This window comes from Anguilla anguilla, chromosome 4, assembly GCF_013347855.1.
Source record: "Anguilla anguilla isolate fAngAng1 chromosome 4, fAngAng1.pri, whole genome shotgun sequence".
Taxonomy (NCBI): Eukaryota; Metazoa; Chordata; class Actinopteri; order Anguilliformes; family Anguillidae; genus Anguilla; species Anguilla anguilla.
Genome location: NC_049204.1, coordinates 46,778,662 through 46,850,558, shown reverse-complemented (window position 1 = coordinate 46,850,558; position 71,897 = coordinate 46,778,662). Strand labels below are relative to the sequence as shown.

The window sequence follows — 71,897 nt, the reverse complement described above, 5'->3', positions numbered from 1 at the left end:
GTCCCAGACAATGGAGTAGTACAGTACGCGATAAAACATTGAGAATATAAGGGAGCAGAGTATTTAGGGGAAGGCAAGAGAATTAAAATGACTCTTTGACCAAACTTCAAGAATATACTGAATATAATACAATGACAATAATGTCTGCTCTCAATATCCAACACAATGCATTACAAATCAATGCGTGCATTACAGAATTATTAGTGATAACCAAAACAAAACTCCCTGTCCCATTTAACTCATTAGCTGTTGTTCCAGTCCTGTCCAGAGTAGACTGGTGCCAGACAAGTCTTTGCCTTACATCTTGATCTAAACGCACGGATAATTCGCACTGTACATCCTTTATAAATGTATAACGTGCAAAACGTGTGCAGGGGGATACTGTAAGGCGTATTCACGTGAGCAAAGGTGCGTCACCTGCTCATCTTCTTAGCTATAAATGAGGGCTCACGAGCAGCCTAAACAAAAACGCAGTGGTACCTCATCACTATTCACCATAGGCTACAATAGTAACCCCAAGTAATTTTACAAAAGAGTACAACAAATGGCAATAACGTCAGTCTTAAATGCATTTTCCCGAATCGGGAAGACTTTCTGTCTTTTACTTGATTTTATTAACGCCAAACTTCCGTTTAGCACTGCCAACCATTCATACATCCAGATTACTGCTATCAACAATAGGCTTTCGTTCAAAATGTCCATAACTGTCTTACCTGTGTATTTATGAACAACTGTCTGGTGACACAGGAAAAAAAACTTTTTTCTGCGTGGAAATAATGCGTTTCTCATATAGGCTACCGCGTGTTTGACTTAAACAATGCCAGATATTTTGAGATACGGAAGGAAATATTAACACCTCCAAGCGCCTTCACGGTTTTATATATTTGGATCAAGATTCTAACTCTTACATCAGTTATAGCAGTTAGAGACAGACACTAGTCGTTTACGTGCCTGTCTGCGGCGCTGCTACAGTCTGCAAGAAAACCAGCAACGATCTAGACTGACATCTAAAGAGCCAATAGCATTGCAAACCCGAAGTAGCTATCCAATGACAAGGACGAAATGATAACCTTCAACACCCGGATGTTTGGGAACCAGACACTAAATCGATATCATTATAGTAATATAGTTTGAAATTTGAGCAGTCTGGAGGGAAAATTCCTGTAACAGAGTTGGAGCAGAGTCGGGCCTTTAGTGTGTCATCACACACTGTGTAGTGGCATGTTTATTAATTGGCATGCGACTGCCTTATTCTATAATATGACCACAAGATAACGGTAAAGAAAGATTGAACGACAGTACTATTAGGTCAAATACTGGTGAGGATCAGAAAAGCTACCGTTAATTATGAAAACAGTTATTAAATTAATTATTCTTAAAAATAATTTACATATTCACACACACAGATAAAATTCATCAACAGTGAAAAGCAATATTTATTTTCAATTTTTAAAAAGTTGTGACATGGGATAATGGTAATTAGCAACACATTCCCAATGAAAGTGATAACTTTCAGATGAAAAGATGCTATTTCTTTGTACATTTACACATTGTGTGTGTAATGTATTCCACATTTCAGTTAAAGTTTGCATTTGATATATTTTCAGATAATGGGTGTTTATAATATATGTACAAAGAATGTAATATGAAAATAAATAGGGGAGCACTTCTGTACCTCACCAACAGGGGGAATATTTCAAACTTACTCCCTTGCAAAGTGGAAGGCAACATTTCTGTGTACCTGCCCTTCCCTTCTAAATTCAGTGCATGCCCAACAGCACTAAATAGATAAATAAATAAGTAAATAAATAAATAAATAAATAAATAAATAAATAAATAAATAAATAAATAAATAAAGTGAGACGTTGGGAAAATCATGTAGTCATTAAGCTCACCTTAATGGAATGTGACAGCTCTCTTTTGCAGTGGTTCTTGGACATAAAACCTGAGCGTTCAAAGGAAAAAACTGCCTTACAGCGGCTAGCTGAAAATTACACTAAAGAAACATCTGCTAAGTTGTAAATATTTCATGATCAATTCTTCTCTCCATTCCTTTAGCTCAATGAATATTAATATAAATTATGTTAATGGTTATTCCCAGAATACGGTAGTAAGACACGTGACTACTAAAGCCTTGACTAAAAAAATGTGCAGCCTACTGTATACAGTACAGGCTCTACAATGTAACTATGTGCTTTGAGTTATTTGATAGAGGAACTGCTCATTAAACGTACACACATGTAGCCTACTTGTACATTTAGGTGATTTAATTATTCTGCAGACATTTTAATTGTTTACATATGAGGAATAAGAAAAAATTATGTAGGGACATCTTGAATTCTGATGAAATCTGATTTGGTAAAATGCTCATAAAAACTAGTTTAAAAAGCTATATTGCTGGAGGCACATTCGATACATGAAGACAGAACAGACAAAGCTAACTATCCACTACACACAGTACATTTTCAGGGTTTTAATACCTTCAGCAGCATTAAATATTGTAAAAATTAATATTTGTATTGTCTGCTGTTCTTCTTCATTGCCTTGGCACCATTATTGCTCTAGCACTCTGTTGGTTGCCCTAAAGCCATGGTAAGTTCAGAAAAATGCATTTCTTGGGGGGAATTCATCATTTATAGTTTTGTACTTATGTATAGTATACATTCTGGTTGATTGTCACTTTTACATATTTTAATGACTACTACTTTTCAGGCAGACTGATTTTTGAGATTCAGAAAAAAAGAAAACAAAATAGTTTTCCCCTCCATACTGTCAGACAAAAGTCAAAGCTCCAATTATCCAAACACTGTGAGTTACAGAAAGCTCATCTGAAAATGACACAGACACTGACATATTCTAGGTTTTGGTTCCAAGGATGGATATGGAAACTTGGAAGAACATTGTAGGACATTTCTTTTAATATAGAAAAAATGAGATTTAAAATATGTTTTCCTTGTGTGATGGAAAATGTGTTTCACTTGTGTAAAACTCACCCACTGCATTCCAAGAAAACCTGGAATATTTCTCCTCTGATTTCCTGGAATGAATCTAGCGATCTATAACAGAAGTGCAGCGTTTACAGAACTAGAAAGAACTAACCGAGCAATGGCCATATCCCTTCTTTCACTGATGAATGCAAAAATATTGAAAGAAAAAGTAATGACTGCTACAGCTGAGAAGGAGATCATGTAGAACTTAATTTACATGTTGTGTGCAGGCTATAGACATGAAATCAACTTCTCAAACCAAAAACAAATATGCACAAACCTGCTCAGTTCTTGGCTGGTCTCGTCTACCTGTGCAGGGTCGGTTTCCTCCCTTTTTATTTGATATGATATAGTTTGTTCATATTATATAAATGTTAAACATTAACACACATAATGTTTGTCCCTTCCTTCAGAACAAAAATTATGTGCAAATGGCCCTTAATGTGTGTGGCATGGAAAAAGACATCCGATTTTCCACGCCTGTGTGACAACATTCCCCAATGGCGCATCTAAACACTAAGTATCCACAGGGATCTATAAAGAAGAAGAGACAAGATGGAGGTTGAAAGTGGTCGAAAACTGTGTATTTATTTATTTATTTATTTATTTGTTCATTAATGGCCTTGGAATTTTTAAAGGGCAAAGTGTTTGCCAAATGAACACCCATAAACCCTGACATTATCACACAAAATTGTGAATTTGTGTGTGATAGTGTCACAGAATCTTATTTTAGCTGACATCTCTTATCTCCCTGCATTTGCATGTGCCATCCTTTCTCCAACAGACGTAACAGACCTATGCCACACCTGTCAAGCAAACTTCCTTTATTATGCAGCAATGTTATTTTAATCTGTAGAGAAACATTACAAATAATGGTTATATAACTACAAGCAACTGTAAATCTAAACACTTATGTTGCTTAGTGTACTTAGGGCAGCAGTGCTTTAGCAATGGCCAGAAATATACCATAGCATAAATAAGACTGGCAGGAGATTTCAATATCTCTGACTTTTTCACTGCCAAGAACCTGACACACCACTCAGTTCCACAATAATATTCTGGTCATTCATTTTCATAAACATTTTCTCACAAAAATATAATTTCATGTCCTGATTCACTGATGATTTAAAAAATCCTGATCAAGAAACACTTCAGTATGTTTGATATTCAGTATTAATGGAAAAATGTTTTGTGTTCAATATTAATTTTAAAAAGTATTCAATATTTTGATGCTGCCATATAAAGCCATTCCAGTTTAATCAATATCCCAGGTATACTTATTTGATCATGTAATAGAACTAAAAATGCATGTTAGGTGCTCTTAACTCTTTTGGTCAAAACAAAATGAATTGTTTGACCAAGTTTGGTAACTTTTATATCAGACATACTTACTGCAGATATGTCAAGCTCACATGAAAGTGTTCACAGTTTCATCTGTAAAGTTTTCAAGTAATAGAAAAAGAAAAAAAAAAAAATCCAGCTCAACATCTGATCCTCACCATCACTAAAGTCCATCAGAATTCACCAGCTGTGCCTTTCCAGGAAAGTCCCTGTATACTTTCTTAAATTAGAAATCTTAGATCTGATCCCCTTTATCGCCAAGGCTTTCAGGTATTGACTTTGGAAGGCTATCAAAAATGGCCCCTTCCCTGCCACAGACCACATAATTATCCCATATATCCCGGCTGTGCTTGGTGGTGCAGCCCTTTTTGGTACACCGCATGCAGTCTTTGTTGTTGTCTGTCTGAGCTGAAGGAATATGGGCTACACTTCAGTAGGGCTTCAGAAAGCCCTGGAAACCCTTGGTCCCACTGCTTCGAAGCTGATGGCTGCCAACAGTTGCCATTAGAGACCTGCAGCCTCAAATAATCATAAACTTTACCTGGGCCAACACCAGCTTTGTGTGATAAAAATTCAGGACTGAGGACCAAAAACCAATATTAGGAACAAGGCTTGGCAGAATTTCTCCTCTGATCCCAAGGTGTGCCTCCAGTAGTGTGTAATATTTTCAAGGTTTCCAAAGGTTTTATTGTCAATTGACATTAAATGAAAATAAAAGCCAGTTCTAGTGGTTGAAATTCAGGGATAAAACCACCTCTTCTGATCTATAAATCAGTAAGCAGAAATCAGTGAAAGGTCAATACTTCTGAAGCAGAAAGACAGGTAAACAAGTTGACATGTTAATCAAAATCTGAGCATCTAAATTGCTAACACCCTATTTATGACCTCTCATTTTCTAGTAATTAGAAAATTGTGATGCAAGTAAAAATTGTGTGACTTTCCTCTGAGAAACTGTGGCAACAGTAGTGATTAATTATTGGTTTAGACTGCATATCCTCATTTATATATTTATGGTGCAGAAGTGACAGCATTACAGAATTACACTAAATATGTTTCACTCTTGAAACTTTAAAATGTAGTATTTTTTTGCTACATCTGCTTTTAGCTAGCCTGTGTTTCTTTTAAATAAAATATGCAGTGTTTTGAAAAGTCAAAAAAGTGAAAGGTTAACATTACTTCCTGGTAGTTCTGGGATGGAAACAACCATCACGTCAGTCATATATTTTTTTCTATTGAATGCGTAGCCGGTTCAGTCAGACACCGGAATTGGCTATCTGCCACAATGAAACCTTTCAGAGTGAGTGACAAACCCATTATGCCAAAAAGACAAGGTCCCTTGGTGGGGCTCATTCACTTTTAACTTAGTCCATTGTGTGATGTCATTGTAACAGGCTCATTATTCTCAAGTGAGTCCTGTGACATTTCCCCTCTCTGAATTCCATCAGCCACATCCTTGACTGATAGACATCAGCTCCATTGATTAGAGGTACAGCACCAGTGTACTGAGCGCAGTCATAAAGCAGATTGCTAATCCCATCCTACTGTAGGTGAATGATTGTGTGTCCCTCAGCAGTGCTGCAAGTAAGCCTCTTTATGAAGCCAACCCAGTTTGGTTCCAAACCAAATGTTCTCTTGCGGTTAAACCAGCCAGTTGTAATTCTTCTTTCTTTCCTGACTCTACATATCTGGAGAAACACTCGATTTCAGCCTGTTTACAACCTCTTCATGCTTTTGTCAGTCATAAATTAAGGATATACTATTGAAGATCATTTTTATTTTGTTTTTTTTTTTGCATTTATTTAACGGTGCTCCTCAGCTCGGATGCAGGGTTGGACTCTACTGTTTTACAATTGCTGATAAATTGAATCAAAAACCTCTTGGCTTTGCCAATCAGGCAGATCTCAACATGTGCAAATTAAAGAGGTGACCTATGACCTTTCAGTGGTTCCATGTAGTGCTTCACACAGCTCTCCCCTCAGGCCCATTCAAATGTATTGTAATTGAGGTTGCTTGGAGATATTGGTCACTGCCATGGGTAAATCTACAAAGCTATGTAGACAGTACACCTCTATGTGTCAAATGAAGCCTTTTTGCTTATATAACCAGCGGCATGATAAAAAATTTCTGATGCTTCCCTGTAAACTAATAAATATTGAGACATGATTCTCAGTCATTAATGATACACATGGAAAATAATTCTGCATGGATGGTTCTTAAATTTCATCTCTTTAATTGATAGTGAAATACAACAGAATTTTGGAAATATGCTCTTCTACCAGATATTTTTTTTTTTTCTCCTGCCAGAATTTTTTCCAAATCATCGCAAATTGTGCAGGCCAGGATGTGCTGTTAACTTGTTAGGCATTATGATTCATACCTGCTCCCTCCAGCACACCTAAAGGAGCCAGTGGTGTCAAAAACGATTTTACTTTTTTATTTTTTTTGGGGGGGGGGGGGGGGATTCGAAACAGAATTAGGAATTCATACCAAACTTCATTATGGATGAAATTTAGCATAGAGTATCTCCAGATTTTCAGTGTGGGTTCAGACCCCAAAACATCACCCCTTAGCTAGGTCTCTGAAAAGAGTTCCTGGTCCTTGCTCCACCAGTGACTCTGCAGATAGATATTCTGTCCTCTCTAAAACTGCACAGGTAAAAACCTGGCACAGCAGAGCCCCACATAAATTTTCACTGCTGATCACCTATCAGATCCTCTGAACAAATGCAATGTAAATTAATATTTCCAATTAGAATTCAGCATCTGCATTGGCAATAATAATCTTTAAAGGAATTTAAATGCAGATACATATATATTTGATGGATGCACTTAATTTAATTCTCATTTGAGTATTCTATGGCTCCGTGGTTTGAATATTTGACAAAATAAAAATAAAACCAGTGCTTTTTTCCCCTAAACACTGCATGAAAAGGTTCTTTCTCTGTAAATAATGACTTACTGCAGAGGGATTTACATTCACTCACATTTTAGGCCAGAAAAATTAATAATATCAATAACTTATTTGTTCTTTCACGCAAGGGTCTTAGGCTGTCCTTTATGAATATTCATGTGGTGAATACAGCTAAAGATTTTTCTTCATTTTTTAACTCATGGCAAAACACAATGGTCAAATCTGCAAGTTATTGAATATCTTCTCATTTATGCTACTGTTTTACAGTAGTATTGTCCTGATATATATATACTGTATATATATTTTTCTCACATTAGTCTGAGTTTTATTTTTGCTATATCTGATATCATCTCAACATCATTACTTTCCTTTCATTTTGATATCATTTAACATTCGTTATTCTATGATGCTTTGTACATAAGCTTTTATAGTCAATGTACATTTCAATGTGGTTTTTGCCAAATACTCATTCCTATATTTTACTAATTCCTCCTTCCCCTCTCATACTCCTTTTAAACTCATTGAAATAAAATAATATTTTAGCATTATAGCTTGTCTCTGGGTTCTTTGCTGCTTGGCAGGATTTCTTTAGAAATGAGACATTTGCATCTCAATCAGCATAATCCCGGATAAGTACAGGCAATGGTTGAAATTCATTTGACAACTGACAACTGCAAATGTACAGCTAAGTGCTTCAGTCTTTTCTCTGCAAAACCTGTTCCACTCTGGTAAAGGAATGATAAAAATAATCTCTGGGTGTACATGTCATTTTCCCCAACTTAGAAACCCCCCCTCTCCTCCCCACTAGTTATATTTTACAGTATGTAGTTCAGGTCAAAATCAGGTTTTTCATTCAGAATGACACATATTAGGCCTGACAGGATTTTAGCACATGAAGAATTAATTGTGGGTATACCTCTAATACCAGCAGTTCAGTGGTCTCACATTGCCTATGGGGAGCCTGTATACAGTACATCCTTTGTTGAAGAAAATGTTAGATTCACATGGTTGTCACTAGAAGGCCACCCTAGAAAGGATGAAACATCATGGGCATAGGAATCCTATTGGCCATAATGTTCTGTTGAGTGGTTGACATGGTAGGATTAACAGGACACATGTTGTTAACAGGGCGGGACTTCTGTCCTTTCTACGGTGGCCAACTAGTGACAACTGATTCACCCCACACATTTTTTCTGTTCGAGGGCACTCAATTAATTGATATGCTTGCTGACTGGAAGAAGCAGCCCAAAAAAATTGTCATTTACCTATCAGTCATATACCTATCAATGAATGAGTGGCTCCCCAAAGATAACAGTAGTACCTTATTTTACCACTAGATGGTGAAATGGGCAACTGTGCTGCCTGTTCCCTGAACAATGTCTATTTTCTAGCTTTTAATGTCATTTTGATATAAAAATGAATGTAGCGTACACTGTCCTGGCTTTAACTGAAACACACTTAATATGTAAAATTACAGTACGGCTTCTTCATATACAATAGGAACGGGTATCTGACAAACTATTTTTAGATCATAATTCTTCTAGCAGAGCCCAGTGGAATCCCAGTGTACCTCATGAAGTCTGACCTGTTGGCCTATAAATGAATCTTGGTTCCACTGAATTGAGAATTGTGTCTTCTGTCTTCCTGATGATACAGACCACTAGACTTGCCCACCACAGTCAATTAGAGAACACCTCTGTCATATTCTCAGTGAGGATTTTCAAAGAACCAAAGAACTCGGGTTAAAGAATATGTACGTCGGTGAATATAGTCCCATGAAAATTAAAACATTTGAAACACATTCTTTGAGATCATTTTCCACTAAAACTAAATGAGAGGAAAAAAAAGAAGAAAAAAAAACACTGCAGGAATGGTATGAAGTGTGGCCCACCCGTTAAGCTTAAATGGCTGACAGTGCTCTCAGCTTGCCAGAAAGATCTTAGATCTGATCCCTGGGGAACCCAACATTAGCACAGGGTTGATTATAAGGAAGCAAAGCGGAAGACATTTGTACTGCTGTGGCGTATCGAACTGTGGTCCAGTTACTCAAAACTGATTCATTAAAGATGGCATTGCAAGTACTCAGAGCTTTTGTTTCCTCAAAGCTGATCAATTTATTAACAATTATCACTTATTCATCATCCCCATTATTCACGTTTGAAACCAAAACATATCGTCCTATTCTGAAATAAACAAACAAATAAAAATAATTTTGATAAATAGATTGTAAAATCATAAACTATAGACAATATACAAAAGGCACAGAGGGACAGTACAATTATTGCAATAAGTAAGACATTTCAAATTACACTTTCAGCTGAGTTTAGAAAACACATTTGGCAGGTAATGTGCAAATAAATAAAGCTTCTTCAAGGCATTTTGGCTGGTGGTAGAACAGAAAAAACCTAATTTTCACACCCTAATGGCTTATAAACAACCAATTATTTTGTACAGCATCTTATGTAAGTCTTACTGCAGTGCACATTAAAAGGCATGTTTTCTTCTAGACCTGCATTTATAATGATTGCAATTACAAAGAAATCTCTGTATGCATTCACGATTTATCAGATACTGTAAAGTGTGTAAAATCAGATATTGGCCTTTATGCATAATTTACAAAGTATGCTATATCCCTTCCCAAATGTTCTTTAATTAACTTCTGCTGTGTCTATTTTGGTTGCTTACTTGTTTAACATCACAGCTGACAATATATGGCAGAGATGACAGATTATCCTGTTAAAAGCTGATGAATGTATCAGGCGCACAGCCCAGGCAAATACATGATAAGGAATCAATACCATAAACTTGGATCTACTAGTTTCATTTGTTTGAATAAATGATGACGAGTATATTTTTATTGAAAACCTCCCAAGAAATCTAGGGCTTATCTTAACCCCATGTGCCCTGCTGTAGTTACAGTGTTGTAAAGGCGTATGGTACTCAATATTGGTTTTTTAAGGAGTGCCTCTCCATTGGAGCCTCGTAGACACATGACAGTGATTCGTCATTGCCTAAGTAACTGGCCATTGGTTTACAAACCGAGAACATCCATGGAATTTGGGCAGATGTATCCCACATTAGTACCAACCTTGCCACGCTTCAGTCATTAGTCTAACAGTGAAACTAACGGGCCAACATTACCGAATGCAAGTCACAGGCACTGTAACTGTATACCATACACACACGACAATATAATTTGCTGATATGCAGAAATAGACTGTAATTAACCGTGTAAATTAAGAAACAGCAAATGGTAATGTGGTACAGTTAGCCATCGTAAAATCATTGGGGCATTAAGTGAGTGTAAAACTTTAGTTTCCATTTGCCGCACTCATTGCTTAGCGGACGCGCTACACTCAGTTTAGGCAATCTAACTTTACCTAAGCCTACCTAGTTTAGACTTTTTAAACAACCAGGAAATTAACAAGAAAAGTTCCCCACATCAAACCTTATTACTGATTCATTAAAGATGGCATTGCAAGTACTCAGTGACGGAGTGTAGCACAGTGGGTAAGGAACTGGGCTTGTAACCGAAAGGTCGCAGGTTCGATTCCTGGGTAGGACACTGCTGTTGTACCATTGAGCAAGGTACTTAAGGTACTGCTTCAGTATATATCCAGCTGTATAAATGGATACAACGTAAAAATGCTATGTAAAAGTTGTGTAAGTCGCTCTGGATAAGAGCGTCTGCTAAATGCCTGTAATGTAATGTAATACTGTCACTTGACACATATTTGCCTGACTTTCTGTTATGTGGGATCTAGCTGTGAATTATGGCCTAACCTATATTATGAAACACATTCGATAGGCCTACGCCTAGCCAAAAACAACCTCACCATATAAACGCGTGCATTCATTGATTTGGTTTCTTAGTAAAATGCTAATGAACATACGTAGCCTACACATAGGCTACTAACGATTTAACACAGTTGGACTTCGCATTTTCAGTAGCCTAATCTGTTAGCCTAATAAAAATGCCAAATCCTTATAGCAATTTCTGAAATTTTGATGGAGTATGTCCATAAAATAACGTTACTGCCGCAGTTTATTGCCAGAGAAAAAGATGTGAAACAAAGCTTTAACATCACTCAATCTCAATCTCAGCAAGTAGGCCAACATATTGCCCTGCGAAAGCGATCTGTGGCCCCATACAAAAGTCCCCACTGCGCAAGTGCGCATTCTCACGAATCTTCCCATGTCCCAGAGTGCATCACTGCCCACAATGACTGTCCGCCATGTTGCGATAACCTTAATGTTCCTGGTGGAAACGAAATAGTTAGCTACATAGTATCTTGTCTGATCAGTTTTGAGAAACATAACTCAATGCAGTCAACGTTTATTTGAAGGTTCTTGTGCATTCAAGACATTTCCTCTGTTATGGCTTCCAGTGTCCAAGGTATGATGTCTGTTCCTTGTGATAACTTTACCTCGCTCGCTAGCAAGCTATCTACGGAGGCGGATGTTGTTTTCTGCACATTTGAGGCCTAACCATTATGAAATCGGTGCTTTTGCATTAATGTTATTCACTGCGACTTTTCGAATGTTTCTTACTGTTGTGTCTCACTCCAAATTTGTGATGGGTTGCATATGATAATCGAAACAATTTACTGAATTTTAGAAAATATTTTCGTTTTTAAGAAGTCAACATTAGCTTGTACTGCCAGCTTTGCCATTGATGTCTACTAACACTACAGTACTAGCTAGCTTAGTATCTGTATATTTGCTAAGGCTAACCATTTTTGTTCGTACACGGTCGTTTCAGTCCTGAAGACGGATTAGTGACATTGAAGCAGCCCCTTAAACGCTCGTATCGGTAGATATCTAGACAAACTACAGTACGTTACGTTCACTAGCTACGCTTGTTCTCTCGTTGGGGTACCGCTTCGGTGGAATGATTTTGCTAGACTATCTGCATTAGCATGCAGTCGGTGCCTAAAGAACCAATCATTCATTATTACCTACGGTCACAACAGTCTTGTTGTAATGTACAAGTTATAACGTTGTGCGTGTGTGAGTTAAAATATAATCGACCGCACTTGGAATCCACCACATGTATTGTTCTTACTGGATGTTTTATGTTTATTTAGCTTGCAAACTCCTAGCAGACTTCGCTAGCGAGCTAGCAAGCTGTGTACTCCTGTGATGTATGTGAATAGCTAGCTAGCTACGTAACGAGGTGGCAAGTAAAATCTCCTGTCCCAGGAAATTTTTTTTGGCCTGCACCGCTTACACAGTTGTTCCTGACAAAAATAACGTAAAGTGCTTGAAGATAACGCAGTAATTATCTAGCTATAAATTGATAAGTCGCTAATCTAACAATCGAATTGACTTCCGTGAATAATTTCGTATGGTCGTTATTGTAGCTGCGCATACTGTTAACATTCGAAGTGTTTTGCCTAGTGGTTAGATATCAGCCGTTAGGTTCGGTAGGAGAAAATGAAAGGCCAATAACTAAACATCTCCTCATTCATTATCATAGTATATTTCTGGAGCCTTTGTAATTCTGACATTGTGCTAACTGTACTCGATTCTGGTGGGCCTGTGGGTTTTTGTTCAGTCCAATCATTCTAGTTTAATCTTTTGTACAGCTGTGTACACCCACATTGCTTCTCTCTCATATCTTCCCTTATTCAACCGCGTGTTCGTAAATGAGCCGACCAGAGGAGGATGGGTTTCCCCCTTGAGCCTGGTTCCTTCCAAGGTTTCTTCCCATCTGCCACAGGGAGTTTTTCCTTGCCACTGTTGCCTTAGGCTTGCTCCTGTGGGGGTTTAGGCCAGGGTTGTCTGTAAAGCGTATTGTGACAACCGTGTTTTGCCCATGTTCTGCAAACATTTGTAGAACTGCGAATATAAGGTTCTATCTGCATTTAGTATGTCTGAGATAGCAATTATCAGAATAGTGAAGTACCATTTTATCTATGTTCTAGAATGTCTTTTATGACTTCAGTATTTTAGTTTGTTCTGTAGGATAGACACGACTGTGCATATTCCATGTTGCTAGCAATTTTTGCACAAAAAATTAAGACAAAACGTAATTTTAGACATCATATTTCCTATCATACTCTCAGTCTTTGTTTTTCAGCTGTTGATGCTCGCTGTATAGCTCAAACAGAAGCTATCTGAAAGGTTAAATGTTGCATGTTGAATTAGAGATGACTGCCTGTTCAAGAAGGTACTACACCACAGAAGATGCCACAACCGAATGGCTCAAAAATCTAGATTTTATCATTAATTGCTGGGGAGAATGCGCTTCTGGGGCCTAGGAGTGATTTGGTTTATTTTACTCAAACCAAACCGAGTTAAGCTTGTATTAAGAGTGCTTTCGGGTTGACACAACTTTAACACCTCCATGCTTCACTGAAATGTAGGTGCATGAAGTACAACGGTTAGTTATATATATATGTGTGTGTGTGTGTGTGTGTGTGTGTGTGTGTGTGTAATATGGTAGATATGCTGTGGATTTTTAACAGTGACTGGGCAATGAGAAAAGAGAGTGGTGGCAGTTTGCCCACTGAGCTAAAGTCCCTAGCAATGCTATGGTAAAGACTAAGGCTACGTTCACACTGCAGGCAAAAGTGGCCCAAATCTGATTTCTTTGCTCATATGTGACTCAGATCTTTTTTTTCATAACAGTGTGAACAGCGCAAATCACATGGAAGCTGATCTTTTCAATTCTGATTTGGGCCACTTCCATATGTGGTCCTAAATCAGATACAGGTTTGATTTTTTGCAATGTCTGAACAGTCTGAACAGTCATATCGGAATTCATGTGACTCTTGCATCACTCTAGATAGGGAGGGCAAATCTGTCGCCAACAGTGTATGTGCGTGAGTTCGACAGTACATTTCTCACAGAAAAGTTTGTTTGTCGCCTTTTTTTAGTTCATTACAATGGTGATAGAAGTGACAATAATTAGGGTAAACGTCCCTATTAAGCCCACATACCATATAAGCCCACTTGCAACTTCTGAGTCAAATAAAAAAAAAACTACATCATTTTTTGCTGTGTGATGTTTTTTCAAATGAAGCTGCTTGTTACATAAATGACACTTTTTATTGTAAGTCAATCACATTTGTCGATATTGAGTTATCGAAGCATATGTGTGGCATGTGCCTACTGATCCCAGAAGAAGTTGCAAAAAAACTTAGGTGATTTTGGTACCCTCAGAAAATAACATTTTTTGTATATTTCTACTCATGTTTTTGGTAAGTACTCATTTGTTATCAAAATTTAAGTGATTAGTATTTTGAATGAGACATATGTTAGAATATTACCTGAATTAGAAATATTGTTTCTTTTGAAATCAAAATATGAGTTTTAGCACGCTAGCAAACAGACCACATGCTGCATAAATACAGTAGCTACATAGTATGGTTCATTGCAATGACATAAAGCATGATAAGCATGTATAGTTTATATTTTTGTATGCAGTTTATATTATTATACTGTTAAATAGACAATAAATGTGTATATTTATCTTTATTTATTTTTTTATTAACATTTTTACCTGGTGGGCTTAAAGGGGACTCTAGCAAAAAAATCACACTGTCTGGGGTGGATGTAAATGAGTATAGCTAATTACTTCTCTGCATGATCAATTTATACTTTTCATATTATGTTGGTGCACCATATATAGATTTATTTCATATAGTTGTTTTTTAATGTCATGTGAGTAGAATAAAATATTCTGTCTTTTAACCATAAATTCACTGATGTTCCCTTTAAGCCCACCTGCTCCCATTAAGCCCACTTGACTGTATTTCAATTGGGATTTTCTCCCTTTTGACCTTTAAACCATTTTCCTCCCTAATTTTGACCTCACCTGATGAATCAGCTTTATAATTCAGATAATTAATACCAATATTTAAATATCAGTGATATTGCATAGGTCAATTCATTCTGGATAGGCCTGTGTTCTATCTTAACATTAGCAAAACTTGTTTAATCTTTACTTTTCAGATGAGTTTTAGTTTAAGAAGACTAAAACACGAAAGAACTACATTTCATGTCCACGCATGATAGAAGCGCAGGTTCATCCTCTGCAAAGCAGGGCTGTAGGGACCTGGACCATTCTATTTGGGAAATCATGAGGTCATTGAAAATCTGTACAAAAACAAGATGAAAGCCATGAAAGACTTGTTAGCGTAAGACAAAGACAACCACAACGTGGGCAAAAGATTGAAACAAACAAATAAAATAAAGCTTAGACCACCCTATAACCTATGTTATGTTACACTACTAAGATGGAGCATGGAGCAAATGATAGCTTTACTAAAACGATACAAAGAGCACAGGCCTACGTTTAGTCTACGAGAAAGTAGAAATTGCAGAAATGTTGACATCTTTCTTTTTTATTTTGTTTAAGTTATAGGCTAATGATACATGAGCTTCAAGATGTTATGACTGATGTCTCCTCATAATGAACTGTATGTTTTAATGTTACTCCACAATGAACTGAATGGTTCTAAAATGTGTTTTTACAATGTTTTCAAACTACTATCCTAAATGTGATTAACATTTGAAAATAGATTAAAGTTATTGTTTAATTGTAAATTCTGAAATTGACTCATTTACTATTCTTAGAACATTAGTATTGAACCTGAAATTGTTTTTCGTTCAGTCAGTCGGTCTTCAGAAATCTTCATAAAAACACCTGCACTTTCAACCAGCTGGCTGGACCAGAAATTTTGGCCAATTTCAAATGCCAACAGCACACCATAGGATAGAGATACAGACAAAATGACAACACATATTGAAAGATGAAGTATTGAAGAGCAATTTCCACTATAGTTTTGATTTTGTTTGTAAATAGTTTTTTGGCTACATTCCAAAGAAGACATGTTGTAAGTTTAGCTTTTTCTGTGTTGACAACACAGCAAAAAGGCTGGTCATGCCTATTTCAAATGCCATTTACAGGCCATAGGATAGGAGTGGAGACAAAATGAAAATAGCTATTGAGAGCTAAGTGATTACAGATGTGAATAGAACAAGTTTGTATTGTTAAGATTTTTTAAATATATATTTATTTATCAACAAATCATGAAGTGGGCTTATTTGGAACACCCATGGGCTTAAATGGTACGTTAGGTACCCATTAAGCCCATGCCAGACTTTTGACATATTTTGACAAATTAAACAATAAAAACATTAGAAATTGGTATAAATGAATTATTGACACTTCAAATGAGAGATTAGACTTTCATTTTAACTAAAATGTTCTCACTTAAATTGGGGCACTACATTAAAAATGTCTGAAAAGCGGATTTGGTGGGCTTAATAGGGACGTTTACCCTAAGTGGTACTGTGCTGTCTGCCTTTATTGATCGGTGTACAAGGTTAATGTGAAGTAGCTAGCACAATCGGACAGCACTAAATTATAAAAATGTACTTTGAATGGTACTTGCTCAATCGAACGGTAAATGTTAAAAACATTTGATTATAGTCAGCGGCACCGAAATTTTCTGTCACATCCTCAATAAACGGCAAAAGTCCCAGTAGAAGATTAAAAATATTTTAAAGTTATATATTTTCTGAAACGTTATCAATTCCACTTTGCTACAATGAGTGAAACTAGGCAATCGGAACGTATAGTTGCTATGTAAATTTAGATGAAATCTGTTTCAGTGAAGCCATTCATGTCACGATCCCTCCACTCCTGACTCTGACTCCGCATCCACACACACCTCCATACAGAAGTAGCAGCCAGTGCTCCACAAAAAGCCATAATTGAAAATTTGGCTCTCTTTCTCCTCATCCTCATTATGATCTGCACACAAATTCACTGGCTTCTACTTCAGTGGCCTCCGCTGTTTACTTCCGTACGACAGCGTGCTACGTGTGACGTCTTTGTTATTGTTCTTTTGCGCATGCGGGTCAGTTCAGGACCGTGACCAGTTCACACTGGAATCTGATACTGGCCACATTTAAAAAATAATGTGAACAGCCAAACAAAAACATCGGATCTGAGCAATAAATCCGAATTGAGCACTAAGGCTTGCAGTGTGAACGTAGCCTACGGTCCATAGCCAAGGTACAGTAAAGAATAGAGTCCCTAGCCAAGCTACGCTAAAGATTAAAGTCCCTATCCAAAGTGCGGTTAAATCTAGTTTTCCCTAGTAAAGATGCTTCAATTGGCTTTCCATGGTAGTGTTGGTACAATTTACAATTTTCTCTAAATGATTTGTCCTTGCATTTAATTGAGTATTAGGCCTAGTACTATTTAATTTTATTATTCTTTTTTTGTGTGGCTACAGCCCATTTTACAGGAGCAGTCCCATTTAAAGGTGTCCTTTAACTCCATTTTACATATTTGGCTAACATGCCAACCTCCACTCTCTGATACAAAATGAACAAACTGACATGTTTTACTCTGATTGACATTTGGCACAAACATTTCAGTCACCCCTATTTTGGACTAAAACCAAAGCACGAGCTGCAGATAACGAGAAGTCGTTCTTGTAAGAGTCTCTCATTGAATTTCTGGCAGGAGCAGAGAAGGGCGATTCTTCCCTCCTAACGCTATTGATTTCCTACTTTAGTTTACTTAACCTGGATGTCAGTCTCCGTGCTCTTAGCCAATGTCAAGCGAATTGATTGGTTGCCATCCCTTCTCCTAGCCTGTTTATCCGTTTTGTCTTAATACAAAATGAAATTGATAATGATGCTGGTTTTGTGTTCCTGGTGAAGACCCCGCTTGCGTATAGATGTATTGTAAAATTAATTCTTAGATATTTCGGATCTTCCAATCTGGTATGTGGACTTTATTGCTTTAATCCACATTTTTTTTCTCTTCTGCACCTGTGTCACCGGTTTGCATGGATGTTTATCAGTATTCTTTGTGAATCATTGATTCATAGACCACAGATTCAGTCACACAGATAAGTGGCAAGCATAAGCGATATTGCCTGTCTTTACATTTATAATCATTTAGGAGACACCCATATTCAGAACAAGGCTTAGTACAGTCTGCAGTAAGGTTATATAAAGATCCGTTCTGTACATTGTCGTGCACAAGTGGCATAAATTGGTGTTCTTCTGGCATTATCGTCTCACTTGTTAGATGAGCTGAGCTCGTCAGTGCCTCTTGACCAGGGACACTTTCTTGGGTTTTTCCTTCTGTCGTTCTATTTAAAATAGACCAAATGAACCCAAGAGTGTGTGTGCTGTGAAATAATGATCAGGAATTTAGAAAGCGTGGATTTGTGATTTCATGACAATATTTATGGTTTTTGACACTCCACAGTTGAGTTCCCCATGCTTTTCTCATTCCATTTGCGCTCCCCACGGACCGCCAGCGCGTGCCCCGGAAAGACGGATCAGCGCCTTACACTGACCGCGTGCCGTCCGGCCCCGGCCTCCATCACGGGTCACTGCGGAAAAAACCGGCTGACCCAATTCCCCCCGTCTTCCCGCTCGGATGACAGTTTTGGAGTAGCAATCCGAAAGTTTATCGAAGAGGGCCACATTGCGCTCTGATAAATCCGGCTATCGGCGCTGGCAGAGCCGCTACCCCCTCAGTAATTACGCCGCGTCGGAGAGAGAGGCGCGCCCAGCCCCGACCGGCGGCGCGCGTTCCGCTGTCTCTCCCTGTGACATAAGCCTAATGATCCGCGCCGCAGTCAATTAACAGATTACCTGTCGGCCTGCTTTCCAGATGATGAGTTTGATGAGTATGACAAGCCGGGCGCCGAGAGGTCGCGCAGAAGAAGAGGAGAGGAGGATCTGGACAGGTATTAACTGCAGCCTCGTATTAAACATGTCCATGTCAGGGGAATGTTTTAATCTCAAACTGTGACGTGTTGCTTTTTTTTCCCCCCTCCCTCATCCCCCCCCCCCCCCCCCCTCCTCCCGCAGGCTGTTGAGATTAACCTTTGACTCCGTGCCGTTCTGTTTAAAATGAGCAATTAATAATAACGCTAGGCCCAGTTAATGGACCGTGCGGTGCCTTGGAAAGGTTCTCTTGCTTGTTTGAATTATGATGACAAAATAAATTCCAATTTAGAAATGACACCCATCACGGATAAGCTAGTCCCCTTACTTCTTCACCTAGTTTTGATTTAAGCACGCTTATCCTGTTTTGAATTTAAGTTCAGAATGTAATTCAGACAATTTGTATTAAGTATAGACTTGGGCACAACTGTCTGCATTTCTTTATTGTAATATAAAGTGAGTCTCGTTTAAGGGTTTACTAGGTGCGGCTGGCCTCAGCGGTTCTAAAGTCATTATCCACGTGCTGATATGTTTCACCCTACTGCTGCCATGCTAACCATCCGACCCCTGTTTTGTTTTGTTTACCAAAAGTGATTTGGAAGGCGACTTACTTGAAGAGGACTGGCTTACAGCCAGAAAGGTAAGGTTTCAAGTTAAGATGTCTTCCTCACCCTTACATTGCAACGGCTGGCTCTAAAATTGGCACCTGTGTCGGGGCAAAAGCAGAATTGGAATAATTCGAGACGTGTTCGCGTGACGCACGGGCGTCGCCCGGAGGAGACGTGCGGCGCCCCCTGTGCCAGGCGGCAGCGGGTCGGAGCGGGAGAGCGAGGGCTGCCCGGACCCCGGCACATCCCCCCCCCCCCCCCCCCCCCCCCCCCAGCGCTGTGTGATTGCTTTGACACCTCGTCAGACGAGCTGGCAGGACGCTGCGTCCGCTCTTCTTTGTGTCTCTATTACACGCCAGGGCCGTGCGGACAGGCCGGCTGTTGGCGCTGGCGCTGGCTGACAGGGTAATCGCTCGGGCTGCGCCTGTCTGAAGTCACGTTCGACGGTCCCTCACTTGCATTGAAAGTGATCAGCGTAAGGGGTGCTTCTAATAGTCCCGAGTCTTTTGGCTGTGCATACGTGATTCAGTCCTCCTGTGATTTTGGGCACAGCGGGTAGGAGATCGTTCTCTTTCGATTGTCCTTGAGCTGTTTCTGTGTAAGTATGGATGTAAAAATGATGCAATGGCAAATTTAGCAAAGTGTTATTTCAAGCTTGTTTCTTAATTTATGCAATTACGTATTAAGTAGCTTAACTGATATGCCCTCTCATACATTAACTGAGTTATTAAAAAACCATCTAACCAGACATGTCCATGTAATCAAACCACCGAAGGACATTTGTTTGGTGTGTTTCTTCCTGCTTGGAAAGGCTGTGTTTCCAGGCACAGTGTGTCTGAAGGAGAGCCGCGTAGCTTCCGTGGCCCTTTGTGACGGGGAGCCGCGTAGCTTCCGTGGCCCTTTGTGATGGGGAGCCGCGTAGCTTCCGTGGCCCTTTGTGATGGGGAGCCGCGTAGCTTCCGTGGCCCTTTGTGACGGGGAGCCGCGTAGCGTCCGTGGCCCTTTGTGACGGGGAGCCGCGTAGCGTCTGTGGCCCTTTGTGACGGGGAGCCGCGTAGCGTCTGTGGCCCTTTGTGATGGGGAGCCGCGTAGCTTCCGCTGCCCTTTGTGATGGGGAGCCGCGTAGCTTCCGTGTACCTTTGTGACGGGGAGCCTCGTAGCGTCCGTGGCCGGGGAGGGGCAGCGTGACGCCGCCCAGCCGTCTCCTGTGACAGGTGTTTCCTCCGCGGGGGGAACCCGACACGCTCCACCTGGCAGTGTCTGCTGCAGGACCCTGTCCCGTCCGCCTGACAGGGGGCCCAGCTGATGGGACGGGCGCATGACCGTCTTCTCTCTGCCCAAAGCTAGAACAAGCATAGCGGAGAATGCAAATGGTTTTTTATTGGGAGGGGGGCAGACAAAACCAACACCTGCCTCCCCACAGCTTGGGCAGATTGTGTGTCACATGACTATGGAACCATCAATTGGGTATGAGGCAGTGGTCTGCAACCCCGGTGTCCATCAGTTACCTTAAAGTCACCAACCAAATCTGACCCAATAAACCAGCTGTGATAACAGTGTTATCCAGTGGTTTCCAGACCTCTCCTCTGGACCCCCAGTCTGGTTGTAGGTATTTGATGTGTTCCCCCTTGGGCACTCCTGACACAAGTAATCGCCTGTGGTTAGCTGCAGCAGGTGTACAGTGCCCTGACCCGGCTGGGGTCCCGAGGCAGGGGACCGAAAAGCAGTAGACCCCACGGCTCTCCGGGACCAGGGTTCGGATCCCCCCAGTCGGCCCTCTGAGTCCTGACTCTGAGAAGCCGCGCGGCTGTGGACACACACAACTGGAGGGAGAGCGCGGTGCTGGACATCCTCCCGAGCCTCGCCCGTCCCCGGCTCAGGCCCTTAACAGCCGTAGCCGGTGCCCGTTCAGAGCTGGCGGAGCTAATGTGAAGCCAGGCGAAGCTCCTTCCGTTAGGAGCCGCTGACGCTGCGTTAGCCGCGCGCGCTAACCCAGCTGGCCCGGGCTCCGCTGGCTGGGACGCAGTGCGGGTCCAGGCCCTCGTCCAGGCCCAGTCTGATGGGAAAGTTTGTGAAAGCTGCCGCCCCTGGCCTGCGTCTTTGTGTGGGACAGCACTGGCTTTTCTGCGCCCACCAGCACACCGCTCAGCGGCTGTGGATTTCCTGCACTAGGTCCGTGCTTTTGCTGGTGGATAATGAAGTGATGTTTGGTTGGGGTGTATGTCTTTGCCGAAAGCCTGCTCCTCCTCTTACAGAACCCCTCTGATGCCTCCGATGAAGAGCTAAACGATGACCTTCTGCAGAGTGACGAGGACGAAGAAAATATCGGGTAAATATTTAAACGCAGTCCTCCTGAAGTGAACCACAAAAGCAGCTTACACGAAGCAAATCTCACTTTCCTCTCTTTTTCTTTGTGACAGAGGCCTGTGCCAGGTATACTGCCTCTAGAATGCTCTGTCTTGCCCTTAATTAACCACAAGGTGAAAATAAATGAGGGCGCTTTAATATTTTATGTTACCATTAGCTTACCGCAGAACCGAGGCCAATTAGAGCACTGTTAGGTTGTTAGTGTCACCGCTAATGTTGCTTAATGTCCCGGCTGTTGTGGGCGAAGTAAACGAATGCAGTGCTTTCCTCTCCCAGTGGACAGGCTGTATCTCTAAGCCTCAACGCCACTGCTGGACTGAGCTCCTCCTTTGGCCTCAGCGAGGAGCCCCTGGAGGACCCAGACTACTCAGGGGCCCACCAGGGCCTGGGGGAGGAGGACTACGAAGGGGGGGACGGGGCGGAGGGGTACGCGGAAGAGGGCTACGCGGATCACTACGGCGACCACAGCGCCGGGCTGGCGGAGGACCAGGCGGAGTACGTGGGGGAGCAGGCCGAGGACGGGATCTACCAGGACGAGGTGTTGGACATCGGAATCGATGAACCTTTAGATGACGAATTTCAGGTAAGTTCCCTCCGTTGTGTCACGGGACGATCGCGTTGCCTTCCTGCATCGGTTTGGGGCGGATTTCAGAGCTAGTTCAGTCTTGAGGGAGTGTGGCGGGTGGGGTGGGGTGGGGTGGGGGAGCGGGGTGAGGCGGGTGAGGGGGATGCGGGGTGGAATTAGATCTATTATTCCTCTCCGCCGGTTTGTTTATCAGTTGCCCTGACAGAGTTTGTGTTGACAGCTTGTTTGGCGGTGGGTAATGCTGTTCTGTGGGCCTCGGGCCGTGTGGAACTGTGACCTTGAGGGCTGTATCCTTGTGGAAGAAAGCTGCTTTTGTGCCGCGGAGATACGCCAATTGTCAGCGACAGCTAATGCGACAGCCTTTATCTGGCTTTAGACGAAATCTGATAAAGTCCTGCATAGGTGAAAAGATTATTGACCCTTCTAAAGACGCCTCTGCAGTCTGAAAACGTTTGAAATGATTGATGTTCTTTTTTTCTTTTCTCCATTTCTTTTCTCTTTTTTTAATAACCTCATAACAAACTGTAGCGAGAGAAAAAAAAAAAAAAGATTAACCCACAGATCCAGATGTGATGTCTAGGTTGGCTCATCTATCATTATTTTGTAAAGAGCCCCTTCTGACAAAGATGTATGGCCCTGTTTAGTATCTAAAGATAAGGGTTTGACCTTTTCCTCGGCAATGTAGGTCGAGTACTTAAAAGTCATTTTGAGAAGTATCCGTTGCGTGTAATATCTCTGTTTACAAGGTCACCCGGCCTCTCAGGCTTAAAGTTTAGTGTTTGCTGGTATTTAGAGGTAATATGTGGAACAGTCTAAGGGATTAAGCCATTTCTCCTGAGGGGCGACCTGTCCGTCTGCCATAGTGTGTTATGGGTATTTGTCTTTAATAATGCAGTGTTGGCTGTTAATCGCTCGTGGGCTGCACCTCACGCGGGCCGAACGCCCTACAAATTGACTTTGAAATATAACTAGTTTTCTCTAATTTTATTTTTTTTTTGGTTTTGCAAATGTGATGCATAATTTAGGCCATTAGGAGTTTTATCTTGCAGTAAATGAAGTGGGTGACACTGCCTTTAAGCCGAGCCATGTGTCCATGTGCAAAGCAGTGAAGCGCAGTGGCTGTAGTGGGCTGCTGTGGCAGACTGGCGTTATTTACCTGAGCGTGTGCGGTGGCTGTAGTCGGCTGATGTGGCAGACTGGCGTTATTTACCTGAGCGTGTGCGGTGGCTGTAGTCAGCTGCTGTGGCAGACTGGCGTTATTTACCTGAGCGTGTGCGGTGTCTTTAGTGGGCTGGTGTGGCAGACTGGCGTTATTTACCTGAGCGTGTGCGGTGCCTGTAGTCGGGTGGTGTGGCAGACTGGCGTTATTTACCTGAGCGTGTGCGGTGGCTGTAGTCGGCTGGTGTTATTTACCTGAGCGTGTGCGGTGTCTTTAGTCGGCTGGTGTGGCAGACTGGCGTTATTTACCTGAGCGTGTGCGGTGGCTGTAGTCAGCTGATGTGGCAGACTGGCGTTATTTACCTGAGCGTGTACGGTGGCTGTAGTCGGCTGATGTGGCAGACTGGCGTTATTTACCTGAGCGTGTGCGGTGGCTGTAGTCAGCTGGTGTGGCAGACTGGCGTTATTTACCTGAGCGTGTGCGGTGTCTTTAGTGGGCTGGTGTGGCAGACTGGCGTTATTTACCTGAGCGTGTGCGGTGGCTGTAGTCAGCTGATGTGGCAGACTGGCGTTATTTACCTGAGCGTGTGCGGTGGCTGTAGTCGGCTGATGAGGCAGACTGGCGTTATTTACCTGAGCGTGTGCGGTGTCTTAGTCAGCTGGTGTGGCAGACTGGCGTTATTTACCTGAGCGTGTGCGGTGGCTTTAGTGGGCTGGTGTGGCAGACTGGCCTTATTTACCTGAGCGTGTGCGGTGTCTTTAGTGGGCTGGTGTGGCAGACTGGCCTTATTTACCTGAGCGTGTGCGGTGTCTTTAGTGGGCTGGTGTGGCAGACTGGCGTTATTTACCTGAGCGTGTGCGGTGGCTGTAGTCAGCTGGTGTGGCAGACTGGCGTTATTTACCTGAGCGTGTGCGGTGGCTGTAGTCGGCTGGTGTGGCAGACTGGCGTTATTTACCTGAGCGTGTGCGGTGGCTGTAGTGGGCTGGTGTGGCAGACGGGCGTTATTTACCTGAGCGTGTGCGGTGGCTGTAGTCAGCTGATGTGGCAGACTGGTGTTATTTACCTGAGCGTGTGCGGTGGCTGTAGTCGGCTGATGAGGCAGACTGGCGTTATTTACCTGAGCGTGTGCGGTGGCTGTAGTCGGCTGATGAGGCAGACTGGCGTTATTTACCTGAGCGTGTGCGGTGGCTGTAGTCAGCTGGTGTGGCAGACTGGCGTTATTTACCTGAGCGTGTGCGGTGGCTGTAGTCAGCTGGTGTGGCAGACTGGCGTTATTTACCTGAGCGTGTGCGGTGGCTGTAGTCAGCTGGTGTGGCAGACTGGCGTTATTTACCTGAGCGTGTGCGGTGTCTTTAGTGGGCTGGTGTGGCAGACTGGCGTTATTTACCTGAGTGTGTGCGGTGTCTTTAGTCGGCTGGTGTGGCAGACTGGCGTTATTTACCTGAGCGTGTGCGGTGGCTTTAGTCGGCTGGTGTGGCAGACTGGCGTTATTTACCTGAGCGTGTGCGGTGGCTGTAGTCGGCTGATGTGGCAGACTGGCGTTATTTACCTGAGCGTGTGCGGTGTCTTTAGTGGGCTGGTGTGGCAGACTGGCGTTATTTACCTGAGCGTGTGCGGTGGCTGTAGTCAGCTGGTGTGGCAGACTGGCGTTATTTACCTGAGCGTGTGCGGTGGCTGTAGTCAGCTGGTGTGGCAGACTGGCGTTATTTACCTGAGCGTGTGCGGTGGCTGTAGTCAGCTGATGTGGCAGACTGGCGTTATTTACCTGAGCGTGTGCGGTGGCTGTAGTCAGCTGATGTGGCAGACTGGCGTTATTTACCTGAGCGTGTGCGGTGGCTGTAGTCAGCTGATGTGGCAGACTGGCGTTATTTACCTGAGCGTGTGCGGTGGCTGTAGTGGGCTGATGTGGCAGACTGGCGTTATTTACCTGAGCGTGTGCGGTGGCTGTAGTGGGCAGATGTGGCAGACTGGCGTTATTTACCTGAGCGTGTGCGGTGGCTGTAGTCTGCTGGTGTGGCAGACTGGCGTTATTTACCTGAGCGTGTGCGGTGGCTGTAGTCAGCTGGTGTGGCAGACTGGCGTTATTTACCTGAGCGTGTGCGGTGGCTGTAGTGGGCTGGTGTGGCAGACTGGCGTTATTTACCTGAGCGTGTGCGGTGGCTGTAGTCTGCTGGTGTGGCAGACTGGCGTTATTTACCTGAGCGTGTGCGGTGGCTGTAGTCTGCTGGTGTGGCAGACTGGCGTTATTTACCTGAGCGTGTGCGGTGGCTGTAGTGGGCTGATGTGGCAGACTGGCGTTATTTACCTGAGCGTGTGCGGTGGCTGTAGTCTGCTGGTGTGGCAGACTGGCGTTATTTACCTGAGCGTGTGCGGTGGCTGTAGTGGGCTGGTGTGGCAGACTGGCGTTATTTACCTGAGCGTGTGCGGTGGCTGTAGTGGGCTGGTGTGGCAGACTGGCGTTATTTACCTGAGCGTGTGCGGTGGCTGTAGTGGGCTGGTGTGGCAGATTGGCGTTATTTACCTGAGCGTGTGCGGTGGCTGTAGTGGGCTGGTGTGGCAGACTGGCGTTATTTACCTGAGCGTGTGCGGTGGCTGTAGTCGGCTGATGTGGCAGACTGGTGTTATTTACCTGAGCGTGTGCGGTGGCTGTAGTCGGCTGATGTGGCAGACTGGTGTTATTTACCTGAGCGTGTGCGGTGGCTGTAGTCGGCTGGTGTGGCAGACTGGCGTTATTTACCTGAACGTGTGCGGTGTCTTTAGTGGGCTGGTGTGGCAGACTGGCGTTATTTACCTGAGCGTGTGCGGTGGCTGTAGTGGGCTGATGTGGCAGACTGGCGTTATTTACCTGAGCGTGTGCGCGGTGTTCCTGGCCGTGAGACAGGAAGTGCCGTAGAACCAGGGGCGTGACCAGGCAAAGTCGCTCGACGATATTTTCACCATCACTGCGCTGGTCTGTTTATCTTGCTTTTCTGTATATCGTGTCAAATATTTACATCTCATTGAATTTCAAATGCAGCAGAGAATAATAATGAGCTGGCTGCTACTGTTATGCTAATTCAGGGGGGCTTGCTTTACCCCCTTTCTGTTTTCTTTTTTTTTTTTTGTTGCTACGTTATGTTAACCGTTTCATTCAAAAACATTTTTTTTTACTCTTCACGTTTATGAATAGCCTACGCTTTGCAACATTATGTAGCAGATTGCTGAGATACATGTATGCGTGTCTTTTTGTGTGCGTGTGTGTCTTTGTGCTTGCTTGCATGTGTGTGTGTGTCTTTGTGCTTGCCTTTGTGCTTGCTTGTGTGTGTCTGTGTGTCTGTGTGCGTGTTTGTGCTTGTGTGCGTGTTTGTGTGCATGTGTGTGTGTCTTTGTGTGTGTGTGTGTCTGTGTATGTGCGTGTGTGTGTCTGTGTACGTGCATGTGTGCGTGCGTATGTCCGTGTGTGCATACGTGTATGTGTGCTTGCGTGTGTGTCTGTGTGCGTGCGTGTGTGTCTGTGTGTGGTGTGTGTGTGTGTGTGTCTGTCTGTGCACTCTGTATGTGCGTGCGCGTGTGTCTGTGTACGTGTGTGCGACACGCGTGTGTCCCTTGCCCACATGACCCAGTGTTCTGCTTGTGGTTGCAGGTGGATGAGTACTCCGCAGGCTACAGCAGTGAGCAGCTCGAGGTGCAGGTGGAGGTGCAGGATGTACCAGAGAGCGAGGAGGCCGCAGACTCCTCCCACTTCATGGAGGCTGAAGAGGTGAGAGAATAACGTAGGAGCAGATGCAGGCCTTTCCTGCTGTACACCCAGGGCTGGGGAAGCCCTGCCTCTGCTCACACTGCACTGCTGTCCTCAGGGTTTAGAAAGGCTGATTTACAGAGTCACCTGTGCAGGTGTACAGAGTCAGAGTCACCTCTGCAGGTGTACAGAGTCAGAGTCACCTCTGCTGGTGTACAGAGTCACCTCTGCAGGTGTACAGAGTCAGAGTCACCTCTGCAGGTGTACAGAGTCAGAGTCACCTCTGCAGTTTCACAGAGTCACCTCTGCAGGTGTACAGACTCAGAGTCACCTCTGCAGGTGTACAGAATCACCTCTGCAGGTGTACAGAGTCAGAGTCACCTCTGCAGGTGTAGAGAGTCACCTCTGCAGGTGTACAGTAAACAGCGTCGCGTGCTCCGCTCCACTCTCCCCCTCTGTCCGCTTACAGGCCACGCCTCTCCCGTGCCCATTACCCCGTCTAGACTGTAATTTGGAAGAGGTGCCCGGGGGATTATGCGCGTGGCAGACAATACCAGCGCATTCATTCCCTGGGCTGTGCCGCAGCCAGTCACGGCTGTTAAGCCATTGTGTGTCAGAATCATTCTTTTTTCTTTTTGTGTGTGTGTGCATGTGTGTGTGTGTGCGTGTGTGTGCGTGCGTGCGTGTGCGTGTGTGTGCGTGCGCGTGCGTCTGTGTGTGCGCGTGCGTGCGTGCGTGTGTGTGTGTGCGTGTGTGTGCATGCGTGCGTGCGTGTGCCTGTGCTTGTGTGCGTGCGCGTGTGTGTGCATGCGCGTGCGTGTGCGTGTGCCTGTGCGTGCTCCAGTGGGTTGGCTTTGGGAACATAAAGAGATTGTGTGTGAAAGTGTGTTCTTTATGAACTTGAGCATTGAGAAATGATATTTTAGCTGTAGCTAATCTGTTGCCCCTTGTTCTTTGTCTTTTTCCCCTCTATGAGCTGTATTCTGGTTTCTGGTGGTATATCAGAACTGACTGTTGAACTGATTTGATACCAAGCATTGTTCAGTGATTAGTACAGCCCGAACAGTCATTTTTAGATGAAATGCAGTGTGTTTTTGATGGGGGGGGGGAGAAGCGGTTTTGGAGCGCTTATCTTACCTTCTCCTCTCAGAGGAACAAAGAGCCACTTGTTCTCTCTTAAAACCCGTAGATCTGTTTTGCATTCAGATGGGATCAGTGGGGCGTTTTTCAGGTGATGCTATTGGGCACCTTTCACCTCGTTTTCAGAAGTGGATCCAGCAGTACCGTGCACTACGTTACAGAAATGCAAAGTAGACGTGCGTAACGTACTGGTAAAAACAGGCAGGCCCTGCCTAGGCCTCCCGCTCCCCCCAGATGCAGCCGGTGCGCGGGAGCAGGTAGAGTTAAACTCCTAGAACAGCGTCATCATCAGCAGTGTGGCAGAAAGTGGGGAAGCTTTAATGGAATTTTGAGGAGGCATGATTACTAGCTCTCAACAGTAATACTGTAATGTGCTGCTGTGTGATCTGTAGAAAAGTTTGATACGCTTGTTGATTTTCTTCTCCCAGGTTAATTTATATTTTAAACCATTTGAGTGCATCCCATTCATTGGCTGTATATGCAGGATGGTAATTATGGGCTGTACGCTTGCCTCACATCTTGCCAGCTAATGATGTGACTATTAAGGTTGGAAAACAATGTGTTGCAGTTATACCTGACGTAAAATTTCGACCAGTATTGCTTTGTTCCCCCCCCCCCCCCCCTTTGTTCTGCATTTTTACTCGCTCATTGACTGCGTGTCCTGTGACATCATTGGAATAACACGCTGCATGCAGGAGGAAGTGAGGAACGGCAGTAAGCCTCAGACTGCGCGGGTGCGTAGCGTAGCGCCAGCTGTCGCACGCACCGTCGCCGTCGGCTGCGCGTGCGGTCGCTTTCCCGCTGTGACGGGTGGGAGGAGTCTGACCCCGGAGGTGGCGGCGGGTCGCGGGCGGGTCGCGGGCGGGAAGCGGGGTCAGCGAGTCGCCATGGCGCTCGCACCCCAGCAACCCGACTCCTTTGTACACAGTGACCCGCGGCGTATGCGACGTATGTGTTTCTCTTTGGGTCTTATTTAAGATACTGCGATTACACTGGTGATTACAAACAGCCGAGCTTACCTACATGCACATTCTGCTTGAGCTCATTCAGTATTAAAATATTAGAAAATATTAAATGTGTTGTATGTCTGTTGCGGGCTGATTTTGTACGGGAGGCGAATGGGACCCTGACCTTCCCCGCGCTGAGGTCTAAATCTGGTGTGCTCTGCAAAACTAGCTCTTGCGATTGAGTGACCGTGAGAATAGCTCACTGCTGCCCCAGTGATGAGGCTTTGTGACAGCACATCAGAGCCAGGAGGAGGAGGTGCAGAGCTCCAGGCTCTGTGTGAGCTCAAGAGGTAAGAGCGATTGTCTGGCAGTCGGAGGGTTGCCGGTTCAAACCCCGGCCTGGGCGTGTCGAAGTGTCCTTGAGCAAGACACCTAACCCCTAACTGCTCTGGCGAATGAGAGGCATCAATTGTAAAGCACTTTGGATAAAAGCGCTATATAAATGTAGTCCATTTACCATTTACCAGCTCTCTGGGCCTGGTACCCGATGTTGAGCCATATTCTGAACTAAATATCATATACCTTTTCACCCATTTTAACCAAGTGTTTTGTGTAAGAGTGTGTTGTAGGAAGCTTCACTTATACAGCAGATTAAATTATGACAATGTTGAACGTGAATACTGCTCACTGAAATCCTTGCACAATGTGCTTTTTCTCCGCTGTAATGGATTTCCAGTTCAGCGAGGGCAGTAAACTCACAGAGTGCTGTACTGGTAGAGCTCACAGGACTGTGTGTGTGCCCGCGACAGCGTGTGAGCGAGCAGACTGCTAGACTCATTAGGACACTCCACATCGGGTTCGGGCAGGTGCGGCCGGCCCCTCTTGTTTTTCGGTGTGGTTTCTGTCAGCCTCTTGACTCTGCTTTTTTTGCAGACCAATCTATAAATATTTCTCAGAGCCCCCCCCCGTCTCTGGCTGGGGCCGGAAAGTGCTGGAAAGGCTGGGCGTGCTGACACTAAGGCGAGAGCGGTGATCTCTGTGGTCACAGAGTGTGTCAGCTGGGGCCGCCGGCAGCTTGTTATTTCGCCTCTGTTCCTTTTGTTTGTGGCTACGCTATGGCCGGGACTTTATCCCGGAGAATATGAAGGAATCACCCGTGTGAGATTACATGGTTTTCTTCGTGAAAATTAGAAGAACCATCTGTGTGAGGTTCTGTAGGAGCGCGCAAAATCGAAAGCGGGATAATATTTTATAGTAATATCATAAGAGTTTATGAAACACAAGTGAACTGTTCTCTGTTGACTTTTTATTATGAGGGCATAGTGATAGAGCGTCACTGGGGCACTGATAGCCCATATTATACTTGTAGTGAGAGTGACGAGGAGGACAGAATGGAAAGTGTGCGTGTTGGTGTCATTAGGCCGCTGCAGGTTTCTGTGGCGGTAGTGACATCACTCCTGTGGACGAGAGGGCCTGGGGAGTGCCTCTTTGGGCAGCAGGACCTGCCTCGCAGGCGCTCGTGCTGAAACAGAAGCATCGTTCCCCCGTCCCCGTTCCATTGGAGGAGAGCGGCGGGGATCGGAGCGATCGTGTCCGTGTGTCGATGGGAGAAGCGAGGCCCGCGGGCGCTCGTGTCATCAGCCGCTGGGCGCGTGAAGACGCGGGAGCTCCGCTGTCTCGCGGCCGTCAGCCCTAATCCCTGCGTGAGCCCTGCTCTCAGACGTCTCTGTTTCTCATCGCGGGCCTGTCCGTTAGATTAGTGTTTACAGTGCGTAATGGATCCTCAGCTGCTGCTCGGGGTGCGCTCTTCATGAGAGCGTCAGAGGGAGAAGCGTGCGTGTGTGAGCCCAGCGCTGCTGTGTGGCGGTTCTGCTGTGTGGCTGTGCTGTTGTGTAGCTGTGCAGCGGTGCTGTTGTGTAGCGGTGCTTCTGTGTGGTGGTGCTGCTGTGCGGCGGTGCTGCTGTGTGGCTGTGCGGTGGTGCTTCTGTGTGGCTGTGCTGCCGTGTGGCGGTGCTGCCGTGTGGCGGTGCTGCCGTGTGGCGGTGCTGCCGTGTGGCTGTGCTGCCGTGCGGCGGTTCTGTTGTGTAGCGGTGCTGCTGTGTGGCAGTTCTGCGGTGCTGCTGTGCTGCTGTGTTGTTGTGTAGCTGTGCGGCGGTTCTGTTGTGTAGCGGTGCTGCTGTGTGGCAGTTCTGCGGTGCTGCTGTGCTGCTGTGTTGTTGTGTAGCTGTGCGGCGGTGCTGTTGTGTAGCGGTGCTGCTGTGTGGCGGTGCTGCTGTGTAGCGGTGCTGCTGCGCGGTGGTGCTGTTGTGTAGCGGTGTGGCTGTGCTGCTGTGTAGCGGTGCTGCTGTGTAGCGGTGCTGCTGCGCGGCGGTGCTGTTGTGTAGCGGTGTGGCTGTGTGGCGGTGCTGCTGTGTGGCTGTGCGGTGGTGCTTCTGTGTGGCTGTGCTGCCGTGTGGCGGTGCTGCCGTGTGGCGGTGCTGCCGTGTGGCGGTGCTGCTGTGTGGCTGTGCTGCCGTGCGGCGGTTCTGTTGTGTAGCGGTGCTGCTGTGTGGCAGTTCTGCGGTGCTGCTGTGCTGCTGTGTTGTTGTGTAGCTGTGCGGCGGTGCTGCTGTGTAGCGGTGCTGCTGTGTGGCAGTTCTGCGGTGCTGCTGTGCTGCTGTGTTGTTGTGTAGCTGTGCGGCGGTGCTGCTGTGTAGCGGTGCTGCTGTGTGGCGGTGCTGCTGTGTAGCGGTGCTGCTGCGCGGCGGTGCTGTTGTGTAGCGGTGTGGCTGTGCTGCTGTGTAGCGGTGCTGCTGTGTAGCGGTGCGGTGGTGCTGCTGTGTAGCGGTGCTGCTGTGTGGCTGTGCTGCTGTGTAGCGGTGCGGTGGTGCTGCTGTGTAGCGGTGCTGCTGTGTGGCTGTGCTGCTGTGTAGCGGTGCGGTGGTGCTGCTGTGTAGCGGTGCTGCTGTGTGGCTGTGCTGTTGTGTAGCGGTGCTGCTGTTGGGCCTGTGCAGACGGCGTTATGCATTGCACTGTGTCCTGGGCCTGGGGGAGGGGAGGAGGGTGTAGAGAGGGCCTTTTGTTGGCTGATAAGGCTATCTTTTGAAATGGGAAGGGCTATCACTGAAGTGTTTTCCTTTTTTTCCCCTCATTTGGAAACTCGATTCTGTGGGGGTGGGAGAAAATCTCTCTTGCTTTTCTCGTTGCATTAAAAGCATATGTGTTATGAAAGTTGCCTTTTACACTATTTCACGCCTGTTCACGCAGATGGAGAATGAAACCGAGCAAGAGGAAGACCTCAAGGAGGAATCTGACGAAGAGGACGACGAAGACGAAGAGTCGGGTCGGCTGCGCTTCAAAACGGAGCGAAAAGACGTCACGGTCGTGCGGCTGTCGGACGCGACCAGCAAGAGGAGGGACATTCCGGAAACGTTAGGTACGCGTGCTTACGAGCACCCCCCCCCCCCCCCAAATGTGATGAGTGGAGCATCGCCTTACATCTCACCCCTCCCTCCCCGCTGCATGTTTCTTTGTGAAGTCGGCAAGAAAATAAATTCTCTGTTTGCTCCCGACAGTGTAGTTGCTTAGAAGCCCCTTCTTCATTGAAGGAGGTGAACGTAAAAGGTTTTAAAATGTATACGCTTCCTGTGTTTTAATGCGCAACAGCGAAGCTTATTTCTTCCAGAAGCCCTCTCTCCATGGCAAATGGAGGGAATTACCCTGGCCTGTAGGCAAACCGCGGGGTCTGAAGTACTGCTCACAACTGTGAAATCTCTAACTGGCTGAGAAGAAACATTTAACAAGCCAATTGACATTTCAGCTGAAGTTACAAATGCAATTTCCATTTTGTCACATTTTGGTGACCCTATGTGACAGCTTATTTCTATTGGAAGAAAGCAGTTCTTATTTACTGATTAAAGATGTCGTCTGAAACCATTCTGTTAAAGAGGACGGCCAAATTAATCTGGACACTTAGCGCGGGGGGATGTAATTGCTGATTCTCAGTATTAAGTGCGGGAGGAATGTGTTGATGGACACGGTCGGAATGTAAAAAAGCAGCTCGCTTTCTCGAACATATTCTCCTTCCTCCAACATATTATCGACCTGTGATTCCATTGTCACCGGGGTGGGGGTGGGGGTGGGGGGGGGGGGGGGGGTATAATAAGCTTTCAGTTCAGATATTGATTGGCGGTGTGTGAGATGGCCTTGCGCTCTTCTTCATCTTAATCTGTCCGCAGATTAGAATGAAGTGGAGATGAAGGATCAGCTTTTGAATGTAGCCCCATTGGCGTGGCTGGGATTACCTTTTTTAGAGTAAGGTTTAGCATACGCTGCAGTGAAAGAGCCGGGCTGCGGTGTCTAATCTCGCTCGTTGTCTGTTTAACGTGGAGCATCTTTATGTGTGCGGGCTTTTGTTTTGACCACAGTTGTAAATCATTACGGGAGCGACGTTTCGGGGGATTTACCCTTCGCTTCCTGGACTGCGTCAGAAACGTATTTGCGTTCTACAAACAATGAAAATATGAATGTAGACACTTCCAGATCTGTCTGGTCAGTTTTACATCACTGATAGTTACATTTTCTGTAATTTCCTTCGATATGTTCTTTAGAAAGAGTTTCGGCCTATGTTTGTTTTTCGATAAATTGAAAGGATGGCAGGAAGTGACATCACAGTGGGTTCCTGAATGGCGCAGAGTTCAGAGAAGAAAATGGCAACGAGCCAAAGCTGCAGTCTGTTCAAATCGGTATTGAGGACAAAATTATGGATTCAATTAAGGGCATGTTTTCAGTAAGCGTACGTGATCAAGAGATTTGATCCGTTAATCAAATCAGAATGCACAGCGGGTGCCCCAGTGCCCCAGATTGAGAACCCCCCCCCCCCCCCCCCCCCCCCCCCCCCCCGATCTGGGCCCAGTCTAGCAGTGTGACTAGCCTGGGTTTGAAGGCTTGCAGATCCTCAGACTTCAGTGTGAATCCGGATTTCCTTTAGTGTGCGTGTGACGTGGTTCTTATGGAGCAGTGTGCCCATCTGTGCTGTGCTCCACGTGAAGGCCCTCCGTGTCCCCTCCGCAGAGCTCTCCGAGGAGGCCAAAGCCCACCTCGCCGAGTTCGAGGAGAAGGAGCGGCAGCGGAGGCAGGGCCGCTTCGGAGGGAGAGGGAGAGGAGGACGAGGAGGGAGAGGAGGAAGAGGCGGCTTCTCTGGCTTCGGCATGCCGGACTTCAGGTGCGACGGAGGAGGAGGGAGAGGGCGGATGAACGAACAGAGACCCCCACTCATGCCAGTGCAGATGGGCATGCAGGTGAGCAACCCCAGCAGCCCCTCTGTGCTAACATTACTATCCCTAACACTGCTCATATTATACATTAGTTAGATTCATTAAACCACTTCAGGGTTCAGAATCCACTCATTCTACACCATATCAAAGAAGTGTCTTATCAAAAGCACCGTTTCCGTACGGTCAAATCTTTCAGATGCCTATTAAACCTAATTGTGTGGAAATTCACTCCTGTGGTATTCTGTCACTGCACCTGAATTAAAAGAGGATCTTTGCTTATTTAATTTGCACGAATTGCAAGACTTAAATATAAATCTGTATATTTGTTGTTTTCTTCCTATGCTATTATCGTTAAATATTTTTATCTTAAAGTTTCCTTTTGGTGTAGTGTGTGGCGTCCTCGACCCCCCTGCCTTTGTGAAGTCTTTGCGAGGCGGTTTCTGAGCGGGTCCCCCTGTCTGATAAGGGGCGGTGCGCGCGCGGCGGGCGAGCCCCGCTCTGCTGATATTTGCCTTTGATATTAGCGGCTGCGCGGCGGCGGGGCGCCGCTGTTTGCTTCCCCTCCGAGCGGCTGTGTGTTTGTTGGCTCTCGCCGTCCGCTCGTCACGCCCCGCCGGAGCGCCGCCCGTTTGCTTTTGGAGAAAGTCAATTAACCGGGCTCCCGGCCCCTCTTATCCGTGTTGATATGTGGATTATACTAAATAACTTGGCAGCAGTCCATTCTGAAAAGCATTACATGAAATTAAATTTGTACTTTGCCCAGGATTTAGTTTCTTGTGGGGGTTTTTTTTTTTGATTATTAAATATCTATTGAAGCATATAATCCGGTCGTTTAGGTTGCGGGAGCGCTGGAGCTGTGCTTCTGAAGGGTGCTTTTGAGACCGGTCGGGAAAGCCGTCGCCTGTGTTATTTCAGGAGCGGTAACTGTCCCGCACACGCGCGCGCGTGTGTGAAGGGAAGGTGCGGCTGAAATACGGATGGCGGTGGTGCTGAGTCAGACTGGGAGCGTTACCTTGGTGGGTCTGGAGAGGATGTGGTTCCAGCTCAGTCACGGGCCGTTTGCGTTCCGCTGCGTACGGCTCTAGGGCTGCGGGCGTCTCTGTCGTCATTGTGTGCAGGATTTGGGGGGTAACAGAATTAGCGGGGTGCGTAAGCGCGGGGTAGATTGGTATGCAGATGGAGTCGGCGCCGCGGCGACGGCGACGGCGACCCGGGAGGCGGGCCGGCGCGGGGCGCTGATGAGTCATGCGCGCGATTAGCGGCGGGCTCCTGGCGGGGCCCGTCTGGGGCCCCGGCGTTAATACACACAGACAGCTGAGAGGAAAGTCATTTACAGGTTAAGGCAGAGCGGAGGCCTCTTAAATTAGGCACGGCTTCCCCCCCCCGCCCCCCCGCCTCTCCCCTGCCGCATTGAGATGCATTGGAAATGACTGCCCCCCCCCACCCCACCCCCCCCCCCACCGTCCCCGGGAAACTGAGCGGTCTGCCGCAGCTGCGGGCCCATGATGAGTAAGGGCGGGGACAGAGAGGGGCGTGCGTGCGTGCGTGCGTGCGCGCGTGTGTGTGCGTGTGCATGTGTGTGTGCGTGCGTGTGTGTGTGCGTGTGCGCGTGCGTGCGTGTGTGTGGTTGTGTGTGCGTGTGGTTGTGTGTGTGTGTGCGCGCGTGTGTGTGTGTGTGTGTGTGTGTGTGTGCGCGCGCGCGCGTGCGTGTGTGCGTGTGTGTGTGCGCGCGCGTGTGTGCGCGCGTGTGTGCTAAGTGCCTCTGGCCGGCCTGTGGTGCTAACGTGGCTCTGTTCTCTCCTCCGTCTGCACGGCGCAGTCCCAGTCCAGGATGCAGCCGCAGCGCCACCAGCAGCAGTACCAGCCGCCGCCGCGGGGGCCCTTCCACGAGCAGGGCCTGCAGCGGCCCCCGCCCCAGCCCCTCATCCCCCACCACCTGTCCCACCGCTCGCCCCCCATGCACGGCGCGCCGCTGCGCCCCCAGATGGACCCGCCCCGCCTGCTCAGCCCCCCGCCGGCCGCCCTGTCCCCCCAGCAGCCCAAAAACATCCACATCAACCCCCACTTCAGAGGCCCCGCCTCCTCCCCTGCACAAGGTCAGCACACGCCCTGTACTCTGTGTCTCTCTCTCTCTCTCTCGGTCAGCACACGCCCTGTACTCTGTGTCTCTCTCTCTCTCGGTCAGCACACGCCCTGTACTCTGTGTGTCTCTCTCTCTCTCTCGGTCAGCACACGCCCTGTACTCTGTGTCTCTCTCTTTCTCTCTCGGTCAGCACACGCCCTGTACTCTGTGTCTCTCTCTCTCGGTCAGCACACGCCCTGTACTCTGTCTCTCTCTCTCTCGGTCAGCACACGCCCTGTACTCTGTCTCTCTCTCTCTCGGTCAGCACACGCCCTGTACTCTGTGTCTCTTCTCTGTTCCTCACCTTCTTCAACTCCCTCTACTCTTCTTTCTTTCTTTTTTGTGTTTTTTAAACAATGTGTCATTTCGCACTAATGGATCTTAATTAGTGAGCGTTCTGCTAAATCGTTTGTCCAGTTGGCACACACCAATTCTCGGGAGTGAATGCTCCTAAAATGGGAGCCCAGCAGGGCTGTGTGTTTGACATGGTGAGGGTCTCAGACAGAGCTGTGTGTTTGACATGGTGAGGGTCTCACACAGAGCTGTGTGTGTGACATGGTGAGGGTCTCAGACAGAGCTGTGTGTGTGACATGGTGAGGGTCTCACACAGAGCTGTGTGTGTGACATGGTGAGGGTCTCACACAGAGCTGTGTGTTTGACATGGTGAGGGTCTCACACAGAGCTGTGTGTGTGACATGGTGAGGGTCTCAGACAGAGCTGTGTGTGTGACATGGTGAGGGTCTCACACAGCTGTGTGTGTGACATGGTGAGGGTCTCAGACAGAGCTGTGTGTTTGACATGGTGAGGGTCTCACACAGAGCTGTGTGTGTGACATGGTGAGGGTCTCAGACAGAGCTGTGTGTTTGACATGGTGAGGGTCTCAGAGCTGTGTGTGTTTGACATGGTGAGGGTCTCACACAGAGCTGTGTGTGTGACATGGTGAGGGTCTCAGACAGAGCTGTGTGTTTGACATGGTGAGGGTCTCACACAGCTGTGTGTGTGACATGGTGAGGGTCTCAGACAGAGCTGTGTGTGTGACATGGTGAGGGTCTCACACAGAGCTGTGTGTTTGACATGGTGAGGGTCTCACACAGAGCTGTGTGTGTGACATGGTGAGGGTCTCACACAGCTGTGTGTGTGACATGGTGAGGGTCTCAGACAGAGCTGTGTGTTTGACATGGTGAGGGTCTCAGACAGAGCTGTGTGTTTGACATGGTGAGGGTCTCAGACAGAGCTGTGTGTTTGACATGGTGAGGGTCTCAGAGCTGTGTGTGTTTGACATGGTGAGGGTCTCACACAGAGCTGTGTGTGTGACATGGTGAGGGTCTCAGACAGAGCTGTGTGTTTGACATGGTGAGGGTCTCACACAGCTGTGTGTGTGACATGGTGAGGGTCTCAGACAGAGCTGTGTGTGTGACATGGTGAGGGTCTCAGACAGAGCTGTGTGTTTGACATGGTGAGGGTCTCACACAGAGCTGTGTGTTTGACATGGTGAGGGTCTCACACAGAGCTGTGTGTGTGACATGGTGAGGGTCTCAGACAGAGCTGTGTGTTTGACATGGTGAGGGTCTCAGACAGAGCTGTGTGTTTGACATGGTGAGGGTCTCACACAGAGCTGTGTGTTTGACATGGTGAGGGTCTCACACAGAGCTGTGTGTGTGACATGGTGAGGGTCTCACACAGAGCTGTGTGTGTGACATGGTGAGGGTCTCACACAGCTGTGTGTGTGACATGGTGAGGGTCTCAGACAGAGCTGTGTGTTTCAGTGGGGGCAGCTGACATGGTGAGGGTCTCACACAGAGCTGTGTGGAGCTGTGGCTCCCCTGCTCTGTGCAGTGTCAGTATTAGGCATGCAGGTGAGGGCCTGCTGATTGATCACAGGCCTGTGAAAGAAAGGTCAGGGCAGGTTAGTCGGTGCCCTTGGTGAGCGGGAGCTCTTCGTGTTTTGGCCGCCCATTGGGATGCGTGGGGATGCACGGGGATGTGCGGGTGAGAGAGCTGTGTGCGGGGTTGTGACGCTCCGGCCCTCGTTCAGCTGAGGAGCCGCGGGCCGGGGCGCGTGAGGGTTGCCGGACGGTTCCCCTTGTCGTTTTGGGGGCGGTGTGTCGCTCCTGGTGAGGGCACAATGGGGAGTGTGTGTGAGCGGGGTGAGGGGGCGGTCCCTGCTGATTGACAGGTCAGGCGCGCTGTCCCTGTTCTGCCTGTGGCCGTGATTAATGGTGTGCCTTTCTGCAGGGCGGGGCTGGGGGGGGGGGGGGGGGGGGGGGGCTCTCTCCCGCGCTTAAAACCACCAGACGCGGTGCGTGTGTGCGTGCGTCTGTGTGCATGCGTAGCCGTGTGTGTGTGCGCGAGTGTGTGTGTGTGTGTGCGCGATACACACAGATATGAAGGATGTCTCTGGAGTGGTCGCCCACTAATCCACAATTTCATCCTGAGTTCGGCCTTTAAATGAAATGGTCATTCAAGGAATTTCTCAGATAGTCACACTCAGTTTATTGAAATAGTGATTTTTTCTGCAGAATGCTAAATGAGTGCGTTTCAGTGTAAAACAAGTCCCTTTTCTGATTCCTGGTACAAAAAATACAAAATAAAAAAAGAAATAAAGTAAAATGTGCCCTTCTCGCTCATTTTACTTTATCTCTCTCTCCTGCTCTTTAAAAGGCTGTTGAAATTGTATGTGATGTGTAAGTGTAACGGCCTGGTTGAACTGCCTAACGGTCTCTGTGCTTTGCTCTCAGTGTGTAACGGTCTCTGTGCTCTCAGTTTGTAATGGTCTGTGCTCTCAGTGTGTAATGGTCTCTGTGCTGTCAGTGCTCTCAGTGTGTAATAGTCTGTGCTGTCAGTGTGTAATGCTCTCTGTGTGTAACACGCTGTGCTCTCAGTGCGTAATGGTCTGTGCTGTCAGTGTGTAATGTCTCAGTGTAACGGTCTCTGTGCTGTCAGTGCGTAACAGTCTGTGGTTTCAGTGAGTAACGCTGTCGGTGCACTGTGTGTAATGCTATCTGTGTGTAACGCTCTGTGCTCTCTGTGTAATGGTCTGTGCTGTCAGTGTGTAATGTCTCTGTGTAATGGTCTCTGTGCTCTCAGTGTGTAATGGTCTCTGTGCACTCAGTGTGCAATGCTCTCTGTGCTGTCAGTGTGTAATATCTCAGTGTAATGGTCTCTGTGCTCTCAGTGTGCAATGCTCTCTGTGCTGTCAGTGTGTAATATCTCAGTGTAATGGTCTCTGTGCTCTCAGTGTGTAATGGTCTCTGTGCTCTCAGTGTGTAATGGTCTCTGTGCTCTCAGTGTGTAACGCTTTATGTGCTCTGTGTGTAATGGTCTCTGCGCTCTCTCTTTGCAGTGCCCTTGATGCCAGTGCAGAACCAGCCCAGACCTGCTGCGGGTCCCCTGAGATTCCCGGTGAGTAGCAGCTGCCCGGCGTCCCCCCCTCTGCGGGGGGAGAATATTACAGCAATTAAACGGCCGTCCTGGCTAAACACTGTTTGGGAATCTGTAAACACTGATAGGAGCGTGCAGCGCTGGAAATGTTTGATATGAGCTTTAGACGCTCTCAGGCTCCGGGTGGGAGGGGGCGGGGGGGGGGGGGGGGGGTTTGGGGTAGCTCTGCGCCCGCGTGGAGTCACGGGTTGGCGCAAATAGCGGACCTGAAAAGTCCTCCGACCGTGGAGAACAAAGAAGGTACCGCCATCTGTGAATATCCGTCCTCTTTAAAGGACGGTTACCTTTGAAAGGAAACGATAAGGCTGTTTATATTGTTTTTTTTATTTGGGGGAAGGATGTTAGCTGTTTCTTTTTTTAAAGTATATATATTTGGTTTTATATCTGTTGGAAAAAGGGAATTGATTTTCTGAAGGAGTATGGAGCATGTCTGAAGTGCTTGGTTTAATGGGAGTGTGTAATGATGACACAGACTCTGTTGGAGCACTGACAGCAGAGCTCATGGTGATTACTGTACTGCAGACGGGCTGGTGATTGGGCTCCCGGTGTCCTCTCTCAGCCGGCGTTGCCAGGCATCAGGTGCCTCTGATTGACACATCCGGGGAACGGCTTTTTATAGCCGTTTATGCAAATCAGGTTAGGGAGGGAGTCTGCGGCCAATCGCATTTGACTCCCCTCGCAGACTTCGCCGAGACGAGCCCCCCAACCCCCCCCCCCCCATCCCCTACCCGCCCCCCTCCCCTCCCCCCCCCGTGCGTTGTAGAGTCGCCACTCCTCCCCCCCCCCCTCGCCCGCTCCCTCTTCCGGGGTTCCGTGTGTTTTCTGTTCACCGGCGCTGTTTGTAGCGGAGGACGGCGGTTGGCCCTCGGACAGCGATGGCGGGGGACGCTGGGTGTTTTTCCAGACGCAGCGTTAGGTGTAGTGGCTGTCAGCCGCTGTCAGGCTGGAGCAGGGAGAATGGCGTTTAAAATGCAGGTGACAAAATGCCCTGCAACTTCCATTTGCCAGTGGGCATCTGATTAATCATGATTATCATACATTATCATACTATCAAATTGAATCATAGGAGGCCCCCATCTGCAGTCTGCCTGTATTGGGTGTTTTTTTTTTTTTCCCACAAGAAGTGTTTAAATATTAATCCTGACTATCATTTAAACCTTAATTTAGGGATTTGCATTAGAACTGCAAGGCTCACATGCTCAGCTAAAGTGAAATAAAATATCACGTTTGTGTTTCTCCAGGACCGTCTGCATTCTGCACGGTTTGTTACTGCACGACGCTTGCATGTCGTGCGCACGTGATGCGATGGTTTAAGTGCGGTCGGACCGCGCTGCCGCTCGCGAGCGCGTGCTCGATGTAGGTTAACGGTGATTGCTTCTTCACAGTTGGTCAAGGTCACTCGGTTGTGGGTCGGAAGCAAACATTTTGCACCCTGCTGTGGTTTGTGAACATTTGTGCCAAGCGCCCTAATGTTTCTGCGTGCGGCGTTCTCATATCACACTGTTAATAATCAGGAAACTGCTGACTACACATCAAAACATGACAGAAAATGTTGAGTATATTTGCAGCTAACGCAACGGGAGGGGAATGCACCTGGAGAAGTGAACGCAGTTATATGAGCATAGGTTCTGAGTCCGATATGGCTTGGGTATTCCACAGACAAATCTCAAATGTAAATGGAGACAGATCTCAAGATATGAGAGATCACTAATCTTCATGCAGCATCTATAAAGAAATTGTAAAGTACCTGAGAATGAGGTCTTTACTTTGAAACACAGCATGATGTGTGTGTTGATGCAAGCATTTGTAGATGTTTATTTGGCAAGGTGGCTTATAATATATAATGTCTCTCAAATGCTTTTTAAGTAAAAAAAAAAGAGCAGGTGATATCCAGCCAGTCCCGGTGCCGGTTTGCGCGTGGGGCGGTGAAGTGGCGCTCTTTGTCCTCCGGATTTGCCGTGCGTTTCACTGAGCCGCGCGCGCGGGGGGCACCTGGTACCTGGCAGGGGTAATGAGGGCCGCTGGCATTAGCCTGGCGCCCCGGCCTTGGAGGACCGCGGCATCGGTTACATATTGAATAGCGCTTTGTATATTTATGAAGGCTTAGTAATGAGAAGGCAGGCGCGGTTATCACACTCATACAAATTTGCGCGGTGTCGCGGCGGTGTTTAATTGAAGCCCATTGTGCTTCCGGGGCTGACCTTTCCGGCGGTCCGATAAAGCGCACAATGGCGGTGTGATCCCCTCCCGTCTGGGGCGGAGAGCCGCTGATTAACTTTCCGTTCGGCGACTTGGCGAGAATCTCCGCCATATTCACACTTCGAACAAAAGTCATCAATTCTAGTTTAAAACGCGGATTAATGCTGATAGCATCGGGTCGTTTACAATGGGGAGGGAAGAGGTAAGCGGCCAATTTGTGTAAGTATGGCACCGCGCAGGAAGGTTAATTTCTCAACAGAGGGGGGATATTTAAGAGAAGAAAGGAGAAGGCAAAGTGGTTTCTTATTCCTTGAAAGGATTAGAGGATTGCTATCTTGTTTTCTTTGAGAAGGTAGATGGGGGATTGCTTTTCGTGGATGTGATCGCCATTTGTAATAAGCTATTCAAAGTATGTAAGGAGTGAATAAAGGCGAGATTGTGAAATTAACACGGGCCTGAAGCACAGAACCATCCACACGGGCCGGCCTATTTGTAGGTAGGCGTGTCTGCATAGGTACTGGCGCTGCGGACCTGTTACCAATATTGTAGAGTGTGTATGGAAAACAAAATGGGGGTAGGGTCATAACTGTCGTTTTACAGCCCTATTCAGACCGTGAAATGAGTTACACGTGTATTTAGCCTGTGTGTCCAGAGAAAATTAGGTTCTTGCAGGGGTGAGTAGCATTTAACAAAATCACATATTTTAGATAAATGCATTTCAGTGCAGCAGAAAGTCTGGCTTTAAGCTGACCCTCCCCCTGGTGTATTATTTTTTTTTAGCTGGGGGGTGTGTGCCAGAGCTGAGGGACTCAATATAGGGACGCAGCCTTTTCAGTAGTAGCTGTTTATTTCTCCTTTTTTAACAGCAACATTATCTACCGTGCCAGTGACCATTTAGCGAGTAATACGCAAGCTACTTTCAAATGCTATTTTAGTGTGACATCCACCAATTTCATTGGTTTAAAATGGTTTTGGTTGAGATGGTCGGTTTTAAGCAGCACTTGAAAGTCAAAGCGGCGCCTCGACTTTTGCATTGGTCTTTCCGCTGCGCTCCAGTCTTAGAGCAGAGAGTGTCAGACTGTGATGAAGACGTTGATATGAGTGCATGTGCAGTAAACTGGGGCTCCGGAGAAGGCCACGTTTAGCAGCCCACTGCCTCCTCATCGGGCCGCCCGTTTGGCATCCAAACCAAAAGCCTGCCCCTCATTTAGGCTATTTATTTTTTTTAAATTTGGAGTGGTTTCGGTGTTACAGAATCCCCACTGGTGGAGTGTGTGGTATTTTGAATGTTTGGAGTGGTTTTGGTGTAACAGAATCCCCACTGGTGGAGTGTGTGGTATTTTGAATGTTTGTAGTGGTTTTGGTGTAACAGACTCCCCGCCGGTAGAGTGTGTGGTATTTGTGTGGTGTTTTGAATGTTTGGAGTGATTTTGGTGTAACAATCCCCGCCGGTGGAGTGTGTGGTATTTGTGTGGTGTTTTGAACGTTTGGAGTGGTTTTGGTGTCACAGAATCGCCGCGGGTGGAGTGTGTGGTATGTGTGTGGTGTTTTGAACATTTGGAGTGGTTTCGGTGTAACAGAATCCCCGCCGGTGGAGTGTGTGGTATTTGTGTGGTGTTTTGAACGTTTGGAGTGGTTTCGGTGTAACAGAATCCCCGCCGGTGGAGTGTGTGGTATTTTTGTGGTGTTTTGAATGTTTGGAGTGGTTTTGGTGTAACAGAATCCCTGCCAGTGGAGTGTGTGGTATTTGTGTGGTGTTTTGAATATTTGGAGTGGTTTTGGTGTAACAGCCGGTGGAGTGTGTGGTATTTGTGTGGTGTTTTGAATGTTTGGAGTGGTTTTGGTGTAACAGCCGGTGGAGTGTGTGGTATATGTGTGGTGTTTTGAATGTTTGGAGTGGTTTTGGTGTAACAGCCGGTGAAGTGTGGTATTTGTGTGGTGTTTTGAATGTTTGGAGTGGTTTTGGTGTAGCAGAATCCCCGCCGGTGGAGTGTGTGGTATGTGTGTGGTGTTTTGAATGTTTGGAGTGGTTTTGGTGTAACAGCCGGTGGAGTGTGTGGTATTTGTGTGGTGTTTTGAACGTTTGGAGTGGTTTTGGTGCTACAGAATCCCCGCCGGTGGAGTGTGTGGTATTTGTGTGGTGTTTTGAATGTTTGGAGTGGTTTTGGTGTAACAGCCGGTGGAGTGTGTGGTATTTGTGCGGGCGCATGGCGGACCCGCTCATGGCGGCTTGTCGTTTGTCTCCCCCAGGGACCGGCGGACTTTCAGCAGCAGCAGCAGCAGCAGCACATGCCCGGAAACTTCAGCCAAACCCCGAGACCCCACCACCCCGAGCCCTGGAGGGGGCCCCCGCCCCCGCCCCCTCAGGAGCGGGAGCCTTTCTTCATCGGCGGTGAGACGAAACGGCGCACCCAGGGCACCGCACACCCCCGCGCCGCACATTTCCATTCAGAAAAAGGGGGGTGGGGCTCGCCTTTCATTAAAGCTTTCCAATTAGCACCCTGTTTATAACTGGATCCTGAATGTTTGGGGGACAGAGGACGGGGGATGGGGGGGTGGTGTTTGTGTATTAGTGTATTTTTGTACTAGTGTTAGTGTATGTTTTTTTTTAAATAATAACATGAAACACCCTGATGACATTTTTTTTGAAAAACAGGATAGTGTATTTTCAGTATTCCCCAGCATTAGCATTTTTTAGCGTGTGTTTGAGGTGTGCCAGTGTGTCTCCAGCCGTGGCTCTGGGCCCGAGGTGCAGCAGAAGTAGAGATGTCACAGCCGCCGAGCGGAAGTGTGGCCGTGCGACTCCGCGTGGTGATCCCCCCCTCTCTTTCTCTTTTTGTTTTCTCTCAATCAAAGAGCCAAGGTTCCCAGGACAGCATATGTTTGATCAACAGAGCCCCGCTCCGCTCATGAATAATAACCACCCCCATCCTGGCCTCAATCCCATGGCTTTCAACCAATCGGGGCCCGGCTTCAACCAGCAAGGGCCGCAGCCTATGTTCCAGCGCGAGCCCATGAGGGCCAACCTCCCGCCCCCGGGGCCCCAGGGGCCCCTGGGCATGCCCAACCTGGGCCAGCACGGCCCGCCCAACCCCCGCCACTTCCTGCCCCAGCGGCCGCAGTTCCCCCAGCCCGGGCCGCCCCTCCCGCACCAGCACATGCAGTACGGCATGCAGGTACGCCCCAGAGTAAGTGCAGCGCTCTCCCCTCTCAGGACCGGTCCAGCGCGACGCGCCGTCTCAAACGCACTGGCTTCGTTAGCGTTAGCGTTAGCGCGGTTTCCACACTGTCTGCTGTGAGCGTGCCCTTTGTTCTAGTACACAGGTGAAGAGAAAGGGTCCCATATTCCCGGATATATAACACAAAATGGGTAGTGTTGAAAAGGGGGGGGGGGAAGAGGCTAACCAGTATTATACTGATGTGTTAAATTTCCCACAAAACAAATGAAACCAGCAGTCTTGTGTGTAATGTGTGCTCCCTGTTGGAGGGGAAGCCTGAAACAGTCCACCTCCTGTCGTGGTGAGCTTGACTCAGTTGTGGGCATTGGGGTAAATAGGGAATGTTCACAGTCTTTAAGCATGGCCTGAAGCCCATTTTCTTTCGCTTTTGTTTTTGTTTTTTTTTGAGAAGCGTGAGGAAGGGCGCCTTCTCTCAGTGCTGTAATGGAGCGTGAATACTCGTGCGCGCGCGCGCTTGCGTTGATATGCCGTCAAGGTTTGTGAAGCACCGTAAGGTCAAATTTTGAGCCAGGTTATTCACAAAGCCTTTGTGGGCAGCTTGTAGACGAGACTGCCCTCTAGTGTTTGAAATATCTCTCCATCTTCTGCTTGGCTAATAACATTAGCCGCGGGTCGGTTCCCTTGCTGAGATTAATGTTCATTTGGAACCGGTTTTTGGGAGTGGAATTCTCACTGCATACTGTTCCTTGGTTTCTTATGGAACAAAACTGCAGAATTCATTTGAACTCTATTTGTGAGATGGAGATTGAAATTAATTTAAAAAGCATTATAATTTCAAATTGAAAAATGGCATGTCACAGTTGGGTATTGGCAGTTTTCTCGAATTTAGTGGTTAATTTTGTGGTCAATCGTATTCATTTTATGTGATTGCATTTCTTCTATTCCTCATATAAAATTATAATTATATTATATTACTTTATAATATTAAAATATGGCATTTTGTTGAATGTTGTCTGTAAGATGATTGTGTACGAAGTCTCCAAGTATCCAAAGCTTGCAGTTCTTTGTGGATGAACTTTATATTTTGTGTCAAAAATGGTTAAATGCTTGTAGTGGTGTGCTGTGAAATGTCAGAGGTGTGGTGGAGGCCCTGATGTGTGTGCGTGTGTGTGCGTGTGTGTGTGTGCTTTACAGGGGCTGATGCACCCTCCACACCAGCAATCCCATCAGCACGAGCCGCACGGCCCGCCCCAGCAGCAGCAGCACCCCCCCCAGCAGCGCCACGACCTGCCCCTGCAGCCCCCGCACCTGCAGCAGCACCACCACATGCACCCCGGCGGGGACCCGCGGCCCATCATGCACCAGGGCCAGCAGCCCCCCTTCCGCCCGCAGATGCACGCCATCCAGCCGCAGGGCCACGCCCACCCCCGCATGCATCAGCAGCAGCACCCCCAGCCCCGCGCCAATCCCATCAGGCCCCGAATGGTGAGCAAAGCCTGGCGGAACCTTCCGGACCTTTATCCTCTCTGCCTGTGGAGCCGCGCTCCTGCTCTTCCCCCTGAGAATCAGTCCCTCTTCCCTCGGACAGCTTGCTCTTTATGTCCCCCATACTGTATTTGGAGCTTTAGAAAAAAGATTAATCCAGAAATTGAGAGGAGACTGAAGAAAGTGTGCTTTTCTTTTTTTTTCTTAAAATAAATAAATGAAGAGACCTTGACTAGCTCTGTGCTGGCTGTGTCCAATGACACTTTACCCCCTACAGATAATTAAATGAATTTGGATCAAAGGAGTAAGAATGCTGGCTCCTTTTTTCTTTTCATTCCCAGAACTTGCACGCTCAACAAAGGTAGATTTTGTACCGGCGAATTTGCATTAATTTGTGATTGTACTATCCTTTCATACTTCTACCAGTGCAGCTGAGTTTTTTTTTCTTTTTTACATTTTGTCTGCACATGTACAGTCAAATCTTTGAATTAAAGCAGAAGTGGCATTATTCTTATTGCGATCGTGTGCATGAGAGCGTAGTATCTTGTACTGTATTTTTATTACATTTAGACATTTGGCAGACTCTTACCAAAGTTCAGACATTAATTTTTAGGCAAGGAGTAGAACCAATGGCAAATAGTATCACAGCTGATAGCAGTAGTCACTGCTTTAACGTGACACACAACACAGTGCCATTAGAGGGGGACGGAGGCTGCAGTGCTGTCTGGAGCAGATGGGATTAAGCTTGTGTTCAGCGTAGCGCGAGTAGGGCTCATAAACCCAAAATAAGTGCCTATAATTCAGCTTTAGGGGAGCAGAGATGCAGAGTACACAGGTCTGTCATCAGTGTTTGGTGGAAGTCTCTGCTGTCTTCGGTGTAGTGTGGAGTTCGCTCCCCTCCTGAATGGATATGTATGCATTGAGTGAGCTTTATTTTTGGCCTTTTTCAGAACTCCCCCTCCCCCATGCTGAAGCCCTCTCTGCAGCAGATGCAGGGCCCCCCCCCAGCGCAACAGCAACCTGCGAGAGCTCCCCGTGGCCCCGCCCAGCCCGGGCTTCGGCAGCCCCCGCCCCGCCACCACGCCCGCCGCGCAGGTGCGGCCCATCGCCAGGGCCCAGCCCGCCGCCAGGCTTCCGGAGAGGACCGTGGTCCAGAAGGTGACGAAGGAGGCCCCGGTTCCCCAGCCCGAGCCTCCACAGAAGCCGCAGCCGGAGGTGAGCCCCGCTCTGCCACGCCCGCCCGGCGCAGACCGCCCCGAAACCCCAGTGGTGTTTGGGCTGGAGACGCGCCTCTTCTGAAGAGCACAGGAGCGAGGACTCACAAACTCCTCAAAAGGGGTGGAGCTGCCCTGGATTAGTTGCTTTGTTCTGTATCGCAGGCTGTTACAAAAAGGAAATGATGTGGGCTTCTCAATCGTGGTGTCACTTCAGACTATATGGAAATGTAGTTCCTGTTGGCACGCAGACAAAAAAGGGCAATGCGATTGTTTAAAATAGAAAGAATTTACCAAATGGATCGGCAGAACAGTCTAGAATGTTCCGAAAATTGCCAGCTTTAGGCCTGCTGTCTCCTCGGAAAGCACCTTTCAGCAAGGCACACGGGTAACAATTACTGAAGTTGTTCTGAATGTCGTGCTGACTTACTGTTGCTGTGACAGCACCTTCAGATTTGTTGCACTTTCCTTTTCAGACTCTCCGTGAGACGTCGTCATGAGAACGTTATTCGCCGCTCTTTGTATTTAGTTCTAACCAATATTCCAAGAACTTGTGTGGGCTGAACGCTGAAACAGAAACAGTATTATACTGTTTTAGTTCAGAGGGGAACAAAATGAAAAATCATTTGATATCCTAATCCCTTCGAGCTACCACACGCTGTCCCTCGCTCGCCCGCCCGCTCGTCCGTCTCAGGAGTACGCTAAGAGCAGCAGCTCTGGTCAGGAGCCAGTTCACAGCAGCACGCTAACCGCCACTGTTTGTATTAAAAATGTGGCCTAAATTTAAATGAAAACGCATTCGGATTGTGCTTCATTTTAGGACATTCTGTATACAGGACAATGTGAGGAATTGCCTTTTTTTCCCCTTTATGCTTTTGTACGAGGCCAAATCCTCATTCTGTGTGGAAATAGGTTATTTTCTCTGGTCTGATGAGATACAGAGGTGACTTTAGTATGAAAAGAATCACATTTAGTCACAAAGTACTGGCAATAGCCCTTCTAAGTGCGGGTAATGAAGCCTCTTCCAAGCGACAAATAAGGTTCAAGGTCAGGCATGGTGTGAGAGAGCTGTTCATTAGACTCAATTATAAGGTCACAAATGAGATGTATCTCTTCCAATCCAGTCGGGAAAATCAATACCTGTGGTCTGAGTCCTTTCAGGAGGTGTTCCTCCAATCAGCGCTGTGGCCCAATCAGAGATCAGCATCAGCCTGCTTTCCCCCTGTTCATCACTTTTTACATATGGGTCAATATAAATGATTCCGTAAAAAATCTTAAACGGGTTTAACTCTGAAAGGTAGGTCTCTTGGAATGTCTTTTCAAAATTCCATGTTCTAGAACTCCACTGCTTTCAATTACCTGTAGTGATTGTTACTTCAGCATTAGAATGTTCAGTTTAAGAACATTCTAGGCACGTGTTTGTGAGCAACGGTGTAATGCAACATGGCAATGAGTGGCGTGAGTGCCAATTAGCTGCATCACTTTGTGCTGACTTTGCTGTTGTCAGTCATCAACATGCATTATGGGATGTATTATGAGTCTGGCACAGAATGGCGCACCTGTCTTTAATGTCTGGGCTCTTTTTGATCCTGATGTCTTTATAAAAGTGCAGCCCACATTTTATATTGTACTGTGCCTATTGTACTGTCATTTCAGTAACTAGCAGAGTGCAGTGTGCACATTCTGATGATATGGGTGTGATTTCAGTTACTAGCTGACTGCAGTGTGCACATTCTGATGATATGGGTGTGATTTCAGTTACTAGCTGACTGCAGTGTGCACATTCTGGTGATATGGGTGTGATTTCAGTAACTAGCTGACTGCAGTGTGCACATTCTGATCATATGGATGTGATTTCAGTAACTAGCAGACTGCAGTGTGCACATTCTGATGATATGGGTGTGATTTCAGTAACTAGCTGACTGCAGTGTGCACATTCTGATGATACGGGTGTGATTTCAGTAACTAGCTGACTGCAGTGTACACATTCTGATCATATGGGTGTGATTTCAGTAACTAGCAGACTGCAGTGTGCACATTCTGATCATATGGATGTGATTTCAGTAACTAGCAGACTGCAGTGTGCACATTCTGATCATATGGATGTGATTTCAGTAACTAGCAGACTGCAGTGTGCACATTCTGATGATATGGGTGTGATTTCAGTAACTAGCTGACTGCAGTGTGCACATTCTGATGATACGGGTGTGATTTCAGTAACTAGCTGACTGCAGTGTACACATTCTGATCATATGGGTGTGATTTCAGTAACTAGCAGACTGCAGTGTGCACATTCTGATCATATGGGTGTGATTTCAGTTACTAGCTGACAGCAGTGTGCACATTCTGATCATATGGGTGTGATTTCAGTTACTAGCAGACTGCAGTGTGCACATTCTGATCATATGGGTGTGATTTCAGTAACTAGCAGACTGCAGTGTGCACATTCTGATGATACGGGTGTGATTTCAGTAACTAGCAGACTGCAGTGTGCACATTCTGATGATACGGGTGTGATTTCAGTAACTAGCAGACTGCAGTGTGCACATTCTGATCATATGGGTGTGATTTCAGTAACTAGCAGACTGCAGTGCGCACATTCTGATGATACGGGTGTGATTTCAGTAACTAGCTGACTGCAGTGTGCACATTCTGATGATATGGGTGTGATTTCAGTAACTAGCAGACTGCAGTGTACACATTCTGATGATACGGGTGTGATTTCAGTTACTAGCAGACTGTAGTGTGCACATTCTGATGATATGGGTGTGATTTCAGTAACTAGCTGACTGCAGTGTGCAAATTCTGATCATATGGGTGTAATTTAAGTAACTAGCTGACTGCAGTGTACACATTCTGATGATACGGGTGTGATTTCAGTTACTAGCAGACTGCAGTGTGCACATTCTGATGATATGGGTGTGATTTCAGTAACTAGCTGACTGAAGTGTGCAAATTCTGATCATATGGGTGTGATTTAAGTAACTAGCTGACTGCAGTGTACACATTCTGATGATACGGGTGTGATTTCAGTTACTAGCAGACTGCAGTGTGCACATTCTGATGATATGGGTGTGATTTCAGTTACTAGCAGACTGCAGTGTGCACATTCTGGTGATATGGGTGTGATTTCAGTAACTAGCTGACTGCAGTGTGCAAATTCTGATCATATGGGTGTGATTTAAGTAACTAGCTGACTGCAGTGTACACATTCTGATGATACGGGTGTGATTTCAGTTACTAGCAGACTGCAGTGTGCACATTCTGATGATATGGGTGTGATTTCAGTAACTAGCTGACTGCAGTGTGCAAATTCTGATCATATGGGTGTGATTTAAGTAACTAGCAGACTGCAGTGTACACATTCTGATGATACGGGTGTGATTTCAGTTACTAGCAGACTGCAGTGTGCACGTGTGTGCATGCTGATGGTATTTTTGTGCATGCTGATGGTATGGTTGTGCTTTCAGGATCCAGATGAGGATGAGGAGACCAGGCTGTACAGGCTGAAGATTGAGGAGCAGAAGAGGCTGAGGGAGGAGATCCTGAAGCGGAAGGAGCTGAGGAGGCAGATGCAGGCCGGCATGAGGAAGAGGGAGCTGCTGGAGAGACTGTCCAGCCAGCAGCAGCAGCAGCAGCAGCAAGAACAGCAACAGCAGCAGCAGCAACAGCAGCAGCAACAGCAGCAACAGCAGCAACAACAGCAGCAACATCAACAACAGCAGCACCAACAGCAGCAGCAGCACCAACAGCAGCAGCAGCAACAACACCAGCAACATCAGCAACAACTACAGCCCCCAGACTCCACTGCGCCTTTCAATGGCACCGGCATGCCTGGCCCGCCCACCCCTTCCCCCGTCCCCGCCCTCAACCCCACCCCGAGCCCAGCCAACCCTCGGCAGAACGTCAAGACCCGCCTGCAGATGGGCAGGCCCCAGGGCCAGGGCTTCCCCGGGGGGCCCCAGCAGAGCGTCCGGCCCCTGCACCCGGGCCCCGGGGCCCAGGCCCAGTGGCAGCAGAAGAAGGCCATGAACCGTCAAGCCCCCAACAGGCCGGGGCCCCAGTTCCCGACCCCCCAGGACCAGGGCAGGCCGGCGGTGCTGGCGGCCGTGCCGGGGGCTGGGCAGGGCCCGGGGGCGGGGCAGGGCCTGGGGGCGGAGCCGAAGACCGGCGTGAAGCGGACGGTGATGCAGCGGAGCAACAGCAGCGGGGCAGACGCCACGCAGGTCCCTCAGAAAGTGCGGGTGGTCAAGCTGCTGGGAGGGGTGAGTGGATCAGCGTCGCTACGGTGACACACGGGCAGACAGAAACACGGATTCTGCCAGTACCGCGGTCTACAGTAATCTTCTCTCGTTCTGTTCAAGCCTCAAACGCATACGAAACGTCTGGCGTCTGTGAACGTCGGTCTGGAGTCAGTAGTTACAGTCTGGCTCGTGGAGCTCTGGCTTGCAGTGTGCAGTGTCACAGCCTTACGGGCCCTGCCGGCTGGTTATTATTAGGCAGCTCTAGGTGAGATCAGCGCTCTGTACAGGAGGGCAAGCCTCTGCGGCGGGCCGGTGTAGGGCAGTGCCTGTCCCCCAGTCCGGACCGCTCAAGCCGTCCGCGATTTTAATCGGGACGATTTCATTTGACGTAAACTTGACCTGTTGGCTGAGGCTCGGGGAAGAGCTCGGGCTGACTGAAGCCCTTCTGCGCGGCGATGAGTCTGAGTCCAGTTACGCTGCCGGCCTGCGGGGCCAAGCAGTCAGGAGCGTTCTGCTCGCGCGCACACGCTCTCCGCCGAGGTTCGGTGCCGGCCGCTTCCGTGAACGCCGCCGAGCGCCGTCTTTACCGCCACAGCTCCCGACCCTGTCTCCGTTCTGTCGTTTAAAAAAGAAAAGAAAAAAAAAGAGAGCTTATTAGTAAATCTCGTATGAGCTTCGTTTTCTCCGTGTCTCACACCCCCATACGTCGTTCCTGCTGCCTTCTACGTGAGGCTCTGGGGATCCAGGGTAAGGTTTTTAAATCTCCGGATAGGTTTGTGGAAAACGGCGCTCTGACAGGACCCTGTCTTCTGAGCCGAATCCGGGCTGGCCGACATCACCTTTTGTTTCGTTTTAATCCCCGTCGTCTGTGCTTAAGTTTCAGTTTTGCTTTACATTGCACTTTGCCTTTAAAATGGAGACATGGCTGGGGTAGCGTCAGCCTTTACGGGAGTACGGTGACGTTTATCCAGGAAGTGAGGCTGGAGTTCACACGATTTAAAGGTGGGTGACTCTGTCGCAGACCCGCTTTAGGCTCACTGATTAAAATGAATAAATGAAATGACAATAGCCTCTTCTTTTCTTTTTTGCGCCTTGACAAATCTGCCACCTGAGCCTTAATTCTCTTATCGGCTGAAAGTGAAGGAAAGGTGAGCGTCTGTGTGCCAGGACGGAACGCGGTGTTCAGCGCGACAGCGTTAGCACTCAGCGCGTTCCCATAATCACCCGGAGAATAAGGGGGGGAGGGGGACGGGGGGACGTCACCGCGGATGAAGATAACGCCGTGTCAGCAGGTAACAGAAACCTGTGGCGGAAACGCGCTCCGGCCACACCCCTGCCAGAGGGTACTGCCCCGCCGAAAAGCTGATTCACTGCATTCTGCCCCGGGACGTTGTTCTGCTGTCATTCCCCCCGGCAGCAGCACAATCTTATCTCCCCCCGCCCCCCTCCCACCCCCCCTCGCTTTTTTACACAGTATCAACTTTCTTTCAGGTGTACAGAAATGAGTGTCATTCCGGGACGTGTAATTAATCTCTGCGGCCGGCTCCGTAATACCTGCGAAGAAAGAGATGGCGGTTTGGCGGATTTGGATTTGGCAGCTTAGCCGCAGATAAGGGAAATTAATTTTTCATCAGGAATAATGCGGCCTAACAGCGGCACAAAGCTTAGGGAGGATGAGGGACGGGGAAACGCGTCAAGTGCTGTCACGGCGGCATAATGGCGCTCGGCATCTGATAGGCGTAATCAAGGGTCGCCTTTTCAGCGCCGACGGATTAATCAATTTGCTGCTCTCCGGGCGCCGGGCGGCGGCGATAGCGCCGCGGCGATGGAAGTGAGATCTGATCTGTCAGGTCCTCACAGGGCCTGCGCGACGCGCGTCTCTCTCCTCTCCGCGCAAGGTGAAGGGAAGGAAGGAAGTTCTTTAAGGAAGCGTAAATGAAAACGTCCTGCTGACAAATCCGCCCCGTTGGAGCGCGCGCTTGGCCCGGGGCAGTCAGCCCCCCGGGGGTCCTGCTCCACACTGGCCTGCAGACCGGGCGCTGGACGGTTAGGCACGGGCTCCACCGCGTCATAACGTTTCGAGGTTTCCCCGAGTTTTCCCGTCTGTGTAATCAGTCGAGCCTCCAGATCGCTGGGTTGCCCTTCCGGTACTGAGAGCTGTGAGCTGGGCGGGAGGGCCCTGTCTGTGTTTCTGTCCTCTAGTTCCTATCTGCTCGCCAAAGGTTCTGGCTAAGAATGCTGTAGTGGGAGGAGCTGAGGCCTGAGGCATTGTGGGAAGGTCATTGTGACACGGGCATTGTGCGGGGGGGGCGGGGCTGCGTAAAGGGCGAAGCACCATCTCGTGGGGATGGTCTGCAGAAGCTGCATCAGTCACGGTGTGTAGTACTGAGATGGGCTGTTCACAGGAGGGCTGGGTCTGTGCAGCTCCCACACACAGCCCTGTGCTCCTCCAGAGTGTCCACTCAACAGAGTAACACTTAAGCAATCAAGTTTTTCACCATATTTTATAAAAGGAGAAAAGGTGTTTCTTTATCAAGCTTAATTTAAATCAGTAAAATGCAGGTGGATTTCCAATGGTTTTTTATGTTGCCAACGTTATCAATCAGGCATCACGCATATTAGATTATATTTTTTAAGTGTCATGTTATATTGACAACAGTATTGTCACTCTTGATTGAAACAAATTATTTGGAGTAGATAAGTCAACTTTTGTACTTGATGAACAAACGTTCCTTAGCATTCAAAACAGGTTAACTGAACGCTCATTAACATTGAAATGTTAACTGAATACTCATTAGCATTTGAAATGGGTTAACGGATGCTCATTAACATTGGAAACGGGTTAGCTGCATGGCTCTCATTAACATTCAGAACGGGTTAGTGTCTTCAGAATTGTTTACATCTGTACAAATGTATTTATGTACTTCCTCAAAAGGCTTAGTTGGCTAGCTAGAGGAAAGATTTTCTGCAATGGAAGGACTGGTATGAATCTGTTATCAGTTTTCTGGTCTATTGAAGGCTGAACAGTGAATTATTCTGTAAGTTCTATTTTCCAAGTTTTCTTGGCTCATTGCTCTGTGCTGCTCCATTTCAGACTAATGTGTGAATATGGAGGCAAATTTATCTGGCAGTTTGTGATGATCAGTCATTAACTGGAAGCTGTCAAGGTGTAATTCAGTTTGAGTTTAATTACTGACGCAGAGATTATACGAGTCGGGGTTGAGATAAGAGCCCTCAGGTGTTACTATTTTTCTAAAAATCGTTGAGCGGCCAGGTGGAGAGACAGACTGTCAAGTGGGGTAATGATATCACTCCAGAAAGAGACGACTCTGGACACACTCCAGAGACACATGACTGGACACACTCCAGAGGGGCATGACTGGACACACTCCAGAGACACATGACTGGACACACTCCAGCGAGACATGACTGGACACACTCCAGAGAGACATGACTGGACACACTCCAGAGAGACATGACTGGACACACTCCAGAAAGAGACAACTCTGGACACACTCCAGAAAGAGACAGCTCTGGACACACTCCAGAGACACATGACTGGACACACTCCAGAGACACATGACTGGACACACTCCAGAGAGACATGACTGGACACACTCTAGAGAGGCATGACTGGACACACTCCAGCAAGACATGACTGGACACACTCCAGAGAGACATGACTGGACACACTCTAGAGAGGCATGACTGGACACACTCCAGAGAGACATGACTGGACACACTCTAGAGAGGCATGACTGGACACACTCCAGCAAGACATGACTGGACACACACTAGAGAGACATGACTGGACACACTCTAGAGAGGCATGACTGGACACACTCTAGAGAGGCATGACTGGACACACTCCAGCAAGACATGACTGGACACACTCCAGAGAGACATGACTGGACACACTCCAGCGAGACATGACTGGACACACTCCATAGAGACATGACTGGACACACTCCATAGAGACATGACTGGACACACTCCAGCAAGACATGACTGGACACACACTAGAGAGACATGACTGGACACACTCCAGCAAGACATGACTGGACACACACTAGAGAGACATGACTGGACACACACTAGAGAGACATGACTGGACACACTCTAGAGAGACATGACTGGACACACACTAGAGAGACATGACTGGACACACACTAGAGAGACATGACTGGACACACACTAGAGAGACATGACTGGACACACACTAGAGAGACATGACTGGACACACACTAGAGAGACATGACTGGACACACACTAGAGAGACATGACTGGACACACTCTAGAGAGACATGACTGGACACACTCCAGAGACACATGGCTGGACACACTCCTTAGAGACATGACTGGACACACTCTAGAGAGAGACAACTGGACACACTCTAGAGAGACATGACTGGACACACTCCAGAGAAACTTGTTAGTCTTTTCTGATTGTAGTATTTTTCAATTTTAGTATTGCATCAGCCCCAAAAGACCGCAGACACTACAGAATTCAGAGCACCATTCAATCTGAGCCGCGTCTCTGTGTGCCCAGAGCAAGCGGCCAGAACCGGGCTGCGTTTTTGAAGCTCACTTGCTTGTGTTGTTGAGAGTACAGGTGTACGTGTGTGTGCGTGCGTGCGTGCGTGCGTGTGTATGTACCTGTGTGTGTCTCTGACTCTCTCTGAGCGCTGTGCTGTGGGTTGCAGGGCTCAGAGGCCGCCGATGGGCCCAGCTCCGTACCTCCTCCTCCGCAGCAGCAGAGGATCCAGCAGGTTCCCCGGCAACCCCCGCCGCTCCGACAGGCCCCAATCAGGAAGGTCACCATGGGAACCGCCCCCCTGCAGCAGCTCCAGGCACCCAAGCCCAACCTGCAGCAGCTCGTGCCTCACGCAGGGAGGGGTGGCATGGGCCCCCCCCAGCAGAACCGGGTGAGTGCAGCACTGTCTTAACTCCGCCCTGTTTACTGAGCACAGTACTGAAGGGTTTACTGCAGTGATCACACGACACCACTTTGACCTCACATACTGTTACATTGTGCGTAATAACTCCATTTACTTAGACACGCAGCCCACGGACCTGAAGAAATGACTACAGCGCTCACACAAAACCACCCTTTACCACGTTTTACTGCGTTTATGGCGCTAATAAGGAAACACTTTTCCATCTTAACCTTTCATAAAAAGCCCTTCTCGTCATAAATAAAGTTACAGCGTTCATAAAATCTTAAATGGTATGCTTGAGCTGTTACACTACTTCACATTAATTACTTCTGCTGTGCTCGTAAGAACACCCCTTGTTTTATACGTACGGTTGTACCGCTCATTAGACCAGCTTCTGATTCTGTACTGTATCCTGATGAGATCTTTATGAACGCTTGGAAAATAAAGAATTGGCTCGAGTCCCAAAATCAAAGCTAGCCGAGCGCGTGCAGCGCGCAGAGGCAGCGGCACGCGGTGCTTTTAGCAGAGGCTAGCGGCGCTGGCTACCAGTGGGCTCGGGCTGCCCAGTATCAGACCCGAGCGGCCGTGGGCTCTTTTAAACGAGCTAATACGCTAACGGTCTCTCGGCTGTGATAACTCAGCAGGCTAACGAGCGAACGGGAAACGGTGTGAGGTAAGCTAACGCTCGCCGGCTCCCTCGGCAAAGTCGAGGCTCTGCCCGCACCCGTCGCCGCGGGCGCGCTCAGCGAACGTGACGGCGCGGGTCGGGACCCATTACGCCCGGACGAGTTCACATGCCCGTTACCGCGGGAACAGGCGGGGCGGGGCCTTCCCCTCCCCCTGCCCGCGGGCTCCGTTCGGCACGCGCGTCTCCGGGTCACGCTCTGTTCTGACACGCGTGCGGGGGGGGCGGGGTTAACCGCGGCGGAGCGCTCAAGTTCATCTGAAGCGCGGCGGCGTGACTTGGCGGCGTGCCCTGTGTGTGCCGGCAGGTGGTGGTGCAGGGCCGGGGCCGGGCGGGAGCGCTCCAGATGGGCAGGGGCCGCGGCGCGGCCGGCAGGCAGAGCCCCTGCACCGTGTCCATCGAGGGCCTCTCGTCGTCCACCACCGACGTCCAGCTCAAGAACCTGCTCAAGTCCATCGGGCCCATTCAGGTAGGGTCACCCCCAGCCCCGGCGCTGTCAGCAGCCTTCCCACCCGCCAAGGCCGACGCCATCAGCCTGGATTACCCCCCTGCCCCCTCCCCCTCTCCTGCCCCTGCCCCCACCCCCGCCCAGCTGCCCTGGCTGGAATATGAAGCGCTCTCCTAATGTGTAAAAAGACCTTGCTTTTCACCCGCCTTCCGTCCGCTTCTGGCGCTGGACCCGCACGCTCGCGCTGACGTTTAAGGCCAATGGGATTGTGCGCTGACCGGCTGTGAACAGCTGACGCTGCTCTCCTTACGGTGCGCTCTGCGTCGGGACGTGCCACACAGAAGGGTTTAAACAAAGCAGAGAGGGGCTTCATCTGACATGATCGATTTTTCAAAACATTTCTATTATTTCCATTATCGTGTTTCCCTAAAATAATGTGAGTTTGCCCATAATTATGGGAAGGAGTGCCCCAGCGCAATTTAGCTTGCTGTCGAGCTCAATAGATTATCCTACAGTCTGAATGCAGATGGTAGGACTGGCTAATTGGCTAACATTTCAGCTCTCAGAGTAACACACACAGCTGAAGTTAACAGGCAAACTCCTCCAAAAGTTATGAATCATGGTTTTCACTGACATGGAGTGACCTCCTTTTTCAGTTTGGTTATAATTATCATGGTATCAAGTCAATGTTGATATCCCTTATTTGCCCTGATTGTCCCAGTTAATCTGTGATGTCCCAAATGTCCAGGGTGACTGCAGCGATGTGATCGTCCCCATCTCCCTGTCCTTCCTGAATTCTAACGATATTAAATATTTAGATAGCTTGATTGCTTTTAATACTTTTGTGTTTGACATGCCTGTTATTCAGTGATGCTATTATTGTTTCTCATCTTTTTAACTAGTTTCTCACAATTTTTAAATTGTTCTTTTAAATGTGTGCTAAAAATGTAATCCCTTAGATAAACTGAGTAGAAGTATTTGAGAGCTAATATCAGTATTCAAACATTGGTTTTAGCATTTTATTGTATTATTTTTATCTGGGGGGAAAATCGCCTGCAAAATTATAACGGACAGGTAAAGTAGGATATTTCCTTTGTTCCTTAGGGTGTAAATTATAAAAAGTGCAAAGAGGATTATTTAGAGTTATTTGAAATTAGTTGCGGACGCTGCAGAATTTATACTGCATTAGAGGACCACCCTGGTAACACTAGAAGACTACATTACTGTTGTATCTGTCACATATAAACTAGCTTAACATATAACATTGCTTAATTTAAATCCTTAAATAAAATGTTATTCTTTGCACACAGTATTTACAGTTGAGGCCAAAAGTTTACATACACACCTAGGCTAAAGACATTCATATTATCTCAACAATTTCATGTTACCATACATTTCCTGTATTAAGTCAATTGGAGTATCTACTTTATTTCCATAAGCGGTCATTTTAAAATAATAGCTAAGAGACAGATTTATTTCTGCTTTGATGTACTGTATCAGATTTTCAGGGGGTCAGAAGTTCACCTACACTTTGTTAATATTTGGTGGCATTGCCTTTTAATTGCTTAACTTGAATCAAATGCTTGGGGTAGCCTTCCACAAGCTTCTCAAAATACTTTTGCTGGAATGTTTGCCCATTCCTCCTGACAGAACTGGTGTAACTCAGTCAGGTTTGTGGGCCTCCTTGCTCGGACACACTTTTTCAGTTCAGTCCACAAATTTTCAATGGGATTCAGGTCGGGGCTTTGTGATGGCCACTCCAATACTTTCACTTTGTTGTCTTTAAGCCATTGTTTAATCTGACCAGAGAACACTCCTCCAAAAGGCTAGGTCTTTGTCCTGGTGATCACCTGCAAACTTCATTCTGGCTTTTTTATGCCAGTCTTGGAGTAGGGGCTTCTTCCTTGTGCAACAGCCTTTCAGGCCATTAATGATTCTCTTAATGGTGGATGTAGATACGTTGGTACCTGATGCCTCCAACACCTTCACCAGTTCCTTTGTTGTTGTCTTGGGGTTCAGTTGAACCTTTCAGACCAAAGTTCGTTCAGCCCTGGGAGTTAATTTGTGCCACCTTCCTGAACGATGCAGTGTCTGTGTAGGCCCTTAAATACAGCCACAGGTGCCAATTAACTCCCAGTTAACTCCTAATTATGACAGTTGTCCAATCAGAAGCTTCTAAAAAGTCATTACATCAATTTCTGGAATCTTAAACAGACAGTCACCTTGGTGTATGTAAACTTTTGACCCCCTGAAATAAATCTCTCTAATCGATTGTTTTAAAATGACCTCTGATGTGAACAAAGTAGATGCCCTAACTGACTTGCCAAAAGAAATGTATGGTAAAATGAAATGTGCAGAGTTGTAAAAATCTGAGTTTGTCTTTAGCCTAGGTGTATGTAAACTTTTGGCCTCAACTGTACTCGACTGTAGATCAGGACAATACCTTTGTCATTTGTCAGTTCTCTATTCACAGAAAGTACATGCTGTACTGTTAATTACCAAAGGCCTTCACCAGTGTGCGATCACTCTAAACCAAATTTCAGTTCAGTGTGATAGTGAATGCTTAATGTGCATTTTTGTTGAGGGTAAATGCAATGAACAGTGTAGCTTCAGTGCTGTATTCTTGGATTCTAGTTTAGTTAACTTTTGGAAAAGAGTTGACCAAGTCTACAAGGGTTCACTTTTACTTTGCTCACTTTCTAGTTCTGTGCTCCAGGGCTTTGCTTTGCCACACTTAGGATTTGAACCTGCACGCTCTGTCCAGGTGGCTGCAAACATGCACCTCAGTCATGGGAGAGCTGCATTCTTCAGCTCAAACCCCCCCCCCCCCCCCCTCCTCAGCTTCGCTGTGTGTTGGACCCTGTGGTGTGACTAAAGAAGCCGGCCTTCGGAAGGCTTTGTCTGTGTCCGTGTTCTGGGCCTTGAAATTCTCACCGCTTCACTGTCTCTCACCTGTGCGCAGATGTTCAAAATGTTGCCGCAGCAGAGGAAAGCCGTCGCCAAATTCGTCCACCCCCAGCACGCCTCCAGCTTCCAGCAGAGCTTCCACAGGTAAAGCCCCCCCCCCCCCACCCCCCGGCTCTCCCAGGGCCTGGCCTCTCGGTGTGCTGAATGAATGCTAGCACAGTCGCTCACCCGCCCGCTTCTGTGCACACCACACAGGCACATGATAGACCTGTCGCACATCGATGTTTCTCTGATCGATGGCTGAGCCCGCGCCGAGGACGCCCGCAGGCAGAGGTCGGGGAGAAGCGTCGAGGACCCCGACGGGAGTGCCGCCTCCACGCTGGCCGACGCCCACCAGCCGGCTTCCTGTCGGGACGGCCCGGGGGAAGGATGGCGTTTTGGGCGCTGTCTGACCGGGCACCGCTGCGCATTGCGACCATGGAACACTTGAAGACTGTGTATGTGCTTTTTACTGTGTCAGTGTGACCGAGCGTGTGAGGCGTGACACACAGCACTGGCCGCACGCCACTCAGACAGGAAACCGTAGACTCATTCTCAGCTATCACAGAACTCTAAAGAACTGGTGTGTTCTGCCCCACTGCGTAGAGAACAAACTGTGAATAACACTCGATAATGGTTGGTCTCATCTTTAGACATTTCAACACACTGGCCCTACTCACGTTCTTTACAACTGGTTCAGAGACGTTTGTTGTTTTTTCATAATACGGCGTTACCTTCTGCAAAAAGAAGGTTCTACAACTAGGGACTTTGAGATGTGAATGGGAGCACGGCTTGCTCTTTCACATTTTTCCTTTTCATAGTGCCTTGCATGTCCTGTAGAGGGCAGCATTTAATAGTTAACATCGCATTTGAGAGTCGTGTTTTTTTCTTTCCTTTGCTTCTCTTGTGACCACTTGTTAGTTTTTGGTAAATAGCACCGCCTAGTGGGGAATATGTATACATGTAAGCCATAAATTTATCTTCCGAAAGTAGGTGGGTACAGTGCTCTTTCCTGTGGTTTATATTTGCAAGATTGTTTTTATTATATCTGACTAACTCATGAAACAATAAGCTAGCTATGATAAGACAGTATGCCTTCTCTGTAGTTTGTATGTGTCGGTGTGGAGTCTGGCTGTGAATAATTAAAAACATAGGAAGACAGTTTGATTATTAGGGCCATCTGCTACGCTAGTAATCAAAAGTCCTGCATGGTGTACATATCTGTGCTTTTATTCAAAATCACCACACTTGCAAGTCACTTGATATGGGCCTTTCTGTGATTGGTAGGTTATGTTGCTGAAGTATCGAATGTTTGCGTATGACTGTAACATTTCTCTTTTCTTCTAGAAGCTTGTATAAACAAAGGGGGAAAAGCCTAGCAGAGTGTCTAATGAAAGAAAGCAGCTCATTTGTGTAGCAGTTTTAGCAGCACCGACCGAAAATAGACAGACAGGATGTGTTACAGCGAATAGCGTCGTCCGCGCTGTCCCCATCGTTGCAGTTCCGCCTCTAGTTCCCGTTACGCGGAGCCGCTGACCCTGCCCCCCCCAGCCCCGCCCCTCCCCTCCCCACAGCCCCGCCCCAAACTGACTGGATTAAACTGTGTGTTTCTGGTGTGAAAGAGCAGTGCAGGACGCGGCGTCGCTGCTGTAAAGTGTGCAAACGGCCCTTAGTGAGAGCGAGCTTCTCGGGGGCTAGCCACTCAGTAGATAGGGGAAGCATGGCAGCCATTTTGTGACGGGTCACTCACTTCAGTTGAGGAGGAGGAGTGGTGCGCTTGTTTGTGAAGGCCGTCCATCGCTGTTTCGTCCCGCTGTGGCCATTTTGATCAAAGCTGCTGTGAATGGTGATATTCCCGGTGTAATAATGCAAAGTCTGGGTATCGTTTATCTTTTGAAGAAAAAGAAACTGTCAGTTTTTTAGGTGGAAATCCTGGCGAAAGGGGAGCACTGTCTTTTATTTGAGTCTTAGTGGCCTCCTTCATTAATTTGAGGTTCAGAAAGCACACTCAGCTGTATCTCAAGTGGTTGCCAAACTTTAAACCTGTTGGTTTGAGTGCAGATCAGGTCTTTCTCAGAACGCTGTTCTTAGGAGGGAACCTGTGCTCAGCGTGGGGCTGTCCTTGATGTGTAGTTAGAATCGCTTTGAGAACTACAGGCTGATGTATCTCTATGGCTGTACTATTTTTTTGTTTTGTTTTGTTTTTTGTATATATAGAAAATCCCCTTTTTTCGTATTTACTATGGTGTTTTACAGTGACTTTTTGCTTTTATGTGGGTGAAGTTTCTGTTCAGGCAGACATTGGTTTTACATTGAAAACTGAGGACAGATGCATGGAAGTTTTTTAAATATTAATTTTATCATTCGGGGCAGATAAGGTGAGTTTGCAGTACTCGCTTGTTATGGTGCTGTCAGTATCTATTATGTACGTGTCGCTTTTTGTGGTATTTTTTGGTATTTTTGGTTCATTTTTTGGTATTTTTTGGTTCATTTTTAAAAAATATAACCAGCCTTCTGTTTTCCACTACATACAGCTGTGTACTGAATGTATACATTCTGTTAATTTCATCTTTTAGAATATTACACTGTAACATGAGCACTACATCATTCCATAGAAAAGTTGCGTTAATTGGCTTTGCTTAAATTCATCAACTCTACTGGCCGGTAGATTAACTTTTTTTTTTTTTCATTTGGTCTTAAGGTAAAACCCACGATAGTGAAAAGAGGCAGTATAGTTTTTGTCTAGATCCGAAGCACAAACCTTATATTGCGTCTTGGTGGACAGTTTAAATAAGGGAAGAACGTGTGACTGAAGTATAGCATGAAAATGTGACACTTCTCATTCGCTGTCAGAATTTCCCAAATCCTTCCCTATCATGGCGAATCACGAGCAGCCCTCTCCTCTGTTCCTTCCGTGTGTCTTCCTCAGTGAAGCTGCTGTTCCAGCTCCCTGTGGGAGAATCCCATTTTTGGTATAGAATTAGGGTGATTCCTAGCTTGCATGATGCCCTTTAATAAACACTGCAGATAGATGTCCCCCTACCCCTGGTTTAAGGCTGCTCTTAAACATCTCTGTCGGTTGTGTGTAACTGAGTGGCTGCCATGGTTACTGAATTTAGCTTAGTCCCTTGATGGGAAGACTCACTTAAGGAGCACTCCAGTGGTGCTCTAATTCGTGAGGCTCAGTCTCCATGTAGATCTCATACTAAAGGACTTCAGAGTAGAATTAAAGAACTTGAGTCATCTGTGTTCGGTTAGCCACACCTGCTAATAAAAGCGGTGTGGCAGAATTTAGGCCTAACCGCTTCCTCGATCCGTAAGCCAAACCTATCCCACTTAGACTTGAGCGGCATACTGTCTTATCGTCAAAATGGTCAATTTCCTTCATTTTTACGCCAGTTTTCAACAATTGTTTCTAGCATGTTCTGACACTATGATTAACGGCATCAGAGAAGCGCATTGAAATCTGATGCTATCCAGGTTGAGTGACATTTGTTCAGGGGCGATACGTTTGTAGAGTATCTTGTTATTTAGAAGATGTGGGGCAACCATTATCAGTTTATTCGTAATCATGTAAATACATTACCAAAAATAGAATCTCATGTACAGGATGTTTCTGTTGATCAGTGTTCTGGACTTTGTTCGAATTTATGTAAGTGCGCATCAACCGTTTTTGGATTGCTTATTGATAGATGTTCTTATGTGTAACTTTTTTCTTTTTTTTTTTTTTTAACAAAGGTAATGTGTCATCCTATGAATATTAAGTTCCATAGCACCATACATAAATACATGTATTATTTGGCTTAGGACTGAAATATAGGCCTAGTAAACAATTTTTGAATGGGAGAAAGTTTAAAAAAAATAATAATAAAAAAATGGAAACTGGCCTAAACAAGAGTTAATCTGAGTATGTGAAGCCAAACGCCTTTTTTGCCCCCACAATTGTGTTTACTGTGTTTGTGTGTTTTGTGTTCAACCTGAAATTGGTTTTGTGCCAGTAACCATCCAGTTGTGGTTATGTTTATGGTAATGCATTGGTTCACCCACCCCTCCCTCCCCGAATACCATTTCCTCTTACTGTGGTCTCAAGACCATCCTACCTGTCCCAAGTTTAACCGAGGAGGTTTTGTGTTTCAGATTACTGCTAGGCCAGTGACTAAATTATTTTCCCCCTCTCTTCAACTAGTTACATAATTAGGTGCATAACATTGCATATGGAAGGCTTTCCTGCTTTATCCAAACACACGTGATAAACAGTTCTTTTGTTTTAGCTCATAGTTTTATCATTCATTTCTGAGGAGTAATCGTTAATTAAAATGATAAAATAAGATAAGCGCGTGCCTATGTACGCTTGAAGACATCCGTCATAAATGACGGTTTTATGTCAACTGCACTGTTGAAAGTGAAGGGTTTTGTCATTTCTAGGGAACACCAGCAGGGGGCGACAAAGTTCATACAGCCTTTCGACTGTTTCTTTAACGTGTTTGTTCTATGTACCGTTCCATTGTAGTCCTGTAACATAGCGGCTTCACATACTGTAAGATCGCTAACAGGATATGATAGTTAAGGGCAAGAGTCCTTTTTTAACCCTAAGACAGTTTTTTCTACATTGCTTTGTTTCATGTTGCTGTTGGATTGTACTTGTTTTGATTTTATTTCCCTTGGTTATTTATTTTGGTTTTTATTTGTTCGTTGATCTCACTCACTGGAGGTTAACCAAAGTTGCAGTCACATAAACATTTAAAAAAGGTTCTTCCTTTGGTCTTTATGTTTGTCTGTTAGAAGTATGGCTTTCCTTAGGAAGCTGAGCTCATAAATCCTGTGGATTTGTGTGGATTTGAAAAGCGGTTATAATGCTTACGTTGTGATGTATCATTACACTTATAATTATAAGCTCTTGCTTATAAATGTAAAACAGGATCATATTGGACCTATCTGTATCTTTTAAGAAGAATTAAGCTTAAAATTTGTCAAATTTGGTCAAAAATAGGAACCATTGGCAAGTTTTTTTTTTGCTGTACTGTACCCAGTAAGTTGCCTTATCAGGCTTAAGGAAGTAAATGGCCTAGATTTCAGAGTTTTGTGTTGAGCAAACCTTTGTGGTTTTGTGCTAACACGGATGCATTATCTGCCAAGGTTTTTCCAACGGGGTGCCTGTTATGTTATGTGCCCAAGCCTACTACCTGGCAGGTAATGTTGCTTGCCAATGCAACAGAATTGGAGCCAAATTGCCAGAAGTTCTTTTAGGAAAACATACATTTATATATGGTGAAGACATATCATGAAAAAATGTATAAATGATGGGTGTTCACTGCGACATTTTTATTGCGTGCAGGCAAATGGGTGCATGTAATTATGTGGCAGTGTAAACAGTAGGATTGTGTTTCTGCTGTTTTGACATATGGAAATATGTTTCAGCTTGGTTGGGCCTGAATGTTTACTATGTTGTTGCCTGTCTGAAAAATAGTTTGTATTGTTCAAACCATTGCAAAAACTTGAATGTGTGCTTGGGTTTGCCTTCACCACATGTTTTGACATTGTGGTTTGTTTTCTGAATTCTAACATTTATTTCCTTTGGTACAGGATAACTGGATTAACACACACACATTGTTTCTTTTCCTCCAGGTTTAATGGTTTGGGACCAGAATCAAATGTCCAGTTCATTTTGTGAGGTTCTCCAGGCAGTTCCTTGTTGCCCCCCTCCCCCCCCCCCCTTCTCTCTGTCTCACTTTCCTTCTCACTCCATCTCTCTCTCCCCCTCCTTCTTTTTTCTTTCCCTTTTTCCCCATTCCCCCTCTCTTTCTCTCCCTCTCTCACCCAACCTCTCTGTCTTTCTCTCTCACCTTCCCTCTCTTTCTTTCTCCCTCTCTCCCTTCCTCCCTTTCTCCCTCCCTCCCTTCCTCTCTCTCATCCTCCCGCTTTCTCTTCCCTTCTCTCACCCTCCCGCGTTCTCTTCCCTTCTCTCACCCTCTCTGTATCCATCTCCCTCTCTCTCCCCTCCCTCTTTCTCTTTCCTTCTCTCCCCGTCCTCCCTCTCTCTCTCTTTCTCTCTCTCTCTGTCCCTCTCCCTCCCTCCCTCTCACTCCTCCTTCTCCATGTGTTGGCAGTTCTAACCTTCCCTCTGTCTACAGGCTCTTCTCTGTGTGCATGGAGGAGACTCATACCTCTCTCACATCACTTTTACTCCACAGGACGTTTCTGCTGCAGGACGCTGTTTTTATTTTATTTTTTAATCATGAGCGCAAGAGAGTGTGGTGCGGTGTGGTGCGGTGTGCTGTTGTGAATTAAACCTGAAGCATTTTGTATTGAATAGGTGCCCGGATTGCCTTTGTTAGTTAGTGCCAGTGATGGAGGTTTCCCGCCCGGTTTCACAGTTCAGACACTTGCTGTGTCGCTGTGGTACTTCCGCCAGGTGCGTGACAGTGCTCAGGTTCGCCATTAGGGGGCAGCACTGTGCGTTGACTACTGTTTGCTCCAAGAAGAGAGACTGCGCTCATTATCATAAGACATATGATTATTATCAGACATGAGATTGTTGCAATGCTCAATAGGCACTGAACTGTTTACAAAAGCAAAAGCCGAGTTGTGCTGTCCTGGAATGATGGATATAAGGACACATACTGTATGTTTTATGTTTCTGATGCCTGATATGTTCGTTATTGAGTCCAAATATGTCTGGCTGCATTGTGTGGTAGTACTGCACTGTACCGAAGTTCCTGTAAAACTGTTTATGATGTCAAGTTGTAAACTCATGTTGATTTTACAAATAAAAAAAGTTTTATTCGAAAAAATAGCTTTGTTCTTCCATTGTGTGATGATTTATTTCTTGGTTTTTCCACATTACATGAATCCATAGATTGAAAACTTCTCTGAGAGGACATGAGTGAAATTAGCAATTGATAAATAAATCATTATTAATATTTTTTGGGAAATATATGGGATTTCAGTTCTGAAACTACACTGTTTGAGGCCTTAAGCCAGAGTGACACCTGGTGGTGAGCTGGTTTAAAATAAAACATTGAATCTATTTTATTTGTATAGCACTTTAGCAGCAAACTGTGACAAAGATGCATTGCTGAGTGGCAGAGAACAGCAAAACGGAGCAAGAATAGAGCAAAAAACAGGCCTGAATCCCCAAAAAGCAAGCATGAGGTATAAAAAATCTCCCTGTGGGGAGAAAAACCCTCAGACTGAGGTGAGAAACTCCTCAATTGGGAATAAATCTCGAACCCGGCTATAGAGGGGGAGCTCATCCTCTACTGGCCAGCCTAGCGTTAAGCACTAGTAGAATGGAGGTAACTGAAATGCAATAAGGGATCAATCACCACAGATAGCGTAATTGGGTAGAGGTGATAAAGTAACTGGAGTTGTAGAAGTCCAAATCGTATGTAGTATAGTTGAGTTTAGAGGGGTAGGGTGATGCAGCTGAAGCTCCAGGCTGCATCAAGGCACGGGCATGAAACGGGAGGAACAGGGCTGCAGCGCGCTGTGACCAAGGAGTCACATGGGCAAAGACATGAGAGCACACAATGACACGATAAACACGTGAAAAACACGCTTCGTACTTACACTGCGTGTGTTTGTTTTATATTTATTTCTCAAGTGATCTGAAAGCTTAGGAGCTCTTGGTGTGGTCTTGAAGTGACCGTGCTTTGTTTTGATTTGCTAATGTATTTTGTTTGCCAACAGCAGAAGCCCTGGTTGAAATATGTTCCCAGACACCAGACTGCTGGTGTTTGCGAATGTCAACATTTGTTGAAACTAGTCTGTAATCCAGCGGTCTGTGGGCCGGGGAGGGATTAGAGCTTTTCTTTTCCACGCGCTGAGGAATGCTCTCACCCCATTGCTTTTGTACCTGCGAAGGTCAGAGGTCACCGCTTTCTCCCGAGCATTGCGCTTGTCTCCAGCGAGTTTCAACTGTACAGTGTCAACAAAAAAATAGCTGTTATTCTAAAAAATGCGGAGGGGAATTTCAGCTCCTTTTGCAAAAAAGTTTAAAAAGTAACAAAAAAAAAATGTAAAAGACTGCAACTTCACTTTGTTGTATGAGCTCTGAGCTCTTTATGGTTTTAATACAGTTGTGATTTTCTCCGGGTCTGAGCAAACAGTTTGGGTCTGAAGCCTGACATGCCGGTGTGCGGGTTCAGCCAGGCAGCCTCATCATTCATCAACACCGTGTCGCTCGTCTTAGAGTCTGAGCCCGTGTGTGCTCTCTGACTGCTGGCCAGACAATGGGCCGTATAGTGGAAGCATGGCTTTCATAATCTGAAATATGTCTGAAGCCCTCTCGCCACGGTTGGAATTTGTGTGCCGTTCGCCACCCCTTCTGCCTTCTTAGTAATGGTTTAGCTAACAGCGGAGAAGGGGGAAAAACCCTTTTCTTTCCCAGCTTCTGTAAACTGCATTTCCAGCTTTTATTCTTTATTGGAACTTCTTCCGTATCTCTGTAGTTCATGCAGCTGATCGGCTGTGCGGAGCTGTAAGTGTGTTATTTAAAGTTAGTAAATTAAAACGGGTTGTTTATGTTGTGACGTTTCAGTTGCGCATGCCTCGGTCTGGCCTTCTCTTTGCGGTTGTTTTGAACAGAGCACGTGGTCCTGTTCAAGTGTCGCGGGTGACCTCCTCTGCTGATGTCAGCCATTTTGATTTGTGTGCAAAGCGCTGGCCTGTGATTGGCACAGAAGGGTCACGCGGGGCCTCTTTGTAAACTGTAGGAGAGTGCCCATTGCATGCAAAAACCAGAGGTTGTCCATCTCCCCCTGAGTGTGTCGGGTTGTTACTCATGTCCCTGATTGGCTGTTTTTCATGGCTTGACTCTGGGCAGTGCCCCACACTATAGCTCTTACAGGGAACATACTCAGTGATGGATGTTATATGGGCAAAGGCTCAATCCAGGGATCTCTCTACGCTCTTTCAGTCGTAAATTTCATTGTGTTAATGATTGTATTTTATATATTTATCAGTGTATTTTAAAAATGATCCACACTTTTGTTCTATTGTGCAGGCTTGGTTAGGACCTATATAAGGGGCCTTTGTTTACGTGGGGGAGGGTCCTATCAGTTGAGTTTAGAGTGGGATTTTCAGGCTTGTAGCTGATCAAGTAAGGCTTATAAATAAATAAATCTTCACATTTAAAAAGCAAAAATGGTGTCCTATCGATATATATCACACACATTTGCAGTACATTGCTATATATTCCATGCTTATAAGGCTGAGGTGGTTCCCTTTCCAGATGGAGGCTTGCAGGCTTACTTCTTGGAAGCTGTGATATTAGAGGATGTGGGTTTCATCTCTCTTTTCTTCTAAAACAGTATTTTTCATTTATTTCACAAAATCCGCAACTGAGAACAAGAAAGTGTCATTTCTTGAAATGAGTTGCTAAAAAATTAGAACTAATCAGCGTAACGGATGGACTGAATGGTCCTCTTTAATCATATTTTATTGGTATGACTTTTGGACTGAAGCCAGTCTGGGTCAGCCTAGTGCCAAAGCTGGAGGATAAAAGGAAGAGCAGCACAGAGTGAATGGTGGGTTCTCACAGCATTGATATTTATTTAGTTCTTTTTTGAGAGACCCTGTTGGGCAACTTACCAGACTGTCATTGCGTGGTACACAGAGTGTGTAGCATACGTTCTGTGAGAAGGGTGTACTAGGATTCAATTATGGAAGAGTTCAGTGATGAAGGTTTCTGATGGGAGATACAACCGCATCATTTATAAGCCACATCCTGTGAACTGTGTGCTGAAATTACAATTAAAGGAGGAAGAAAGTCTGCGTTACGTCTTGGCTTACTTGTGTTTTTCTCTCAGACTGCCGGTCGGACTGAAAGTGAAGCGATGACTACTGAAAGCGTAAGTTATGGGAAGTGGCACCGCCTGACAGTTTGACACCGAGGTGCGGATGCTTCTGTTTGCAGAAATCTCTCCGCTCCCCGACATATTTCTCAAGGTGAGACTGTAGCGGGGGAGGGAAAAAAAACAAAAAACAAACGGAATTTTCCTACAGTTCCTCTGCCCTGCTTCATCATGCACTTGAGCGTTTTCAGATCTTCTTCTTTGAAGTTGGCTTTCAGTACACTGACCCCCCCCCCCCCCCCCCCCCCAAACTCACAGTTCACCCGCTATGTGCTGTGTCCTCATCATTATGTATGCATCTGTCGGTCCATCGCTTAATGTTTTTATGATGTTTACTATTTTGTGTATAACCACAGACATGTAAAATACATTTAACTGGTTGAGTACCTGGTAAATCAATCAACCTTAAATCAGGC

The 71,897-nt window shown here is 46.7% G+C and overlaps 1 protein-coding gene across 1 annotated transcript; it reads left to right on the top strand.

The window, feature by feature from the left end:
* Positions 1 to 11,449: 11,449 nt before the first annotated feature.
* On the top strand, positions 11,450 to 62,023 carry rbm33a (RNA binding motif protein 33a). The gene is given in 20 exon segments (XM_035413582.1): positions 11,450 to 11,634; positions 18,892 to 18,967; positions 19,539 to 19,587; positions 21,811 to 21,884; positions 22,199 to 22,505; positions 27,290 to 27,406; positions 32,719 to 32,887; positions 34,525 to 34,751; positions 36,547 to 36,823; positions 40,193 to 40,251; positions 44,740 to 44,881; positions 45,346 to 45,677; positions 46,863 to 47,153; positions 48,104 to 48,237; positions 48,239 to 48,368; positions 51,838 to 52,632; positions 57,315 to 57,536; positions 58,541 to 58,702; positions 61,644 to 61,732; positions 61,844 to 62,023. Coding segments are annotated over 20 exon segments (3,720 nt in total). The 5' UTR covers positions 11,450 to 11,615; the 3' UTR covers positions 61,893 to 62,023.
* Positions 62,024 to 71,897: the final 9,874 nt, after the last annotated feature.